The 72089-nt window shown below is 45.1% G+C and overlaps 1 protein-coding gene across 1 annotated transcript; it reads left to right on the forward strand.

The window, feature by feature from the left end:
- Window positions 1–10580: 10580 nt before the first annotated feature.
- Window positions 10581–33199, forward strand: LOC120848215. Its single transcript, XM_040220188.2, has 8 exons — window positions 10581–10739; window positions 17026–17090; window positions 21794–21875; window positions 21990–22018; window positions 23152–23206; window positions 23554–23597; window positions 25514–25607; window positions 33019–33199. The coding sequence occupies exons 1-8, from the start codon at window positions 10700–10702 to the stop codon at window positions 33138–33140; spliced, it is 531 nt and encodes a 176-aa protein (XP_040076122.1). The 5' UTR covers window positions 10581–10699; the 3' UTR covers window positions 33141–33199.
- Window positions 33200–72089: the final 38890 nt, after the last annotated feature.

Consider the following 72089-nt stretch of genomic DNA (forward strand, 5'->3'; position numbering starts at 1 on the left):
AAAAAAGATAAGCTAATTATTTTAAGTTTCTGCATGGAGAGAGAGAAAGTGACTGTACTTTATTAATTTCTACATGGACATACTGTTGCTTGAAATATGGCGTTTAGGCATGCCTGTAACGTCAGAACGGTTAAACGTTTCAATTCATAAACAAAAAAGTAACGCCAAACAAACGTGTGTTACTTTTTGAACGTAACGCGTTCCTTTTATTTTTGGGTAGCTTAAGGTCTGTAACGCGTTCCTTTTATGTACAAGTATCGAGTAACTGATTTTGTTACTTTTCTTTCTGTAGTGAGTGCAAAACTGCTTGCAAGCGATACAGTGGTAATAATATTAAGAAAGAAACGGGGGAGAAAACAATTGCCCGCACTGATCAGCTTTGCGAGTCCTAATGTAAAAAAATGTTGCAACAAAAAGTGCCCATTATATTTTTTATTGGAATTGGAAGAGAGGAACGTGGGTTTATTGACTGTCGGTGCTTATCGTACATTGCTGCGGAGGTCAATCAGGTGCTACCGTCACTGTTTAACATGCAAAACGCGTCCCGCGTACTGGAAAAGCGAACGCGCGTATGTCCCTTTAATGAGCGAGTCCACGCGCTGCGCGACAAGCCAACAGACTTGCACAGCATAGAACTGGATTGCACCTTCGCAGCCAAGGTTCGCGGCAAAATAATGTTAATCCCCGAGATTGTGTATATGACAATTCTAAACAAGAGGGTATTATTATAGAAAAGAAACCGAATTGCACAAAACCACGAAGACATACTGATTGCCGTCAAGGCGCGTGTCAAAATAAGATGAATAATGGAAAATAATATGCGTGCGTAGAATGTCCAATATTATTAGAGCTGTTGCGATACTGTCGGAGCAACGCCGTATACCCATCAAACGAATAAATTAAGTGAGTAAATGTGGGATAAAAAAGACGAAGCTTATATTTTTTTCCCTCGTTTGTCTAAAAAGATGCACGTAGTGTCGCAGAAAGGCCAATGACATCTCTGTCTCGCAGATTTTATTCTCTGGTTTAACTACTATGGCGTTAGTTAACTAAAGCCATCTAAGTATTATAAATTATTTGCTATTCGTTTACTTGCGGCTATAATGAATACATTATATTACTTCGTAATCTTATATCTAAGAATAGTCAAGAACGTTTTCGTTAAAAACATCATCTGCTTCCGTAGTCACTGACGGCCAGGGAGCAGCAGAGTGTGGCGAGTCCCGAACATCGTAATATTGCTCCGGACCAATGAGATTCCGGCATTGGTCGATACGAACGCCGAGGAACCAATCACAAAGCAAAGGGCATACATATAATAATCCGCGCCCTAAGCTATCAGTACCTCTGAAACCGGCAGCGACATTTTTTGTATTTTTTTTCCAACGTTTTAGAATTTACATGATTGCAGTATTTCAGGAGCAATCGTGCAAAATCGTTTAGTAGACATTACACCGTCGTTTCGGGGAGTGAGAAAGAACGTTTATTTCTTATGGATTTCTCCGCTGTGGGGAGCGGGAAAATGATAGGTGTATAGCTCACGTGACGTCAATTTCCCCCGCTAACCTTGGCGGGAAACATGACGCCGACTTTCCCGGCAAATTTAGCGGAGAAAGTGAATTGGCGCATAGGTCGCGCGACGTCAGGTCGCGTGACATCAATTTCCGTGCTGACTTTGGCGGGGAAACATAATTGGTGTACATCAATTGACGTCACGTTTTTCAAGCACCGATTAAGTTCCCCGATAAATTTAGCGGGAAAGGCGCGGACGAACGGACAACATTTTGGTTTTGGAAGGGTTCCGCTAAAAAGCATTTCATGCTTTAACGTGTGATTGTCGGAAGTTCCCGGCTACCCTAGGCATGGTGAGGACAGACAGTAAACCAGAGGCTGTACGTCGGCGGCGGAGTAGACAGTCCACCGCTAGACTACGCTGCCATAGTCGCTCTTAGGGTCGTCACCTTCGTCGATTTCGTGGCCGACGCCAACTTGCCGAAGACCCCTTCGACGCCGCATGCCCTGACGCAGACATGGAAGTAATCCGTTTCAAGTAACGGGATTACTTGTGATTAATTATTTTTCTTGTATTTTAGTAATTAATCCGTTACATTTTGAAAATGTAATTTGTAAGGTAATCTCATTACTTTTTTTAGTCACGAAATAATGAAATTACTCGTTGCAATTGTTCCGTCCTGTCAAAGGGACAAATAGATGTGAAAGAAGGGCCATGCAACGGCCTTCGCACTTTTAGCATGGTAACACAAGACGGGGATTTGCTCGCGAAGAGAGTGCTAGTGAGGGAAAGGAAAGGAATTCACGGAAAGCACCAGAGCCCAGCCAGAGCCCGTTTCTGAACTTGCCAGTACGGTCAGCCAGGCCACGGCCGCTGGATCTTCTTTCTGCGCAGCGCGCAGAAAGAAGATCCAGCGGCCGTGGCCAGGCTGAAAGGATTCCACTCTCTACATAAGGGCAACAGGCTTTGACTTCTTAGAAAACGAACGGACTACTTCGAGCGTACAAAAGAGCAGAAAACTAATGAACCATAAAACTGTCGAGTAGGGTTCGTGTCGATTGGGACCGTCGACACAGTGACCGTTGTGCATTTGTCGGCTTTCTCCTCCGCCCCCCCCCCTCCTCTCACCCTCTTTCTTCCCTCTCCACCCCTCCACGCCTTGTCCCCCCAAAACAAATCTTCTTTTTTATTTTTTTTTTATTTTTACACGGAACCGATTTTTGTTTGTCGATGTTTCTGCCTATACACGTTCACCCCGCAAACACAGAAGAACCTCTAATGAGACCTCAACCGTGCTCATCCCTGACAGCGCTGTGAAAGCTGAATCCTAGCTGGACCAACCAGCTATGACTCTTCATCACTTGACTTCGCACAAACGGACGCGTAGGGCAAAATATGAGGGGTGCGATGGCAGCAGTTCATTGGAACAAAAAAGAAATCTAGCATCAACGCTGCTGTCAGAGTGTGTGTGTTTTTAAACCAACGCGTGACGCATATGACTTTATATTACATCCAGTGTTTGACTGTCTGTGTATCTTGATAACGATGTCAGTTTTTCATGTTTAACAAGAAAACAAAATATTACTTTTCTGGAAAGTCTTTTATGATTAAATGGCGTATTTTTGTGATTCTGGCGTTTATTGGGGCCTACATTGCCGCCATTTGTATTGTTAATGTTAATAATTCAATTGGGATATCTTCGTAGTAGTTCCTCAAGCTCTAATATAATTTGTTTTTCGTGATCTGCTTTCAAACGTGAGGAAATGCGTGATCTTTCTGTGTCTACTTTCAAAAGTGAGGAAATCAAAAGTTCGCGAATTATCATCACTGATACCAATTGCAGCATCTTTAATTACCAAGTTATAACATAAAAATAGTCAAAAATCAATGAAAACACTAACTATTGGAGAAATCCACGTAAAATTACTATAATTGTGGGTAAAGCGTATGGTGCTGTCAAAGTGTCGACTTTTGCCAATCGGCAAAAACCTCCCGGTTCGCCGCCAATCTTTCTGGACCAAATGCCCCCCCTCCCCACCCCCCCCCCCCTAAAAAAAATATATAAGAAACGGATTTTTTTTATTAATCTTTCCAGAACTTTTAGTTTCTTTCATTTTTACGCGCCGTAGTTTTGACAATTTCAGCCTTTCCAGTTCTAAGCAACGCATACCCGCTTGCACGTCTGTTCACTGCACCACGTTTCGTTGGCGTTGGAAACCGGTGAAACAAAAGGGAGTTGTAGAATAGACCCTTCAGCTGTTACAAACATGAACTGCCCCTTCATTCCCGAGCAACTTCCGGTTGCTCCGTCTTTGCAAGCCTGTCGAGCTTGCTTATGTCACCAGTGTGCTAGAAAGCATAGATGCTACACGGACAACAGAGTTGGACATTTAACGAGGCCCTTTGGCTGTACAATTCAACGTGTTGCGAAAGGCAAGTGGGTTTACAATAACATTCGAAGAAAATTAACATATCCCGCGCTTCTTCGTTCTTTTGGCGTTCACCTGGAGAATTGGTGGTTAATCGTTTCATCAAAACCGTAAGATATCCGAGTCTCAAAAGACTGAAATACCGCACTTTGGCGTTTGCCATGATATGGGTCTATTGAGCATACTAGTGAACGCAAGCACTGTGTGTTTGCGTTAGCTTTGCGTGTTCCAAGCTCCGCGTGCGCGCAGCCAGAAATTGCGGCCTTGGATTGGAGCATGGCGACAAGCGGAGGCGCAGAGTGGAGCACGCAACTCTAACGCAGACGCGCTCACAGTGCTTGCTTCTATAGGCAATACTAAAACTCCCAAAGGTAAAAGCCCATACGGGCCGCAGAACTACATTGGGACAATGAAGGGTTTGCAAGCGGAAATAACATTTCACGTGCAATGATCCGCCTTGCCCGGTGAGCAGGGTCACCGGGGGACCCTCACTAGAGCGCTTCCCTCTCCCGCCGTGGGGGGGCGGGCAACGAGCAGGAGACGCGAATAATCAAACCAGAAACGGAAACAAAATCGCCTCAAAGCACTTTGTCAGTGTGAGCCCCGGCGTGAAGCTGGCATCTTTATTGTTTTCATCATCAAAATAGGGACAGGTATGTCGATCTCTGTTGATTCGTATTTTTTTCCGCTGCTCCGGTCTTTGCGTTGTTTCGCTGGTTGATGCTCCAGAATGCAGGATTTAGTGCTAATCTATATTTTTCCTCTGTAGACACTGTCTGGGCTGGCGGGACAGGCATAGACATATTTTTGTCGTCATGCATGAAAACAGCATTCTGAACTTCACTTACGTGACATGATTAAAATAGCGCAAATTTGACAAGGACAACAAAGAAGGCACACGTAGAACAGGACTGGCGCTTACTTCCAACTAAGTTTATTTGATCATCAACCAAGCAATATATACCATCGCCAGCGAGCATAAAAACCCAAAAACACACAAAAAAATTATACTTTAAGATTATATGCCTACCACGCGCCGTTCTTTAGATAAAACCATCAAGAAATACTATTTCTTTGTCAATGAGACCTACCGACGGCATGCTGACGCCACTTGTCTCCCGCTTTTTTTTATAAAAAACGCCTCTATAATTTCCCTCTCTGTCTTGTCCTTTGCTTTCTTTAGGAACTTCGTCATATTCGAAAGTGGTTTACACCCACATCGTTTAGCGTGCTCAGCAAGATGACCACCCGAATTGCTTCGTACAGACAGATTATGTTCGCGCGCTCTCTCATTGAAACATCGACCCGTTTGTCCAATGTCTTTGTTGTCCTTGTCAAATTTGCGCTATTTTAATCATGTCTAGTAAGCACCAACTAGCCCAAACAAAAGTCGTTTCACTTACGTGCACGGACACTTGTTTTTTACACCTTTCACGGCTTTGAAAAGATAAACCTTCAAATTTCGAACATTTTTCTTGCCAAATCTCTGCGTGTTGCGGCGAGAGTCGGGAAGAATATTTCGCGCTGCTCCCAAGTTCTGTAGACCGAGGATAATGGTGATGATGATGATGATAATTCCCAATTATTTAGTTGTATTGTTTGGTGTGGTTGCGAGCGGCCACCAAGCGCCCCACAGTAACAGTTTCTACCTGCGAATGCAATGTCCTGAGGAGCTCAGCCAGCTCGCGAAAAATCTCGGAGGCCATAGCCGTGCAAAATACAGAAAAAAAGTTTTTTTTTTTTCTGTTTTTTTTTTTTTTTTTTTTACTGGAACACTTGGCTGGCGGCCGCTCGCACCCCCGCCCCACGCTCTTGGGCCTCGCTGTTAAGGGAAAATATTTTTTTATTGGTTATTTACGGCATCGAAATGAAATGTTCACAGTTCATGGTCTTAATCTTCTCCTTATAAATCTGGTATAAGATTTACTATAGCTTGTTTTTGTTTTTTAAGTATCAATGTGATCTACATGCAGAAAAAACACGTCCTCGTAAACAGGTGAGGCATGGCATTGGGATTGTACGGTGATATCCCGAAGTTACTAAATTTTGGCGCCGGCCACGTAAGGAGGGCCTAAATATAGTCATATGCTATATTTGTTTTATAAAAAGACGCTCCAATATTCGTTAAATCAATTACGAACTTCAATACGAAACTTTACGCCAAATTTTGTAAGTATGCATGGCTGGTCGTATCGTGACGTCACTTTTTTTAATTTATTTTTTATTTGAAAATACTGTAAGCCCTCTCTTGAGGGCCATTACAGGGAGAGTATCCATCGCTGTGATGACGCGTAAAAAACGCAAGCATAAGAAATGGTCAATTTAGCAGACACTGCTGTCCGAACAAGCAATGACAGCCAGGCACAACCTTGGCCCTCTAAAAAAAAAACAAAAAAAGAAATTAAACAAATTAGCCCACATAGTTATTACAAATTGCAAACTTGAAGGGCACCACTTTAAGCTCTTATTATGTTAACAGCTTTGCAATGGAATCTTCAAAGGAGGACACGGTTTTCAAATTTACAACATCGTTGGGCAATGAATTCCAAGCCTCAATCGTTTTTACAAAGAAATTAAGACTGTTTATCATTCGGCGTTTATCATTTTGGCATATTTTTGTGTGATTCAGTCTACTTGATCGTTTTGAGCATGAGGGGAGAACGTATTTATTCGGGCTTAAATTTAGTTTGTCGTCGATAATTAAATAAAGCAATTTCATACGTGCGACTTCTCGACTTATGTGCAGAGGTTCTATATTTCTAGCTCTGAGCATTTCCGTTGTGGGTGCTGTCTGTCTGTAGCTTGAGTCAATAAAACGTGCAGCTTGTCGCTGTGCCTTTTTTAGCCAATTGATGTCTTTTATTGTTTTTGTATAAGGGTCCCAGACGACACTACCATATTCGAAGATGGGCCTAATGTATGCCTTGTAAGCAACCGTTTTGATCTCTTTCGTTGTATGTTTTAATTTGTGTCTCAAAAAACAAAGCTTTTTACACGCTGATGTGCAGACGGTGTTGATATGCTTAGTCCAGGTTAGGTCTTTAGAAAACGTCACACCAAGGTACTTATTAACGTGTTCTACAATGTGTAGGCACTATTGCCGGTCTATATTGCCAGACTCACTGAAGTTCACCCAAATACCAAAATCGAAAAAAGGAACCAAAGCGCCTTATCTAAAGGTTTTGCCTGCAACCTTGGCAAATAGCCATACGCTGTGAAACCACTCAAGTCACGAAATGGTAGATGGCATCTTTGAATAGTGGCCAAGCACTTTAATGACGGGCACGAGAGCAGAGTATATAAATACCACATGTTCTTTGTTTTTAGATTTTCACGCACGTCGTCATGTGTTTGAAGCCTGGAGCCGGTGGCCATACTACTAATACATCATAAAAAAGAGTATGCCGACATTCTCTTAGGCGTGTTTCTTCCCTGCTTTCCTGAAAGGACATATGCAAAGGAAAAAAAATTATTTTATTGTAAACAGCCTGGATGGGAAAGGGATGTCATAAAATTAATTTCCAACGAAAATAATTTTTTTTAGAACTGTATTTACGGAGCAAAACGAATTTGCCCGCGGGCAGCCTGCAGGGGCCCACAGAAAAGTGGCTGCAATGGTCACGTGACTGGCCGCTATAGTCACGTGGTGCTTGCGCTCTTTCCGGTGTTTCCTATGGTGTCTAAGATTTACTTATTAATCTTCGTTTGAAGCGTAAAAACAAACGAAGATTAATAAATCACTTTTAGAGCCCATAGGAAGCTTCTGAAAGAGCGCAAGCACTACGTGATAGACCTGCGCGCCGGTCAGAAATCGGCGGCGGCGGCGGCGTGGAGAAACGCGTTCAGCCGGCAGCGCCCCATGCTCTGCGTGCGGCGGCGGCGTGGGGGTTCTGGTAATACCATAGGTTCTGGGCACCTTGGCGGCGGCACTGAAGCTCCGGCGTCGGAGGCGGCACAGCGCGGCGACGCACAGGTCTACCACGTGACTAGTGGCGGCTCCCGGGCGCGCCCACTTCAAATTCGTCTTGCGCCTTTAAGAGAGCTCTAAAAAAATGTTTTCGTTGTTTTACTTTATGACATCCTTTTCCCATCCAGGTTCTTTAAAAAAAACTTTTGTTTTCCTTTGCATGTGTATTTTAATGTGTATTATACGTCTGTCACATTTGTAATAAAAACAATGCCCGCAAGCATCTTGACAGCATGTACTACATATGTATGAGGCAAACATGCGTGAGACGTTTCCGCAGATACATATCTTTCATTGTGTCTTCAGCAAACTCCGTGTCTTTTCTAGGTCGTGCGAGCGGTGCCATGCGGCGAAAGCTCCACACACCTTCGGATGCTGCTAATGCTTTTTGTTTCGGTATGTTTTTTGTCTTGCCATAAAGTATCTTGCCTTGGTTTAGATATCGATCGGTACCGTTTAATTATTTGATTTGAATAGGAAAGTTAGATAATGTGACTACGCGTACGTCCCAAGCCGACAAAAATCATGGAGTCCTAAGGCTGTTCTTAGTTCTCACCTTGCAGGGAGAAGGTGCACGAAATACGGTGGTTCCTCTATGTAACTTGTGCTCTGAAAGAGATTAAAGTAACTAAAACATTCAGCCTTATAAAGCAAAAAAGCGTTCAGCCTTTCCACTCTCGTGAAGAAGGAAGACCAGCGGAGCCGTACTCGATGCACTGTGTGCTTCTTCTTCGTCGTCGTCTGTTTTTCGCGCTGTTTCCTACGATGAATTCCCACCAACGCGCCCAACTATCCATTCTTCTATTACAGCTGGAAAGGTTGCCGCCATCTACGAGCGACGGCGGAAACAATACTGGTTGTGTGCTTGCCGCCGTCACTTATAGGTGGCGGTAGCTATCCGGGTAGGTGTGTCGACATACACGGACACGATCCTGGGGAACCTAGCCCTTAACAGCTCCGCTGTAAAAAAACAGAAAAAGACAAGGGCGCACGTGCACCATTTTTAGCGATTTATACACGCTTTCTTTTAGTACATTCTTCATATGTGAACATACAACTTCTTAACGTTTCGTTAATGTAAAATAGACGTTCTTATTTATTAAAAAGTTTAGAATATTTTCAATTCGGAAGTTGTATAGGTTGTTCTTCAAAAACACGCAGGCGTCGTAGGTTTAACGTACTGTTCTTCTAGTCTTTGAAGTCTTTGAAGATAAGACTAAACCACTTTTGGAGATAAAGGCCCCTTTAAACCAAGAAAAAAAAGTCCATGGGGATAACGTTATCGGCCGCGGCGGATATCATGGGGGGAATGTTATATGAAAACAAAAATTAATAACAAAAGTTTGTTCAAATAATGTCAGAACGTTTTTTTTTTGTTTTTTTTTTAGGTTTTGTACGGGACTTTTTCAAGAACATACCTTCATTTCTATCGACCCATTGTAAAAGTTTCGGTGGTTGGTAAATTCTAATCTATAAGTATTGCCCCTATTTTTTTCCGTTTCGCACCTTAACGTTTCTCCTCAGTTTTTACTACGTCGCATATTGATGGTGGGATAATATGTTCTGCTCTGCTTGTGTTTTTATTGCTTTTGTTATTGCACTTTTTTGTGCTTGTACATTTTAATAAATTTCTCAACAAACTTCCAACAGTTTCTTTACACTTCATTTAGTTATGTTCATGGTCCTGTCCTACGGCCAAATCCTGTCGGAGCGCCAGAACGCCAACCGCAGTTTTATGCCCTGGCTTCCAAGTTTACGTAAAAGACAGAGGAAAATAAAAGTATTAGTAGCACGACTGGTGGCGCAATCATTTTGAGTCACATACTCGCACTAAAGATGCGGCACTTGCGCGACAGCGTAAATTCATCATTACCAATCGCGAATAAAGGATTCTTTTTACTCGACAACTATTGTTCCTGCAACCGGTTTTGACAACCAGAAAAATAGAGTTGCTTAATAGAAATATTAGTTAAACGTTATTTAGTAAATTTGACTTAATTAGCTCAGAGCATAATAATTAAAGTGTTAAGTTCCCTTTATGTCATTTCAGCAAAAACCGGTTTACAAATAAATATATTTATATCCAGAACCCTTCTTCAGAAATTGTTGTCGACTGCACTGTTAATAGAAGGCTGCTATTCAAACTGAAGGACCATATTTCAAAAAAAAAAAATTCCAACTAAAATGCGGAAACAGGTTCCGGATATCACTAAATAGAAGGTAAGAATTGCAAGAATTGCATGTCGACGCCAATAACATCTGGAACATGGAAACCGGTAGTTGCGAGTTGCAACATACGCAGCGGAAAAGTAAACACAAACAGTTCGGTGTTTTCTTTTTTTCTCATTTTCTGTGCTTGTGCCGTGTTCTGTGATCGTGTTTTACCCCACTTGTTCTGTGTTCCTGTTGTGTGCTCCGTCCCATTTATGTATTCGGACTTGTGTGCAAATTCAACATTTTTGGAAGCCTACCACGGCGTCGGCGTGAGATACAAAATAAAGTAACACGCGACCGTTCTATGATAAAAAAAAGAGCATTCTTCATGCAGGAAAACCCTGCCGTTTTATGTTGTTTCTTTTCCTTTGGCGCCAAGGTTGTTTTTATCAGTCGCGCAGCTGGCGGCAGCAGATTGCAGCTAGAGATAGCAAGAGGATCCGCACAGCATTGAAAACCACGTAAATCGTTCAGGCTGGAGCTCGCTTTTGTAGGCGTCATATTTCAGGCAGGAAGCTCTCCCTCCGTTGCTTTCGGGAAAGCCTTCGTTGTTTTCAAGTTACACTAAACAGCACCATGTGGAAAATTGCGCCCTCAAGCCTCTTCTTGACTTTCGGTGAGCTTCCCCCTACCTTTAATCAAAAAGGTGAAGTGGTGCGAGAAAGACAAAGACGAAAATGGTTTTAATTGTTCCGCTACCATCGCGATTCTGCCGCATTTTGCAGTGCCTTGATTTTGCGTGCGCGCTAGAACGTTATGCGTCGTCAAGAGACATCAGTGCACCTTCACGAAGAGCACTAAGGCATCATCGTTTGTGCTGAACTTGTGCAGAAGGTGGAGGAACTTAAGAACAAGTAGTTCCCCTTGAAGTTTTGAAATGGGTACAGACCGTAAAATAGTTAACACGATATCCTGTCTTGCCAGTTATGGATGTTATTATGCGATTAATATGGAGCTATTATGTGAATGTGATTATTTTTATTTTGCGATTGCCAGGGAAAGGCAGGGGCGGCGGTGGCGTTTTAGAGGTTTTGACTAGATTTAAAAGTAATAAAAATGTACAAAACCTAGTAAAAAATATTGAACCAAGTAATAAAGAGGTTTAGCATTGCCGAATTCGACGGGGGCTCGCATTTACAGCCTCTGCCGCAGAAAACGCTCCAAGTCAGTCAGCGGCGGCTTGACTTTAGTAAACGTGAGTACGCTTGTAGCCGCCTAAAAATAGTCCAGTGTTGAGTCAAATATTCAACAATGTTCTTGGTGTAAGATACTAAATACCTATTTGAAAATGTATTTGGAGTAGTATTTAAGTTACTTTTACCAAGAACTACCTTGAGTCGAGTACAAATACCTTGAAAAAGTAATTGAATTACATGTGAAGACACTCGGCTAGTAGATTGCAAGCTGGCTATATAATAATAAACAATTCAAAAGGGGTACTCTACTTGTGATGACTTTGCTGACAATCACATTCTGCTGTGATCTTTACGACCTTCAAGGAGCTGCTTAGGTTCTGCAATCTATGTTTACTTCTGAAAACAATTTTAGGAGCCAGGAGGACTCGCATATTGTAGGCATGGCAACTGGAGTGCTTTAGTTTGGCGACAGACGGCTCATGACACATTCTGGAATACGTTCGTGATATGCCTTGACGCGATTCGACGGACTTGACATATAGTCCGGCATTGAATATTCCTAACAGGCGAACTAGGAGTTGATCAGACAGATAGATTTGATGATGAGTATGCGAGCGAACGACAACGTGCACGCTCAGGAGAAACAACAAGGACAGCAGCTTTTGCCGCTGATTAACCACCAAGAGCGAGTATTTTGTCTCCAAAGCCAAGGGCAAGTAGGAGCGCCTGTACCTTCAAACTGTTAAAAAATACTAGGATGATAAAGAGGGAAACATAAGTAACTCAAGGAAGTGTGCACAAAACCGCTTTCAATCCATGGCTTCATCTGGCGGAAAACTAGGTTGGAGTATTCTAAAAATGAAACAAGCTTGAGAGCCAAAGTAAAGCGACAATAGGCACACAAGGGGTTTTATGGAAGCCCAATTTAGGTCACTGCAGCTCAATAAAGCCAGCAGGACCTAGCTTCCTTGGTCAATGGAGTGTCCTCGCTCCCCTGAAAACTTGCTCGCGCATTTTCATACACACTGAACGGGCGATTTCCGAAAATGCTCCATTGTGACCATTTTCGACGTTGGCGTCACAATCTTCTGCTGACGGAACCAGTTTAGGATTAGACAAAAGGTGTAAAACTTGATTAATGTCACCAGCACATTGCTAGCTCCAAGACTAACGTGTCGTCCGAAACCAACTTGAAAACAAACAAGAAAGCGGAGAAGGGGACATTTAAAAGCGGGCGTACTTGGGGCTATCTATTTTATCTTTTGTTGGCACTCTTAGACTGCATTTTGCTCGTGCGTTGTTTTCTGCCCTGTGTTTTGTCGCTGGCCTCCCACTCTGCAATCGGCTCAGCTCTGCCCTGGAGTTTGACGACCCCTAGTTCCGTAGATTGTTTCAGTGACAAATATATTCGAAGGTTGGACAATGTATTTGAGATACTGAGTACAAGAAAGTGAAAAAGATTTAATTAAGATGGAGGAGCAAATACTTCAGACTAAATGTATTTAGAAGATATAAAAATACATCGAAAAGTATTTGAAGCACAGTATCTTGAGTAGAGTATTTAAGATTGGTCCAAATCTGAAAAATGCACGCTTGATTATTCTGACAGAGACAAGAGAACACAGAATGTGTCTAGCACAAATTACACTCCGTGTGTGGTTTGTGCTAAATATGTCATTCTTCCCAATTTTTTAAAATTTAAACCTCTGTTAATATCATCTAAAACCTACTCCTCTCGCCGGCATGTTTGCATTGCAATAAAATAATTTACCCATTCAGACTACCATAGCTTCCTACCCAACATCTGGGTTTACTAGATTTTAAGAAAAAGCCGAGGAAAAAAGCTTGATTTGAGATATTTTTTGTATCTGTACTAACTTGAATGCTTACAGCTCAGACAATAGAAAACTAAGATTATAAACCTAAAAAAAACACGTAAAGTAGACTGCATGAGGCGGTGTGAGCGATTCTGTTGCAAGACCAAGTCTCCAAGTACTTGAAAGAAAACTAAGATTATAAACCTAAAAAAAACACGTAAAGTAGACTGCATGAGGCGGTGTGGGCGATTCTGTTGCAAGACCAAGTCTCCAAGTACTTGAAATAAAAGAACCGGAAAAGAGATACCTTCACGCGGAACCTCGAAAAAGAAGTTGGCCGGTCATCTATGACATAATGGCAGAGAACTGTCAGAGTAACAAGATACCCGGACGCCTTTCTATTCCACTACGACGAACTTTTCACGCAAATACCTTCTGCGCACCCTAGACAAAAGCTATATAATAAATAGAAGGAACACCCTCCATGCTGAGGCCAGGAGAATCAACGAGTATCCCTCTACTGATGGAAGTGAAGAAAACAAGATATTGCTGAAATCTAAGGCCGGAAGGCTCCAGGTCCAGATGAACTGCCAGCAAACTTCTACGCGAAGTAGAAAAAGGATCTTGCACCAATACTTCGTGTGTTCAATTAATCGTGCGATAAAGGTTCCCTACCACTTTTATTTCAATAAGCACACACAATAATACCCTTGAAGTCCAATTATTCTAACTAGCTACGACAAATGCGAGGCGAGGGAAGAATAGCCTTATCAGTTGTGAATATAGAATACTTGCCGGACGAATTCCAAACTTGAGAGCAATACGGTCGCTAGTTACCACAAAACCTACTCCATAAAAGCAAGGAACGTACCAACAAACTTTCAGATTGTAGTCTATATAGACCTCTCAAACAGCTACGATATTACAAAACGACCTTGCAAAATGTTTGGATAGAGTGGAGCATTCCCTTATTTTCTGAAGCGTGAAACATATCCAAATAGGCGAAAATGCTGAGAAAAACGTACATCTACCAAAAAAAAAAAAAATTTGCTCAAGTTGAATGCTCGGTGCGTCAAGGATACTCCATTCCGCCCCTTCTCGAGGACATATATTTGGAGTCCCTCTGGAGATGCATCGCAAGAAACAGTATGGGCCACGGTTTTCGTCTCCATTGTTGTGAGGTGAACATCCTCGCTTATGCGGACGACCTTGTGATTGTGTGGGCATATAAACCCAGTATAAAAAGAACACTGTGATGCATTTCATACTTACGTGCTTCTTCTGGTGTGACTGTCAGCAAGGAAAAGAGTGATGGCTCCTGTTACAGGAAGTAGTGACATCGCCATCAAATTTGGTGGATATCACGTGTTCAGCGAGGAAGTCGCACCTTTTAAGCGTGCCATTGATTGCTGTATAGACAACCCCAAGTCAATATGAAACAATGTCGAAACGAGTGCGAAATCTGCTTCTCGCATGTGTAACATTGGATTTATTTCGAACGTTGGTCGAGTTCCAGTATGTATCTCACCAAAATTAACGTGCTCCTTTCAGATCATGCATTGTTTAAGAGTGACCGTAAATACGTTTCATAGACTTTTTGCGACGTTTCTTTAAAGATCGTCTAATTGCCTATGCGAAGGTCAAATTTCGTTTGATATGTTGAAGGTGGGGGTCTCGGCTTAGGACGCATTTTTGTATGGCAGTGATTGCCAGATGGGCGTTTATTTCAACAACAACGTTCGTTTCTTGAAATCTCCAGAAATATATTTTTTACAAAATATTTAGAACCAGAGATTCAAATAGATGACGCACAAGACATAACAACGCTGCGAGGTTTTTATAAGAAAGTAGCAAACGCCATAGAATATTTTTTCCAAGTTAGATTTAATCCAGCCTATTTAGAGTCTTGCTCTAAAAGAGTTAGTAAAGCAACCACTGATCTCATTGTTCCAACTTTCGCTGTACTGTTTATGCCCTTAGTGATATCGGCGCGTGCCGATGTCACCAAAATGCAAGACGTTCATCTTTCGCTTTCATTTGATAACTGTGCAAGATAAAGAATGCCTTGAATTCCGGGGAATTTAATAACTGCAGTCAATGTACTGTAGACATACTAGAACAACTGAAACGTTAACGCACACTTTTGTTTTATGTGTCGATGCTGTTTTTTTATGTTTTCAAAAGAACGCCAAAAAGCATTTTGAACTTGAAAAAATAAATATTCACTACTTATATTTCTACAACCACCTGGATATTGTGCTCGATACACTTGCAGTCTGAGGGCTTTACAGTCTCTTGAAACAAGTAATATCGATACCGAAAGGGGAGTTGCCAAAGCCTTCTTGGTAAATTTCAAGAACATCGCGATTACAGTGGGGCAACAACTCAATCTTTGTATTTCTGAAGATGAAGAGTGGAAGGAAGTGGCGAGGAGCCTATATAGCCAGTGACAGGTTAATTAAGACCTTAGAAAAAGCTCCTTCCAGCTCTTACCAATCTAGCGGAGCGAATGCTAGAGAAGAGGCGAAATCCTCTCCGGTGTTCGCTCTATATACAAACTTTTCATATAATCTTAACGTATGTAACCCTGCAGCGTGTCACTCGTTCATGACGGCCACTATTACGCTCGTTCTGACGCGCGTTCATGGCAATTTTCGCCTAAAAACCGACTCATAAAACGTACTCTGTGCTAAAAAAGAAAAAAAGAACGTTTTGCAAAAACCTTTTTGATAAAAATTCACGCTACGCGTTCCTTACAAGTACCGCCAACTGTTGCGGTGCGAACGCTCAAGACACGTGTCACGAGTAAGTGCGCTGCCATTATTCGCTTCTAAGGACCGTTCCTTTAAATGCATCGCCGCCATTTTCTTCCAAGGGCTGCACGAGGCGCATGCCTCGTGCAGCCCTTGGAAGCCCGTGGCGCATTTGACGTATGCTTTCAAATACAAACGCGTCAAGGGTCTTTTAAGTTTATATGATTCGCAAATAGTTCGTTGAAACTATCGTTGTTAGAGGAGACCTACTTTATTAATTACAGTGGGCACACGAAAGCACGTGGCATCGGGTACTCTGGTACGTTCAGGCGAGCAACTGAAACGCACCTGCATCGCTGCAGTTTCTCATCGGGCCGTTAGGGTAATCTGTTAGCGCCCGATGCCACACGCCCCTGTGTTCCTACTTGCTGTGATTAAGATGTTGCACCCTCCAGATCTTTTAACAATACCTCGCGGGCGCCGACCGGCCGCTTGATCAGCGCACGATCACGGCGTGAAGCGGGCAAACCAACGAGAGTATGCGCGCTGGCAAAAGGCACGCGCGCTTACGCAGCGACGTCTGCTAGGCTGTTCTTTAAAGCACGACCCACCTCTGCTCTGTTATCTGCACCGCCGCCTCTCCACCGCTAACCGGTGGTAAAGAAACGCCCCCTAGACAGCAAGGCCGTAGTGGTGAACCCTCCTCACCGGTCAGTCGGGAAGAGGCGGCGGCGCGGTTAACAGGAGCAGGGTGGGTCGTGCTTTGGGGAACATCCTATGCCGGCACTGCTGTAAACAAACAAGTTCGGTTTTATAAATATTATTAGGTTCTAACTGTTATGATTCGGCGCTGCATGTTGTTCCTGTACATAAAAATAATAATTAAATACTCGCTTGCACGTTCTACCAGGTGCTAGCAAAATCTTCATGCGAATCAGAGCTTAGCGTGTGCCCCATCTTTTTTTTTTACTTCGTCGTTTTTTTTTTTTTTTTTCTTTTTCTTTGTGAGCTAACGGCGATATATTTAGGTTTCTTCAAAATACTATTTCCTTGGGGTTATGAGTTGCAATTAAATTAATAAATAAAGCGTGGGGATAGAGGTGTCTAGTCTTACGAACTCCAATACACGGTGAATACCACCAACGTAAATTCATTGTGTAATACGCTGGCCTCATTCTCAGTCTATCTCGTTGCAGCTATTGCACTTCACGGATGTCATGCATCGAAGGGAAGACAGGGGTCTCCGATGGTGTGCGCCAATGTACGTGTATCTCGTTGACTTTCCCTCACCTCGTCGTCACAGCTGCTTTCATGCGACACGTGTTATCTCGGAGCCGGCTCTAGAAAGAAAATAAACCGGCACCATGGAGGGGTTAATAATATTTTCGATAAGTAATGTACATTTTTTTTTAAAGCTTTACTGATTTGTTTTAGAAAAGCCGTCAAAGTTACACTTAAGCGTTTTGTACAGGTGAGTTATACGGCCAGGGAGACATTATGTGGGTGTCTAATCTTTGCGATAAATCAGCCAATTAATTAATATTCGTTAATGCACTTTATAATTAGTAAAATAGAGATATGGTTCCAATCAGAAACTTACAGAGCGTCACGAAAACCACTAAATCAACTCTTTTTAGAACGACGTGAAGCTCGTGGGAAACTCGGGGGTGCGCCAAAGTTACCACTTGTGAAGCAGGCGCAAAGGTAGCAGTGGCGGAACGCGATGATTATTTATCATCCGCGTTGACTTTAAGGTCAACGCGGATGATAAAACCTTTGCATGTGAAAAAAAAAAAACACTTTTTTTTAACAGCTTAGATGGAAAAAAATGTTATAAGGCGAATTTACAACGAAGAAAAAGAATTTAGAGCTATATTTATGGCGGAAAACGAATTTCAAGTTTCCGCCCGCGGGAGCCGCCGCGGGTCACGTGGTTGACCTGTGCGCCGTCGCGCTGCGCCGCCGCCTCCTCAAAGTCACGCCGCCGCCGCCATCGCCGCCGCTCAAGTTGGACTGCTCCGGGGCGCCGCCACCGTCATCTGACCGGCGCGCAGGTCTATCACATCTGCTCTTGCTTTTTCAGGAGCTTCCTTTGGGTTCTAAAAGTCACGTACTAATCTTCGTTTTTTGTTGTACTTTAGACGAAGATGACTAAGTAACTTTTAGAGACCATACGAAGATTCGGAAAGAGCGGAAGCGGCACGTGACAAATAGCAGCCAGTCACGTGATAATTAGCGGCCACTTTTCCGTTGCGCCCCCTAGCGCCAACTGCAAATTCGTATCGCGCCGGAAATATAGCTCTAATTTTTTTTTCGTTGTAAGATCGTTTTATGACTTCCTTTTCCCAACCAAACTGTTTAAAAACATTTCTTTTTTCCTTTGCATGTGTTTTTTTAAGGCTATTTGACCCCACAGAGGCGTCAGTTAACTTGAATCGGAAAAGGAGTCCGTTGCCAGAGGATAAACTGGTTAAACCCTGAACCTGAAGCCGCCGCGGCACGCTTCTAATATACATCATGCAAAAGACAGCGTGCGGACACCGTCTGGGCTGTGCTTCTTTCTCGAATGGCGCTCCTGCCACTATGGTGCCTGGAACGCGTCTACGAATGGTGTGTTTACAGCGTCCAGAAAAGTGGTCCTTCGATTTTTGCCTGATGACGTCATAGAAGTATCATGCTGTCGCCAGTCGCGATCCTGGCGGCGTCCCGACAGCTGTGGTGTATGTGGCAGACGCCTGTTCTGCTGCAGGTCGTTCTCCTGTGAGGCAGTCCACGGAAGCTTCAGCAGCGAGAAGTTGGGACGCAGTGACGACAGTGAGACTCGCGTTCGCTTGTGCTATTCACAGCTCCTCATTAGCATTTCCACCACCAACCGCCAGGATCGCGTCATGCAACCGCATGACACTCCGGCTTCTGTGACGCCATTTGTTGCCAATTCGAAATCACCTTTCGTGTTTGGGCAGCATAGGACTCTAAACACACCAGTCGAAGACGCGCTCCAGGCACCATATACTGTGACGTTGGCATAATCCACAGTTTTCAGATGTGCTCCAATCTTACTCATGTATGAAACAACCGTGCTTCGAACAACAATAATCCTGACGTCGTATCTGCAGCTAGCACCGTGTCTCTTGTAGTCTTGGACGTAACGCACTACCAGCTATGGCGATACCGGCAACGAGTAACATTCTTTGGTAACGTAGTAACGTACTCGTGATTTATTCGAAACAATAGGGAGTTGTAGTAGATCGTTTTCCTCCTCCGCTATGTTATCCCCGAAGAAAACGCCGCAGCTGCGCATGCGCGCCGCCAGCCCTCTCTGCATAGTGATCAAGGTCTTGCGGCGGATTACGGAGCGCTATCCGAGTGCTTAGCGGGCTGCGGGAACGGTCTACTACAATTCCCTAGTAACGCGTAACGTGCTTCCGTTACGTATTTTTAATAAAGCGTAACGTAGTTAGGTTACTCGTTACCTGTCCTCCCCAAGACTTCGGTAAATTACTTTTTAGTACAGCCTATAGGAACAAACGCAAGCACTGTGCCTTTCGTTTGCGTTGCGTTCTACACGCTGCTCTTGCGCATCGTCGCCATGCGCCAATCCAAGACCGCAGTTTGGGCTCCGCGCACGCGCACTGTGGAACACGCAACGCTAACGAAAAGAGCTTGCGTTCGCTAGTACAGGTAATACTAAAACTAGCTGTCGTCGCGTTTATAGGCACCAAGTCGTGAATTCTTTCACTCCAACCCCCATACCTTCATAATGTTGCCTCTTTTTTCCCACATGCAACTGTAAAAAAGACGAGGTGATTATGTTATGATATGGCATGGAGATAGTAGAGAGTTTTAGTATTGCGTATAGGAGCACACGCAAAAGCTGCGTTAAAAGCCGAACCAATTAAAGCTGTGTCTCATTTAATATCCTCACAACTCGTCTATATATTTAACGCCGGTTTAATCAAGGGCATTTTTCCAGACTGAATGAAAATAGCCAGGGTTTGCGTTTTGCGCAAAGGTGGAGCGCTGAACGACCTGAGTAATTACCGACCCACATCGGTTTAACCTATGTTTTCTAAACTTTTGGAGAGACTTATATTCACCAAGCTTACCCACTTTCCTGGTGCAAATAATTCGATTGCAAGTCAATAATATGGGTTTCAAAAGAACAAATCAACGGAAATGGCTTTGTTGAATGTAAAAAATAAAAGTATTAACAATATATAGGAACTAAGCTTTTCACACTCGGAATTTTTTTAGATTACAGCAAGGCTTTATAAAGCACGATATTTTGTTAACAAAACTGCCAATGTATGTAATCAAAGGCCCTGCATTGGCACTGATTCGTAGTTACTTATCGTCACGTTCTCAATATACGTTCATAAATGGCATGCGTTCGCAGCTTGAAACAATTACTTATGGTGTACCGCGAGGATCTATTCTTGGTCCATTGTTATTTCTATTGTATATAAATGACATTGTAAATCTGCCACATACACCATATATTCATTTGTACGCTGATAACACGAATGTATTTTTTTTATTCAAACCTAATGAAGCTATAAACAATGTCAAATGAGTGGTTCATTGATTTACCCCTATGGTTACAGTCCAACAAACTTCAGTTGAACACTGGCAAGACAAAATATATTATTTTCAAGCCTAAAAATAAACCTATTGACTATCAAATAAACGTAAATTTTGAAAGCACATTTATAAAAAAACGTTAGGTCCCATAAATTTTGTGGTCTTCGTTTAGATGAGAGTTTAACTTGGCCTCGACATGTGGAACACCTTCGTTCAAAGCTTTACCAATCTATCGGCATTTTTCGTAAAGTTCGGCTACTTCTGCCTTCTTGGTTGAAACGTCAGTTATATTATGCATTGTTACACACCCGTCATAACTACTATTCAATAATTTGGGAAACAACAACACAACTAACCTTGACAAGTTACTAGTCCTACAGAAGAAAGCTGTCCAGTGCATAGATAGTCTAGAGATAGTTGCCGCATACTGCTGCTTCTTTTCTGAAAAAACAATACTCTTTCCTTCCAACAACATTATTACTTGAGAGTGACTCTAGAAAATTACACAGAATTTAAAAACAGCGAGTCTCTATTTCTAGAAAATTAACCACAAAAAACCACAGCAAAACCACATGACTTAATTACGTCATGGAAAATATGTTATAAAAAAAACTCCCCCAAATTATGGGTCTCAACTTTTGAGTTACATTATTCCTGGATTTTTATGTAGATTCCCAGAAACGGTAGTCATTATTACTGTCAATCACCTCGAAATTTATAAAACAAAATAAAGCATTGCATATTAGGTCCTCAGCAATAATACGGCTCTCACCCTTCCTTCCTTTTTCGTTTCGTCTTCCCTTTGTTTTGTATAATTTATAGCACATATATCATCCCACTTTATGTTCAGATATATATATATATATTCTTAGTTTGACATTAAGCCAATGCTACAAGTGCACCATTCGTTGCATGTCTGTAATTATGTCTATTGTTGCTCTGCTGCTATAGCGCTGTAACGGGGACTGGAGCATTGCCAGGCGGCTTTGGTCGCCTTTTGCTCCAGCCTCACAGACCTCTAGTCTAAATAAAGAAACAGGCTCTGCGCACGCGCGTTATCACCATGCGCCAATCCAAGACGCTATGTAGACTCCCGCGCACGCGCAGTGTAAAAAAACGCGACACAAACGCACAATGATGGGGTTTCCTCGAGAACGCAATACTAAAACTCACAAAAGTTTCTTTACATATGGCTCTTATGCATACCTGGTCTTTTGTATGATGCACGAGCAGTGTGCCCCCGGCTTTAGACTGAAAAGTGTACGTAAAGACAATGCAACGCCGCCCGCAGAGAATGTGGCTCTACCGATGTCTTAACACTTCCGTCGGCTGAACTTGTCCCTCTCCTCAGTCGTAACCACCTCCCATGCGTTTCTTCCATAGGACTCAAGCTGCTCAAACGGGCAACTTTGCGTGACCCATTACAAATACCTCCAAGGCCAGGCGTGCACCGAGGATAAATTCTGTAAGTCTAGGAAAAAAAAACAAAAAAACTGCTCGTCTGGGATTTTATTTGTTTCAAGGTCTCTCGGTGGAGGAGGATTTTAAAAATCATGGAACTGATCTTTGTTTTTTGCAGGTATTGACGTCTCGACCAGCACATGCTCGGTAAGCACGTTCTTAAAAAGGTTTAAGGCTATGCAGGGTGTTTTAGAGCGCAGCTCTTAGGGGCCCGTTTCCAGCCTGAGTGGCGTCGGCGTAACCGGGGGGGGGGGGGGGGGGGGGGGGCGTCACGTGACCCCCGAGGTCACGTGACCCCCCCCCCCGAGGTCACGTGACGCCCCCCCCCCCCCCCCGCGAGGTCACGTGACACCCCCCCCCCCCGGAGGTCACGTGACCCCGCTCCCCCGAGATCACGTGACGACCCGCAGGTGACGTGACCCCCCTCAGTACCCTTCCCTACTCCTCAATTGCTGCGCTCCAATTCGGCATTACAGGGATTTGTAAACGGCTTTCATTTTTTATTCCCCTTTTTTGAATGATGCCAAATTATTTTTAAATAAGACGGGACACTTAGCACTAGACAACTAAGTCCTTTGGAATAGCGTCAACCACCACGGAGGACGGCGGACGTGAGCTGATTCTTACAAATTACATAAATTCTACTAGCGTTTTTTTTTTCAATATTCGCTTTAGTTGGCACAATTCAACAAGAAATCTCTTGCCCGTCGTCAGCATATGTCATAGCAATTGTTCAAATTAAGACATCTGGATTCTGCTTTGTGCTCTTTTGTTGCGAATTTAGGTTGTCAAGTTTCGTCAAACCGACAGTAAGGCAGAAAAGCGTGAAAAAGCATTTTATGCTGTAATAAAATTTGGATACGTACACTGAAAAAAAAAATCTTGTCCTGCTACATTTTCTTCTTCTCCGATTTTGATAAATGTATCTATCTTACTCACTTACTTCGTCATTCACACATGTGCTTGGTGCCGGCGCCAGATGATTCCGCAGGTGTCTAAAAGAGCGCAATATGCTCTTATACTTCGATGGTACGAGCCAAGGGAAAAATCAAGCAGTGCGTGTGGCGCAACGTCAAGGTCCTCGCCGTCATTTTGTAGATGCTCATTTTCCAGCTCATCTAGCTAAGAGCAGAAACTTTGTGCTTTTAGTTTGTTCGTATGCTCTTCTTTGTCTCTTAGGCTTTTAACGCGCTCTCACTTGAAGTGAAACGAAGCATAATTGCGCTGGTCTCAATATGCAACAAAACTTGATTGAAATAATGTTGGAAATTTTTCAATAGTGCTTATCAGGTTATACCTGCCGTAAGAAGAACTGCCCCTCATCGCCATTTGAATGTAAGTAGAACTGTTTTCCGAAGCCCTTCTTGATTTTAAGATATCGCTGCATTATTCGAACACCAGCTTGGTGCTCGAACATCAGCGGTGGATGTGTGTTAACGTACCGCAGCTGCGAGCACGTCGAGTGAACGCTCACACGGCAGAACCCAGGCACTCTGCACAATCCCCACCCCTGCCTGTTTCTATCTGCGTGTCATTGCTTTTGTTTATTCTATTTTCTTTATTGAATGATCTCGAAGAATCTAATTATTGAATGGCAAGGGTCTATCTTATGGGAGTTCCCTTCTAAGTTCTAAGCGTTAACGTCACCAACCTTTTTCAATATTGAGTTTCAATATTTTCAGGTATTCTGGCCGAAGACCAGGTCAGCAGATGTGAGGGACCAAACGTATGTATAGCTACTGCATCTAACCGTATAGTCAGCGTAGATTAAAATAAAGCCGCTGAACGACCCCAGAGTACCGCAGATTAAGCTAAAGTCGCTGAACCAGAGAATCGACACCATCGAATGGTTTGATACGCTGATATCAGTCATCTGAATTATGGGAGAAAAAAACGTTTTCATACAACGCCGTGTACTATATTTGGCTGCTTAGTGTATTCCCGGGCTGCCATAGCTACATATAGACGATGCTTATTTGAGCGTGCTGACAAACCACCACGTTGATTTCGTGAAATAGTTCTTTTTTTTTTACCCTCTACGAGCAATCGGTTACTTTACATAGAAAGTTAACTCATACCTCGATCATTTTAACAAAAATGGTGAACTCAGAATATGTCGTACATGAATTATGCGTGCGTTGTGATTTAATGTGCTTGTTTACGGAATACTTTGGGCAGTTTCGGGGGTGTTGCAAGCTCGACGCAGCTCGTACGTTCATCTGAATGATCAATCAGAAATATCGAGAAAAAAGTTAAAATTTGTGAAGGAGCAGTGGCATGGTCAGATCACGTAGAGCTACGCTTCGTGATTCGGAAGCCAACTGCGCACGTCCAAAGCAGGATCTGCTGAGTTTTACTTGGTTCAGCTGCTTGCTCTCTTGTTCGCCTCCTCTCAGGGACGCCGAACAAAGGCGCCGGGCTGCGGATCGCATAATCCGCGATTTGATTCTCTCTTTGCCGCTTGGTAAATCTCGTTCATTAGGAAAAAGCGGGATAAATTATGAGTATAAGTATGCTTCTTTGTGCTTGGTATGCGTATTTATTGGCTTTCGTGGGCTCTGGATATTTTATGTTGCTTTGGCCCGCCTAATTTCCTGAGCATGATGTCCAGTCCATAAACACATTTTATGTTAAAGGAACAATAAGCGAACGTAAAATGTTTAGGTTGGATTACGACCAGACCGGTCGGAAGGAGAGAAGCACGTTAGATTTTGCTGAAACTTTCCATGACCACTGTCATAAAAAGCCCCACTGCTATACTCCAGTTTTCTTGAACTAGCAATCCGGTCATTGATTAAATGCGCCGGATATAAATTAAGTGATATACGGCCATGGTTCAATCATTTGAAAGTAGGGCTGGGCGTCGATTAAAACTTTAACCTAATGAATCGCCCCCCTTTAGTCGATTAATTAATCGAATAATTGGTCGCGTACATTTCCATGCATAAAATATTTAAAAAAGTGTTCTCTCTTTTATTTTTGATGAATATAAACGGCGCAATATACAATTTACATTTCGAATCAACCTCGATGTGAGTTGAGAACGCTTCAAAGACGCTCACAGGTTATTACTTTAGCTGCATGAGGCAAAGAGGTTCGTTCCTATTCACCGGCAAGAGCGACCTCTTTTAATTGTTCACAATAGTCCCTGTGGTGCTAAACGGATACTCGAACGGCGTTGACATGGCTAGGACACGTTTAGCATTTTGCAATTGTCTTGAGTCAGAAATCTCGCCTCGGCAGTTTACTTTAGGGTAAAATTTAACCTTAAGTGTACCTGTCATACAGGTGTACTCGTACCCATCTGCGTGGTGAAAGCGTTGAATATTTATTTTCTTTTGTTTCGGCAAAAATTAGCCAATTAACCGGTTAAAAAGTTAACCGCGATTAAAGCATTAATCGATTAATAGGTAGGTTAATCAATCAATTTCCCAGCCCTGTTTCAAAGTCTGCATTGGTTTTGCCCACTTTAATGACAATTCTAGATGAAGAACTTGGGCAGCAGGTAGTCTTTAAATTGGGAGTGCTTATCCCTTAAACAAATAGCTGTCCTTTTACACAATCTCGCCAATGAATATGCCACGACGGTTAATCTGTAAACAAAATTTCTGGACTGAAATTGTTTTTTTGTTTCTTTTCCAGAGTTTCGTGTGCCCCCAGAACGAATACTGCGCTTACCGGTTTCAGGACCTATATTGCTACACATGCCCCTGCTATGATGCCTACAACACTACATGTGAGCTACTCGCAAAATGTACCATTTCAAGGAATGAGCGGCAAAGATATGACTTTCAAAACTTGATGCGTGATTATTTTTTTTTTTAATTTGCTGATCCGGTTTACGTAGATGTTGTTTTGCTCACTCCTTGAGACAATTAACCTAGATCAAGCAGTGAGTAAAATGTCTCAGGACCTGGGACTACGGGAGGCGTTGTTACTCGAGTAATCCCGGCAATCGAAGCCTAGGAATATCCATTTGCGTTAGAGAGCGGTAGGTACATTCAGTTTTCAGAAGCAAAGGCCCTGAAGTAAAACGAGCGTAACTGCAATCCAATCAACGTTGTCTAATGATCACCAGCAAACATTAGTATCCTTCTCGTTTTCAACAGTTTTTTTTTTTAATTTCTTATATTTCGTTTAATTATTTTTTCTCCCAGCGTAATTTCTCAATTTTTAATGATAATCTGTCGTTTTTATATGAGAATCGGCGAGCGACTGAAAAAGGTGAAAAACTTAGCAAAGTAAGAAGCAACCATTTAAGACGCACTGAATGAAGCACTAAGTTATGAAAGGTACTACCGGATCCCAATGAATTTCGAACACCGGAGCACGTGGCCTTTGTTGCACGCTGCGCTTCCTGGAGGCAACTATAGTCGGTGACAGGTTAAGAGTTCAACGGAGCCTCTTCCCACCTCTTTCCACCTTCGCGAAACAAACATTGTCATATACAGTAAAGATGAGGACAAGTAGAAGAGGGACATTGAATAGTCGCTGTCCTGTGCCCCTAGACCTCGTCTTTCCGCTGTATACGCTACCATGTTCAATAAAATAGCCCACCAGATGATTCTGCTGTAGCTGAGCGATCGGTGGAGGGATGGCGACCTCTCCAGCGTTCGCTCTGCTCAATTAGGAAGAGGTGGGAGGAGTTTCTGGACTCTTTACCTGTTAGCTGTCACCGACTACAGACCGTTTTTCTTGGCGGCCACCTTGTTGAATTGTTACGTAGCTGAGTTTGGGCACAAAAGCAAATAACTTTATTTGCCCATTGGAAAGCGCTAGAATTAAGGGGGTTCGCACAGAGAGTTATACTTTTTCTTGGCTTTTGTAGCTATGCACAAATTATGTACTTTAGTTTTTGTCGCTCAACCCAACTACGTCATATATAAACATGCCAAACGTTACACAAAAGCGCTTTTTAGAAACTAAGGGTTCGAAAGGGGATCTGCGAGGTGGCGCGTCTTCCTCTATAGGGCAACCTGCAATGCCTTTTGGTTTTGCGCTATCCAGCGACTAAAGCAAGAACTATTGGGTATGCCTGGGAGTGGCGTCTGCATTCCTCAAACGCGAGCTATTACTCTGGTGGCGCCGCTCAGCCTTGTTTCTGAAGCAAGAAATGCTGGGTAGGCCAAGAAGCCATGATCGCATAGCATGCCAGTACGGTGGAATCTACGCCCTGGCGGGCCGATCGGAACATGACTACATATCACCGCAGTGCACTTTTACTGAGAAGTATCAAGGTTTTGCTGCGTCATGGTCCGATATATGTGCGTTGCGCTCTTTCACATAGAGAAATATTGAAGCCGTCAGTACGCAATGTTTGGGCTTGTCGTTCACCCTTTGCCAATTTACAACGAGAGATGGTATAATCGTGGGCTCCCGCTCTGCTTGCACCACCTGGCTGACGCCGGCTGGCTATATGTCCACCCTAGTGGCCCCCCTTCTACTCCGCGGTTTTATCAGTTCTTATACTTAGTTTCATCTTGCTGAATCGCAGCGAAAGGTTAGAAGCTTCAACAGCCAATCAAACTCAAGTTTAGAAGTGACGTCACCTGGCTCCTCGGGCGCATATCAGTGCGCGAGTTAAAATAGCGCTGATTAGAAGTTCGGCGAGGTCACGGTGCGGATACAACGTTTTTTGTCTGCGGTGTTCGAGAAAACTCTGACTTGTGTACTTCACTCGATTCACTGCACAAACTCAAGTGCCTTTGGTTATCGTGGCTGGAACCTCTTCACGTACCGAGGTTGACGCGAAGCTTTGCAGTCTTCATTTTGTGAGTAATAATGTGATGGCACGTTACACAGAAGCCTAGCATGTTGAGCAGGAGCAGGCTCCGCAGAAGCTCTGCCTTTACTTCTTGTGCCACAAGGAAAATTTGAGACTTTTCTGTCACTCAAGAGATCTAGTAGGCCTAAACAGTGGAACGTCGACTCCAACCTAACCGCCTTGAGAAATGTCTCGGCTCCATGGACTCTCCGACCAGGGCTCGTGTGTCGAATGTGAAAGTGCCGATGAAGATTTGCTCCACTGCACTATAGGGGGCTGATAATAAGTGACTCACTAAGCATGTGCGACAAAATTAAGCTGATTTTGTCCTTTTTGCAACGCCATTAAAGGCAAGAGGAGCTGCCGAATAAACATATTTTTGCCAGCGACACCAGATAAGCTGCCAATGACACTGTTTGGATTCACCGCTGTTATCAACCCGCTCTGCCGTGTCGATCCCGGCGACACACGCTTCCGAAGTGGTATCAACGCTATCAACGTCTAGTACCCAAAGATCCCCTCGAGAGGGCTTCGATCTGTGCAAAATTTAACCTATTCTTTTCTCTTTTTTTTATTTCAGAAATTATTTTAATCAGTCCTCTCGTACTTCAAGAAACAGTGAACGAAAGACAGCGCATTCAGCGGAATTACAAATGCCAGATGACATTTTAAACAAGCAGCAGGGTCATTTTAAAGATGTTTTTCACGTAATAACTTTTGAATAGAAAATTTTTATTCTGAAGATTTTTTGTAGGACTTCACATCGGCCATGGTACCATGAATGTTGAATAAGAGAACATGACGGTAACGCTAGCACTGACAACTAGAAGCCTAATTTCTCCAAACATGCACCATATTTATATAATAAATATTACGTTTGAGAGCTTCTTTAGAACACGCATGATGTGTCACTGGTACAAAACACGAACATTACGTCAAAGGGAAACTCCGGCCGCTTTTTGAGCTACCAAAACAAAGTGTATTTTCTGAATACCCGGATTTAGTCTTCACGCCACACGGTATGATATTTATTTTGTCGAAACGCAAACTAGCGATTCATAAAACCGTAAATGAGGATGATGATGAAACCAAATTTCCATTTCCAGTGGTGTGACGTCACAAATTATACAGACTTTAAGGTCACGCATGTAGACTTAAACGGAGTCTGTCAAGCGTTTTTTTTTTTTTTTTTTTTTTTTTTTTTTTGTGATTGTCAGGGAATGAGCTTTCCAGCTTTTTTTTTTTTTTTTTACCACCATCAAACGTCTCGTAATCATTTGGGAACTGGGTTGAGTGTTCATTCTGTACCATTTCTGTCGCCACATTTCAGTGGTGCCAGGAGGGGCTCTCGGTTTGAGAAACAAGATGAGAACGTAATGTAAAAAAATTCAGTAACTTCGAGATTTCATTCTATTTTCGCACAATACTTAGGGGACTGGTACATCCATGTGTGTCGATGCGTTGAGCCAATCTTGAGGCAAAATCAGCGACTGTAAAAATATCGCTAGGGTACCCCTGCCTTGTCCTATCATTTCCATCGTAAACCGGAGACACGGAAAAATAAAAAAACGGACAAAACAACAAGTCTCAAACACAGCTTCTAGTTTATTTGAACACCTCCGCTCTTATATATACACAACAACCCTCCTCTCCAAAGGTCGACACACCTCCTCTCCACTCCATCAACGACATCTCAAACTGAACCAATGACACATTGGTTCAGTTTGAGATGTCGTTGATGGAGTGGAGAGGAGGTGTGTCGACCTTTGGAGAGGAGGGTTGTTGTGTATATATAAGAGCGGAGGTGTTCAAATAAACTAGAAGCTGTGTTTGAGACTTGTTGTTGTTTTGTCCGTTTTTTTATTTTTCCGTGTCTCCGGTTTACGATGGAAGTTCTTCACCAGCTCGCCTGTGCTTTTACCCTTTCTTCGTTAGTTGTCCTATCAGTTTTTGACTCACTACTTTGCGATGCGTAAGAATGCCTTGCCAGGGCCGTGTCACCTTGCGCTGCAGTTCAACGCAAGATGAAATTAAGTATATTTGTCTCTAAGTTAAAAAATCACGTATCGAAAATCACGTGCTCCGCTGTTCACAATTCATTCGTGCCCGACAGTATTCAAAAGAGACTCTTGTCAAATGCCCCGCTACAAGCCAACGTTACTAGAACAGCTATAGGTCGTTTGTATTTTATCAAATATAACCCAGAATGTTTACATGGCAGTCTTCTCGGGCTTTTATCGCTTCATTGAGCACAAAATTAATTCGGCGCAACATGTCTTCATGCAGGGCCTCTCGGTAGAGCGTAATCTTTGTCAGTTTATACAGTTCTGTGCTCGTATCTTTGAACACGAGGGCAAGTTGATCAGTGTGTTTAGACATGACTGAAACATTTGATAACGTGAACCATAAATTGCTTTTAGTTAAGAAGTCCGAAAATGGTTTAACTAATGGGAGCATATGTAATGGTCCTAAACTTATTTTCCGGAGTGCTCAAACTCTGTTGGCATACAGGAAGCCTTGTCCGTCCCGTACAAGTCAACCTCTGGAGTCTATCAGAGATATAATCTTGGTACTCTTTTGTACAATACATTTGAAAATGATCTCTTTGATTGTGTTATGTTTTCTCAATTGCTGCAGCATGCTCGAAATGTAAAAATATTTCACAGGATAGAAGCCCACTGTGACTGCATGGAAATACAGATTGATATCGACGCGGTCAAAATGTGGTTCTTCAATAATGGCCTTAAAGTAAATCCGAAAGCAACTAACGTTATCAGATTCAGTTGAAGAAATTTAGTACCTTTTCATGTCCCAGACGTCTGAAATAGAAAGAACATCTGTCGTACGGGACCTTGGAGTGTTATGAGATTCCGCCCCTTGAATGGGCACTCTCGTTAATGCTGGGGTGGTCTCATCATTGAGGATGTTCGGCATGGCGTCATGAATTACGTGAGAGTTTAAAACCAAATCAAAATCTGCAATTTTGATGCTAAATTGCTTTGTCCGCTCAAACTTTTAATTATCTTCTACGGCCTGGAATTCACAATTCTTCAAGTCCTATGCGTAGTGAAAGCGTCTAGACACTTTTATTCAATTAATTTATGAACAAGTGAGTAAAATGGTTTTAAAAACATTTTCCGAAAGAAGAGATCCTCCTGATTTGTTGATTTCGCCCAAATTTTAAACGGCAAGGTGTCACGCTAGAGTTTATTACTTACCAAAAACATTTGTTTGCCTCCTCGCTATTTGAGGTCAATGGAACTGTTTCATGTTGGTGGGCGCTCCCAGCTTTCGCCTCTCACCCGAATAGAAGTTTAGATTAAGAGTCTTTTGACACCTTCGATTGACACGTTAATGAATGTAAGCTGTTTTAAAAACCTGGTAACGCCAGAACTATAAAATGATGTGTGAGTTTGTTTTCTGTATTTCTTGATTCGGTATTTTGAGTGTACAACGCTATTTTTTGTCTGTATGTTTCTTCGTTTGTGTTTGGTTGCAGAACCAGGAAGGCGTGTTGCTGTTGGTGGGCATCAATAAATAAAAATCTGCGTAAACATAAGAAAAAGAGAAGCGCAGCTGGGAATTTCCCTTCAAATTTTTGGAAGCTGGCTCCACCCCGTACTTCAAAACAGAACCATACGCGATCGCTGCCGTCGCCGTCGTTTTAGCCGCCACGGCCACTCCGGCAACTACACAAACCTGAACGGAAATGGAAGCAAAAAGAACAGAAAAAAAAAAATCTCGCATATGTCTGTCAAGCGAACTTTCGCTCGCTCCATTTGTCTCGAAATAAACTGCGTACTGCCAACTGTTCAACGAACTAATTAAGACTAACGGAACGGACATACCGTCAAAGAGCGGCGCTGTTTTAATTTAATAAGGGTCCCAGTGATTCGGTTCCGCTGGACGCAGGGGGTTCGCGTTCTGAAGGGCGAGCTTTTTCAACTGAGTTGTCCTATGCTCCGTTTCACTCGAGTCCGAGCGCTGCTGACGTCACAATTTTGTGGGTCCAATGAAGCTTTAGCGTCAAAAGGCAACGTGATGATCACCGGCTAAACTAATCCCTTACAACAGTGAATGCTTTGCTATCCTGCGCTACATCTGAGAGTGATTGGTTTAACCGGCTGTAGGAAACGCACGAAGACGACAAGCGCCGTGACGACGACGTAGTTTTCATGTCGCTTGAATTACCTAATCGCAGCGTAGCATCGGCCCTGAGACCAGACTTACAAACGTGTGTGTGTAAGTCCGGTCTCAGGGCGCCGCCATCTTTCTGAGTTGGGGTGGGCTTGAACGCGGCACAATCCGATTGCGATTGCGTGCTGGTTGCATTGGGCGCGTTCAGTAGCGCCTCCCTTGCCTCCGAACGGAGTGACTCGGGTCAGAGCTCTTTGGATTTTCTCGCCGGAAATCGTCACCAGCCAGGAACCGCCGTCATCTTTAACTCCTTTGACTCTACGTGCACCGACTTCGGTCTCGGTGCTTCGGAGCTTTACTCCGAAGCCCCGGAGTTACGTGCACCGAAAGTGACTTTTGGCAGTCCAGTGGAAGGAGTCAGTGACTCCTTGACTCCGGGGCCGCTACTGAACGCGCCCATTGGCTGCTGTATCAGCTCAAGGGTGAACGGAGTATAGTTGACGAACCGGACGGGTGAAAGAAACGGAGGGAGCTCTCGTTTTACATTCCCTAACGGCGTTGAAACGTTTAAAGGTATGCTGGTATGTTACATTTGTACGGGGCGTTAGAATCAAAGCGCGTTTTCACTAGAACCCCCCAAACTACCGCAGGCAACGCCGTGCTTCGTCCGCCCTCAGTTCTACTAGAGTGGAGGTGAAACGAAGACGCTGGCGGCGCCACCACCGCGGAGTGATACCAGACGGCTTTAAAGGAGGGAACGCCGTCTGACGGAGCCCTCTTATCTAGAGAACTTGTCCGTCCGTCAGTCCGTGGGTTTCTGCGTTAAATGTAGCACAGAAATTGACGTCACGTGAGCCCTACACTAATTCAATTCCCCAGCTAAATTAAGTGGGGAAATTGACGTCACGTGATGAATAGTCGGTGACAAGTTAAGAACGCAATAGGTCCTCCTCTTCCGGATAACACTTCGACGCACGCGTCACCAAAACCCGGAAAGGCAACAAGCGCGTGTATGAGGCTGCATTCCTAGACTGTCACCTACTACAAACACCAATTAAGTTGTTTCTTTGTTAGATTTGGCGGCGACACTGATGAACAATGGGTTCGCCTTCCCTCCCCCAAAACGACTGTTTAGTGTGTTCTAAACAAATTTTCACGGTCGCTACTTCCGCATTTCATCCATTGTGGAACTTTGTAAATAAAGGTCACTATCAATTTTATAACCGACGTTTTTCTTCTCCTCCAGGCGTGAAGGACAAGTGTGGAGCTGGCAGCCTTGCGATAATTACGTCCAGGAGCTACACGTGCGATGGATGCGCATCGGCGGTATCTGTTCTCACCGGCATTAAGGAAAACCGCGCAGGATGAACCTCTACAAGCCCGTGCTATGAGCTAATAAACTGGTATAAAGAATGTTCGCGACACTGCCCAATGTGTGCCGTCGTTTTCGTTGTTCTTTCCGTTTGATTAGGGGGGGGGGGGGGGGCGGGGGACAGTTTTTAAATATGAGAAACAAAAGAATCGCGTAAAACATCGAGTACGCATACAGGTAGACCTGATACATTACTGTAGTTAGCTGCTTCTCACTCGGGTCACTGTTTTCAGTGCAATAATCATTTCCAGTGCAATGACTGTTTTCGATTGCAATGTTTGTTTTCAGTGCAATTGTCATTTTAGTGCAATGATCGTTTTAGTGCACTAATAATTTAAATAGCAATGATTGTTTTTTAGTGCCATGATTGTTACAGTGCAGCAATCGTTTTAAGCAAAAAATATACATTTTTTTTTATTTTTTATTTTACTCTAGTGCTATTTTTCCCAGCACAAACACAGCGCGCCGCTCCAACACCACACAGACGCTGTTCATTTCAAGTAAACTGCGAACAGATGACTCGCGGAGGAGGAAGGACAAGTAGGGCAACTAAAGGAGCCAGTCCTACCTCAAGCTTTCGCCGCTGCGTGAGGAGAGCCTCTGCGGCAGCCAAGAAGTGTTCTAGAAAAGTGTCCATTTAGTTAAGCCTTTACGCTGGTGGCACACAGATCGTTGTTACTCAATACTAGTTATGAACCGAATCTGCCGAACATCAGATTCGGCAAAGTTCGGCAAATGCCGAACTTTTGAAGGGAAGTTCGGCGAAGTTTCAGGAAAAATTTGGCTAATGTCTGCTCACGCGCGAGAACGCTACGGGCCATGGATTGAAAATGGACGCCGTGCAGTTGTGCGGTTACCATCGTGCAGCGTAGTACAACCAGCGGTTACGGCAAAGTGTGGAGTAGGCAACGCGGTAACTGTGCGTTTGTGAACGAGTGTGCTTTTCTTCCACATTTTCTGCCTCAAGAATAAAAGATCGACCAGTAACGTACGCAGTATACTGCGCAAGTGACAAATGATGCGGTACGTTTTGGATAACGTGATTTTTCTTTGACATTTTAAGTGATGCAACGACGTAGTTGAAACATTGGCCGGCAATTACTTTAAAGCACCCCTCGCAATTATAGTGATTCTGTTTTCGGCTCAGAAGTAGTGTGAGACAAGACAAAATAATATTGCTTTCTCAAGCGTTATTTCGCATTTTCATGTACCTGCATGAAACTAAACACAAAACTATGATGCTCGACGTTGCACATCCGACATGACTAAAGCGCGAAACACATGTACGATGAAACCGTCCGATCCGACGTCCGACCGCGCAATACGATGGTCGGAGGCGAGGGTTTTCAACGCTCTCCGATGCTACGAAAACCCTCTCCCCCCAACGTCATTCCGGCAGTCCGCACGTCGGATCGGAAGGTTTTCGTCGTACATGTGTTTCGCGCTTAACCGCTCATTCACACTGGAAGCGGATCCTCGTTCGCAAAGCGGTTGCGAACGCGCTTGTGTAAAGATCCAGTACAATTGCACGCGCACTTGATGTCCTCGAGTGCGCGTGCGATTGTAGTGGATTTTTATACAACCGCGTTCGCAACCGCTTTGTGAACGCGGATCCGCTTCCAGTGTGAATGAGTGGTAACTCTCCCTATCTTCCAAAACGTTCGTGTGTGTCCTAACACCAGAAACCGGTATTTTAAAGGTTAAAAACGAGACGTTGGGAATATGGGACATACACTTTCATGCAGAGCTGATGTCAGGTGAGTGACTCAAATCGAAAAACATGCATATTTACAATAATAATAATATTATTATTTCTTCTGATGAAGGCTCAGCAACGTTGCATTCGTTTTCGCGCGCGCACAAACCGTTGACTCTCAGAGAAAGCAAGAACGCAGCGTTATTTCCTTCATTTTAGCAATGTACACACACATGCTGGCTTGCGCGGATATTGTATCAAAACCGAAACTCTCGTAGCGTGATTCGTGACTGCCCCCTTGCGCGACGCTCGCTTCTACCCAACCTCGATGTCACGCCACTTCTTCAAGGAGCCATTAAAATTGCCAGTAAACACACAAAAACGACACCAATACAATTATCTTGTAGAATATCACCTTATTTAGTAATAACTGTGTCAATATGCATTACATGTTGCATTTAAGTTAAGAAAAAAAATACAAAACCTTTTTTTGCGAGGAAAAACTAAAGGTCAGCGTGAAGTCTGGTAACAATGTATTTTTGCCGAATCTTTGCCGAATCCAGAAAAGTTCGGCGAAAGTTCGGCTTTGCCGAATCCCAAGATTCGGCGACTTTCGATGCGGCAAAAGTTCGGCCTATCACAACTCAATACATCAAACGGAATGTAATGCCTGGATACACGGTCAAATACGCTACGTGGAAGTTCTGTTTTGGAATCAAGAGGGTGAGACGAAAAGATACTTTGAAGAGACACCTCCAAACAATTTTTGGGGGTGTCGCCCTAGAAAATCTCTGGGGAACGCTAATAGCCGCGGGTATTTTTTGAGGTAAAGCTCCAATATATTGGGTGTCCCAAGTCGACAGGCTCGATCAGAAATGGACGATAAATTCGACGCCTGCACGTAGTAATCTACACTTTTCGTCAAAGGTGTATTTCACAGGTCGGTTTTTTCTTGTAAAATTACAAAGCGTGCTCTTTTTCTGTACAAAATACGGCCAAGAAACTTCCCAGGGTTTACGGCAGGCGGCGAAGAAGACGACTAAGTCGAGTTGACAAACCGTATTTTTTATTTTTTTTATAAAGACAACACAAGCCGAGCAGGAAGCAATATTTCACCATCAAAATGCGACGCAATGCACTGGGCAATACACCTATCGAAACTGAGACTACAAGATAATGTTGCTCAACATCCGCCATGATTTTTTGATGTTGTTTACAGTAGGAGTTTTTAGATTATTAAGGAAATGTAATGTCTATTTCAATATTGCGAAATTATAGTACGCACGTTGAGCTAATCGAGTCGATCGTGGCTGTTAACCACATAATCAGACATAAATACACAAGATCCGCAGTTGTTTTTTTCGACTAATTTAGTTCACTTCTTGCGCTGATCCCGCTGACTATATGGGAGCTCCCATTTATTTATTTATTTATTTATTTAAGTACCCTCAAGGCCCTGGGGCATTACAGAGGGGAGTGGTACACGACAAATTTGGAACACAAACAATATACAAACACTAAAAGCCAAGCACGAAAAATGTAAAAAAAAAGTGCAAACAAATTAAGAAATGTATAAAACAAGGCAAACAAACAAAAAGAAATATTAACATAGGTAAGTAGTCAACGCACTTCTAAACAAGTCAAATGATGGTATGTTTACTAATTGCGCGGGAAGGCGATTCCACTCTGAAGATGTCCTTGGAATAAAAGAGTTATAATAGGCTGAGGTAATGCAATGAGGAATTCCCACTTTAAATTGATGATCTACGCGCGGCGAGATGAAAACAGGATTTAACATTAGTTTATTTTTTAGCGAAGTATTGGAATGATAAATTTTATAAAGAAGACACAAACGAGATATTTTTCGGCGTAATGAAAGAGCAGGAAGTGATAAATTAGTTTTCATAGTTGAGACACTAGATGTGCGATGATAGTTAGTAAATATAAAACGGGCACCGCGATTCTGTAGGGCTTCAAGATCAGTCACGAGAGTTGAGAGACCAGGATCCCAGATTGCTGCTGCATAGTCTAGTTTGGAACGGACAAGGGTTTTATACATTAGTAGTTTTAGGGAAACTGGGGCTAACCTAAAGTTTCTCTTTAGGTAACCAAGCATGGAGTTAGCGTTGGCGATAATGTGGTCAGTATGGGTTTTCCATGACATGTTAGAAGTGATGTGCACCCCAAGGTACTTATAGCATGGTACAGTTTCAAGAGGAATTTCAACGATTGAGTAACCATTGGTTAGCCAACTCTGCGAAAAAGTAATCAAAGCGTCAAAAACTACTCACTATTGAGTTCTGCTTGGTTCTTAGCCCCACCGGAATAGAAGGCAATGAGGATGCCCTTTACCTAGCTTCACACGCCTGCATAAACAGGGTGATCGACATCAACATCATTCTGGTCACTCATTACAAAGTAACTTAAGAAAAAAGGTAAAATATTTATGGGAGTTTCATCCCAACAACAAGCTTCATTTTACAGCGGAGGTGTACATGGTTAGAGTTCCGTGGATTTTTAATGTGCGTCAACATAACCTCGCAGCGCCCTCTCTTTGTCGTCCTTCCAAGCGCTTGCGTGCCTAGTTTCCTTCCGTTGTCCCGGGATGGCAGTCCCGTCGCGCGTGTCTACTTTTCGCCGGGGCCGGTCATGTCGTGCGTGTCCCGTCGGCGAGAACGGCAGCGAGAATGTCAGCGGAGGCGGCGGGCGGTTAACACCACCATGAAGATCGTGCGGAAATGTGTTCGTACTTTCGTTCAAAACTTTCTGCCACGTCTGTGTCGTGCGGTAAACAGCTCCACTGGTCATCCATTTTCACAAAGTGGAATAGCTCGTGATTTTTGTTAAACCTATTTTTGAGCGACTGGCGCAGTGCCATGCATCAAAAACGGTTCTACGAAGTTGTCTTGTTTCGTCTACGAATTGACCACACGCATCTCACCCACGGCTATCTTTTAAGAAGGGAGGAACAACAATTTTATGACCGCTGTTCTCAATATGTAAGCCTAGTTTAAATTCTACTAGTTGGTCCACAGTTCAACGTCGCAAATTTTCCCATCATTTTTGACAAGCGTGATACCATTTCATATTACACTTTTAATTGGTAATGAACCTTTACTCCCATACGCCCAAGTTTTCAACTTCTTAAAAATCATTATTCTTTTACAAAGGCTTTAAGAACTATTATACGTAACTCGAAGAGAGCAATACTTACTGAAGGATCTTTGAACATCTTCATCTAAGCACACCTTGTTCTTGGCGCACTATGGCCACCGTTTCTGCTGTGTCAAAAAACACCAAATTAATTAAGATATCAACAGCAGCGGCATTGCTCGCATAAAATATACTGTACCTTCTTCTTGTGTATGGACCGTTTTATTGTGGGTAGTGCCGATTTTTTTTTTTTTTTTTTTTTTTTTATTGTAGCGCAATCTAGCGAGCGTCAGGTTCCGCGGCAATTCTGAATGGTTAGAAACGTTAGCGAAAGTGCTCTTCGGGGTACTGCCAGCGCGGCGCCACCGAGAAGAGCGGCACTGAACGCATCACCGATAAAAATCGGAAGTGAGTGGTCAAAATAATATATCAGTTTACAGCAATTCAATTTCTCTTTGGGTCTTTGTCGTTCTAGGTGTAGCCCACGGAGAATGTTTTGGCGTTTTGTGTAGTCCACAACAATTAAATATTTTGATAATTTTAAATCTCTCTTTAAATGGTCTTTACAAATTATATTGAAAAAGTGCCATGCTGCATAATGCATGAAAACATGCCTAGTATTTAACATCTAGCTTTGAGTGAGAAAGAGAGTTTGATTATGTTACTGAATCTGAACGAAAATAAATCTATGGCACCTGATCGCTTGTCTAACGCATTTTTTAGGCGGTACGCAGAATGGGTACTTAGGTTTTTATTTTCCATTTATAAAAAAAAAAATTGAAGGCTGGAAAACTGCAAAAATTAGTCTTTATATAAATCTGGAGATAAGCATCTCGATGCCAGCTATAAACCAATTTCGCTTACTTTTACGTTGTCCAAGTTACTCGAACATATTATTCAACCGATATTTTTCAGTTTCTTGAAGAGAATACAGTTTTAACCCAAAGGCAACACGGTTTCAGGCATGGTTATTCGGCAACCACAGAGTTAGTGGAAATGACACATGATTTGGCGTCATCCATAAATACAAGCGGTCAAATTTCCGGTTTTTTTTGTTTGTTTTTGTTTCAGATTTTGCGAAGGTTTTTGCCAAGGTCTCGCATAGCGAGCTAGCAGCCAAATTACAAGTAATCTTAAGGAGTGATCAACTAGAATAATGGATTGTGGCGCACCTCTCTAATAGACAGCAATACGTAGATTTTAACAAGGCTGCTTCGGATAGGGTGACTGTTGACTCGGGGGATCCCCAAGGATCAGTTCTGTGGCCTCTTTTGTTTTTGTTATATGCTAATGACATTGTAAACAATATTTCTGTAAAACTAAGGCTGCATGCAGACGATTGTGTAGTTTATTAAGAGGTGTATGGTTTTAGTGATCAGTATAAGGTAAATGAAGATCTAGGTCTGATTAATAACTGGTGCAGCTCTTGGCAGATGTGCATACATTATGAAAAATAGCGTTTTTATCTCTGGTACTCACGTAAAGAAGCCCCGCCCCTCCAGTTTAAATATAACAAGGAAGCCACAACCTTATAAAAGTTTCAGAAATCAGAATGCAAATATCTGGGGATTTGGACTACCAACCGCCTCAGCTGGAGTAAGCAAATACTCCACCTCTGAAACAAAATTACTCGGTTACAAAACTATTATGCAGCCTATATTAGAATATGGCAACGTCATCTTGGACCCATTTACAAAGTTGAACTCGGCAAAACTAGACGGAATTCAAAACAAAGCTGATAGGTTTATTTTTATTACCTATAGGAGGACATCACTACACAGTCTTGTCCGAAGTGCTGGCCTCCAGTCAACGACAGAAAGAAATCGGGTGTGCCGATTAAAATGTTGATATCATACTATTCATGGGCATTTTAAACTTAATATGCATGACTACATAACTTTTACAAATGTATTCTACAAGACAAAAACATAGTCTATCTATAGTTCCATTTATGTTTCGTAATATTGTTTCAAATTTTCGTTTTTCCCATGCACTGTGGAGGAGTGGAACGGGCTTTCTCGAGAGACGGTGGAAATAGGAACTATTGATTTGTTTTTCGCGCATTTAGTATAATTTATTGTGTTTTGCTACTGTGTGATGGAGGATGTGAATGCCTGTATAATTGAACTTTTGTAATATGTTTCATTATGTTTGTATCCGACCTGCTATGATCTCCATGGGAGATTAGCAGTATTTCTTAATAATATGATAAATAATGTGAACAGAACAAGGACACGGGAAATAAGACCATTGCAGTGAGCGATCGAAGGCAGCTCCCTCCGGCTTGCAGATGCTTGTAAAAGTTTTAATGGGAGGCCGCGTGTCGACGAGTGTGTCCTTTGTCTAGAACTCTAAAAAGCGAAGTCGAGATGGGCCAGAGCCGGAGCAAGTAGATCGATGATTAAACAATTCGAACACGATGCATAAGCATGTTTCAGCGATACAAATTGAAGTTTTCTTTCCAGCCACCTCATGTGCTAATTTGCAAAAAAAAAAAAAAAAAAAGAAGAACCCAGTCTTGTCGTGACGGTCAATATCGGTTAACGGCTTTCTACTCTCCCGCAGGAGATCACGATTAAGAAAATCCGATAAAACTGTTAGCGATCCGTCGAGTAGACCGCCAGGTGAGGCGGAAACCTAATCCACGGTTGGGAGCCAGAGAAGAAAACACACAAAATAGTGTCGGTTCGATCGACCAGAAATTTTATTGTTTTTAAATAAATTACTTTGTTTATGAACGTTGGATGATATTACTTCGAAATCTTTGACATTCAGAAGTAGGATTACCGCTGGACTTTCCCAGAGCAGTGGTGGCTGCAACAGCCAGGTTCACGTTGACGAAAGTGAGTCTTCTTCACGGGCGGCGGTGCGCCTTCATTGTTTCCGCTACCGAGAAGAGAGTGCTCAGTGTTGCTGTTTACTCGACGAGCAAGCACAGCCATGGCCGCAGACTGTGAGCTCATACGGACCCTAGCGACACTTGCGGAGCCGCGTGCGAGCGTGCAGTTGAGAGCGTCGCAAACGGGCTTCGCGTTGGTGACCGCGATACCGAACTTGACGGCGTCGATTCCCACCTTCTCTGGCTCGTCGTCGGCTGCGGGTGCCATGAGAGAAATTGCGCGGCCCGGGGTATCACATGTCAACATGGTAACGGCGCAGGCTGGTTGGAACGATGAAATGACGTTCGCTGTTCCGTCATCGAAGCTGAGCGGGACGGCTCTCAGGTGGCATCGAGCGACCGGGAAGCGACTGGAAACCTGGTCAAAATGGGGAGAACTACAGAAGGTGTTCCTCGATGACGAAAGTAACCCCCGGGCACTCTGCGAGAGGATGGTCCGGCGGACATTGAGACCGCGTGAGACCGCCGTTGATTATTTCTTTCGACAAGAGCTTCCTTTCTTCGAAGTGAGACGTCGAGGAAATGAGTTCACAAAAGCGCGATCTTAAAATTGCGGAACTTCAGAACGTGAACTTCGCTGCGATCCTGCAACTTCAAGCAGCGACTTTCGCATCGTCTTTGGACCTCCTGGAGGCAGCTAAGAATCTGGAGTCAGGCGATGCCGCCTTCCGAATTTCCCCATGAAGCCAGCCGCGGGCCAATTCAAGGTGGAGCAAGGTTCGTGTCAGCATCGTCAGCGGTAGAGACGAAGCCAAAAGATATTGATTGAATCAAGGTGGCTGTCAAAACTGAAGAAGCAAGGTGACTCAAGTGACGTAAGTATGGGAATAGTGCCACAAATGACAAGTAATAAAGCGGCTAACAACTGCGTAAGCTGAACGCTTAATAGGGCGAACTTGTACCGGCGTGGGTTTCTGGAACATTACGGCCAAAGAACGTTCGGCGCGTAGAACATTCGTAACTCGGTGAGAGGAGAAAGTTGTCGAACTTTCGAGAATGACAAGTATGGCAAATAGAACGAATAAATAAAAGACACGCCGCTCCCAGGAATCGAACCCTGGTTCTTCCCGTGGGAGATAAGCAAGGTAACCGTTAGGCCACGGCCGCACTGTCTACTTGGCCAGCTGCGCGCGCGGCATTACTCCCGCCTTTAAGAAGCGCATCGCCCCGATGCAACACAAAACAGAACAAATAAAACAAAAAGAACGGCAAACTAAATAGATATTTGGAACAGGTCCAGAGTACTATCGAGAGTAGTACGGCTTCAGGCGCACGACGTGAACAACTTCCGGTCGCAGAGGCCAGCGTGAGGAAGTCAGTGTTCCGTCCGGCATCACCTCGTAGTTCAGATCGCCGAGTCGACGAAGCACTTAGTAGGGTCCGAAGTAGCGCTTCAGGAGTTCCTCGCTTAGACCGCGTCGGCATATCCAGGTCGAAACCCGCACACGGTCTCCAGGCTTGAAGCGAACGTCGATCTGGCGAAGGTTGAACCGGGTAGCGTCGACGCGTTGTTGATCTTGAATTCGGAGTCGGGCGAGCTGGCGAACTTCCTCGACTCGTTGAGCAACCACCAGGGCGTCGGGGCTCCTATCGTCAGCTGGTTCGTGGGGTAGCATCGCGTCGAGTGTGGTCGTTATTTTCCTGCCATGCACAAGCTGAAACGGTGTCGCTCCCATGGTCTCTTGTACCGCCGTGTTGTAAGCGAACGTGACGTAGGGTAACGCCTCGTCCCAAGTCTTGTGCTCTACGTCGACATACATGGAGATCATGTCGGCGATAGTTTTGTTTAGCCGTTCTGTTAGTCCATTTGTTTTTGAATGGTACGTAGTGGGTCAACGGTGGCCGGTGTGACTGAGACGAAGGATCTCTTGCGTCAGCTGGGCCATGAACGATGATCCATGGTCTGTAATGAGGACTTCGGGGCTCCGTGCCGGAGAGCAATGTACTTGATGAAAAACTTGGCGACCGTACCTGATGGAAGGGCTTTAGTCTCGGTGTACCTGTGAAATAATCTATGACGACGATTATCTAGCGGATTCCCGACGCTGACGGCGGGAAAGGGCCGAGCAAATCCATTCCGATCTACTAGAACGGAGTGAACAGAGGAGAAATTGTATCCAGAAGCCCTGACGGCTTCGTCGGTGGTTTCTTCCGTTGCTAACACTCATGGCATGATCGAGTGTAGAGGAGAACGGTCTTCGGTAGCCTGTGCCAGTAGTACTTTTCTCGAGTCCTGGCAAGCGTCCTACTGTAGCCAAAGTGTCCAGCATTCGGGTCGTCACGGCAAACTTGGAAGATTTCTTCTCGAAAACTGGAAGGAATAACCAACAGCCATGCTGTGCTGTTGTTGACGGGGTTCTCTTTGTACAGCACTCCTTGCCGGATGGAGAAGGTAGGCAGGATTCGTAAGAAAGCACGGGGAACCGTACTCGCGTGTCCCTCTTGGTGCTCAATGAGCTCACGTAGTTCAGGGTCGCTTCGCTGGAGTGCTGCCATGCCTCTGACATCCCAAGCGCCGAGGAAACACTCATCGTCGTCGTCTTCGGTGCAGGCAGGACCAGCCTCGACTGGGGCCCTTGACAGGCAGTCGGAGTCATTGTAGGGTGACCACCTTCCTGCTAGCGAAATGCGGGACACGCGAGGTAGGGCAGGGGGAGAGGGGGGATTAAAGGAAATTTATTAGCACGCACACAGCGACCCAAGGCTCTGTTCACACATTTAGTATCCTGTACTGTTTATACACCTGCTAATTTTATTGAAGGAATTAAGCTAAAATAATTTCCATTCTTAATTATATATTTTTGAATGCCAAACGTGTTATTAAATCTGTCAAAGTTGAAAACATAAAAATCGACTATAGCATAACTCAATGCATCAATTGGAAATAAGAAACAGTAAATCTGTTTTCGGGCTATTGTTTTCTTTCAACACTTGCTTTTATCAACATGGTCCTAGACAAAATTTTAACATTACGTTAGTTCTCCACCATTGCAAATATTGCTGTCTTCAAAAAAAAAAACAATCCAACGCAATTTTTTTCGCATTTACGCAGCAATTTTAACATAATTACAATGTTTTACATTTAAACTTTTGGCGCGCAATTTTTCTTACAATATTTTGGGAACACACACGCGCAGAACGGCGCATGCGCGTCTTCACTTCTGCAAGAACGACGGTCGCTTCCCGCAATGGTTGGATAGAAAATAGCGTACCATTTTGAGTCACACGATTACCAGCGACCTCCGCGTTCCCCCGTGCCTTGTTGTTCGCCAGATCCATGAGTTGCGGAGTGAATTTTACGACAGTGTAAAATGTGGGACATTTTGAAGATTTTAGAATTTCTCGCGGGATGCGGGACACGAGCCATGAATGAGGGAAAGTCCCGCGAGTCGCGAGACGGGTGGTCACCCTACGTCATTGTTTTTCCGGCCGGACTTGTACGCCACGGTCATGTCGAACTCCTGCAGTCGTAGCCTCCGGCGGGCGAGGCGTCCGGAGGGGTCCTTCAGATCCGCGAGCCAGCAGAGCCAGTGGTGGTCCGTGACCACGCAAAAAGGACTCGCGTACAAATATGGGCGGAACTTTGTTATTGCCCAGACGACACCAAGGCACTCCTTTTCAGTCGCTGAGTAGTTCTTATCCACCTTAGACAACGTCCGACTCGCGTATGCGATGACTCGCTCTGCCCCGTCTTGTATTTGGACTAGTACCGCGCCAAGTCCGGTGTTACTGGCGTCCGTGTGGATCTCTGTTTCAGCGAACTGGTCGAAATGGCCAAGGATCGGAGGCGTCTGCAGTCTTCGTTTGAGTTCATCGAATGACTGCTGTCGTTCTTCTGTCCATTCAAACTTTACGGCGTCCTTCATAAGGTGCGCCAGCGGTGCGGACAGCTTGACGAAGTCCCGAACAAACCGTCTGTAGGCACAGAGTTCCAGGAATCTTCTCACGGCCTTTTTGTCAGACGGCGGCGTAAATGCAGCTGCGGCACGGCGGCGTAAATGCAGCTAGGGCGCGCGTCTTCTCGGGGTCAGGTAGAACACCTTTGTTGTTCACAACGTGGCCAAGGAACTTTAGTTCACCAGAACGGAAACTTTGTTGGCTTTAGTGACAGGCCGGCGGTCTTTATGCCTTGAAGCACGTCTCGAAATCGTCTCAGGTGTTCGCCGAAATCCCGTGAAAATACCACTACATCTCCAGGTAGACGAGGCAGCTCTGTCATTTGAAAACTGCCAGCACGGTGTCCATGATACGCTGTAAGGTGGCTGGTGCTGTGCAAAGACCGAACGGCATCACTTTGAATTCGTACTGTTCGTCGGGAGTGACGAAGGCAGTTTTCTCGCGGTCACGTTCGTCGACTTCAATCTGTTAGTAACCATTCTTCAAATCCGCCGACGAAAAAAATCGGGAGTGGCGCAGTCGGTCTAACGTATCGTCGATGCGGGGGAGCGGATAGATGTCCTTCTTAGTCATAGCGTTCAGTCGACGACAGTCGACGCAGGACCTCAGAGTGCCGTCCTTCTACTTTACAAGGACGACTGGGGACGACCACGGACTTCTTAAGGGTTGAATGATGCCGTCTTCTAGCATTTCCTGGAATTGATCTTGAATCAACTTCCTCTCTTATAAGGAGACTCGATACGGCGACTGGCGGAGAGGGAGCGCGTCGTCGTCGGTAATAATGCGATGTTTTGCTATTGGGGTATGGCGAACTTTAAACGACATGGCAAAACAGTCACTGTATTCAGCGAGGAGATCAACCAGTTGCCGGCGCTTAGGAGCTGGGAGCTCGGGGTCGATGTCGAGCTGCGGCGGCGACGTGCTGTTCTGCTACGACGACGAGGTTTTCTCAGAGATTGCGGTGACCACGGCAGGCGCCTGAAGCTCTACGACGTGGCCCACGGTGACGCCTTTCGTTAGGTTCTGCGGTTCCTCCAGGAACGTTTGTTACGAAAGCTGTTGTACGTCCTTCTTGGAGATCCGTTACGCCTCGTGCGACGCCAATTCCTTTTTCAAGGAGCAGTTGGACGCTGCCTTCCAGAAGAGCTTCGCCGTGCATGGCTGCGTCGGTTATGATGGTGACGAAAACACTTGACCGCGGCGGCAGGTTCACATGGTCGGCAACAACTCATATCGCGGTTGACGTCCTGTTGGTTTCCATCGGTGGCAGAACAGGCTTTCGCAGCGTCAGCTGGTTTGCCCCGAGGTCGATGACGGCCATACTTGCAAAGAAAGTTGATTCCGAGGATAACGTCCCTCTCACAGTTTTGTAGAATGACGAACTTCACAGGGCACGTCTCACCGTAGATCTCGACGCGAGCAGTGCATCTCCCGACTGTTGTAATGAGGTGTCCTGCGAGTTCGTATTTTGAGGTCCATCCCACGGCGTCAGGACTTTTTAAATGCGGCGGGAGAGCCTCCCACTCAAGACTGAGTAGTCTGCTCCGGTGTCCACGAGTGCTGATGCGTCGTGACGACGTTTGGGTTCTTGGACACCGTTGCAGGGGCGTCGTTGCGATGCGTGGCGTCGAGAGAGTGGGAGCGCTCCGGCGTTTTTGGAGGTTCTTTACTTCGGTCGTCTTCGGCAACTCCACCTCTAGGGGTTGCCCCGCCAAGTTTCTCCGGTGAGGAGCGAGGGGCGACAGGCTTTCACGTCAGGGTCGGTGCATCGGTGAAGCCGGACGTCATGGCGACGGCGACAGGAACTCTCGGTGGGACGCAGGCTCGGAAGACTGAGGTTGTCGCAGGTACTCGTCGATCTCCCGAGGGCGTTCACCATAACGGGGCTTGGGTCGTTCGGGTGGAATCAGCGCAGCCCGGGTCGTCAGTAGGGGCCTCGGGGGTGGGTGTGGTCTGCTTCCTCGCAATAGAAGCACAGGGGGCGTCGGTCCAACGTTCGCCACAAGTCGGTCTTCCGGCGTGCGCGGGGTTCCTGGCAGGCGTACTGGACCTGATCGTCGTGGCGTCGGTCGTGCTGCGGCGCAAGAGACTGACGTCGGGGCGGCGCGACATAAACGCGAGGGGGAGGCGGTGGCCGTCGGTCCACTGCTGCGTAAGTTCGGGGACTGCCACGTTGATGGGAGCCTCTGGTTGAGTGGCTATCTGGACTTCTTCCCGCACGACCTCGGTGATGGAGATCGAGGCGGGACAATCAGCGTTGGGAAGAATTTTCTGCAACACTTTCCGGACGATGTCGCGGACAATTTCTCGAAGATTGTCGGCGCTGATTCCGCCCTAATCAAATCGGGAAGATCTCAGCTTCGAAGCAAGAGGCGTGCCGGCGAGTCGGTTGTAGTGGCTGGCTCTGATCAACAGGGCGCGCTCGATGTTAGTTGCTTGGGCAATGAATTCATTGACAGTAGTTGGTGGGTTGCGAACAAGGCCGACGAAGATGTCACTCTTCACTCCCCTAATCAGGACGCGCAGCTTATTCTCCTCGGTGGAGTGAGGGTCGGCGGGGCTGCGGCAGTCTAGAAACACGTGTTAAATGGTTTCCACTTTTTTGCGGTAAAAGCATCTAACAACTAAAAAAACAAGAAATGTTTTTTTTTTTTTTTTTTTTTTTTAGGTACGAGACAGGTCTTAACAAAAAAATAATTCATATGCAACTTAAAGAAAAACGCGTTTTTGTGGATGGCGGAACTTACATCATTTTTACTAAGAATCAAACGTCATGGCCTGGGCCTCTCTGGACTATAGAGCAGTACACCAGTACCGGAAAGACACTTTCAATAAAGTCGTGCGTTAAACGCTTGCTGTAATCAAGGGAAAAACAGGCGTGCAGAACACGGCATGCATCAACCACTTTTCGTAGATATCTACCAATTCTACATCACTCGCGACAGTGGGGAAGTATCATGACACATAACCGTGAGTTGAGTTATCATTTGGCAGGAAATTCCAGCTGGATTTTTTCGCTCTGCGTCCGGCAGGTAGCAATTTGACACCCTGTCACACGCTTTTAAACCCCAGGCTTGCGCCTGTCCCTCCATTCCAGGAATTGCTATCGAGTGCACGTGCCACACGTTAAGCCAGTCGCTAAACTTACCAACGAAAACCGCCGAGAGCGTGGGCGCCATATGCTTTAAGTGCAACACAATTGCCCAGCAATCTGATTATGTACGAGCAATGTGATGCGGCGTAAAGCCTCACAGGTCTTCTGGTGATACCAGTGCTTTTTGTTTCGGTGTCTTTTTCTTGATGTCTCTTACTTTGGTTTCTATAACAATCTGGACCGAGTAAGATTCTCATATTTTAATAAAAAGCCTAGATACACCGTGACTTCGCGTACGTCCCAATCTGCCCCCCCCCCCCCCCCCAAAAAAAAAAAAAAAAAAACATTCAGTCTTAAGTTTGTTTTTTAAAATAGTTTCCACCGCGTAGAAAAAGGTGCGCAAAATAAGCTTCTTTTCTATCTCACTAGTGCTCTATGAGAAATTTTATTACCTAAAACACCTAGCCTTATAATAAAAAAAGTGCGCCCTTACACCTTTTCTTGGCAACCTATATAGTCTTCCTTTTAGGACTCTATTTATATATGACCCATAACTTTCTTAACGCTTTTTAATGTTTAATATACGTTCTTTTCAATTGTAAATTTCCAAATACTTAAAATTAAGGAGTTCTAGAGGTTCGTTTTTATAAAAAGGCAGGCCTTTCGAGGTAGCGATAATCATGTGAACTTATCATGACTTCCGAATAATACTGTCAGCCTAAATTGAAACCACGCATTGTTGTTGATTGCTTTTTTCTTCGTTTTTTTTTTTTTTTTTTTGAAGGGAGGGGGGGTGGGCGGGGAAAATTAACTTGATTTTCACAAAGGAAATTCCTGTCCGGGTCTCCTACTGGTTGGGGGGGGGGGGGGGTAGGGGTCAGGACCTCGTAATTCTTGAAGCGGTACTCCGGCGATTTATTGAACAACCACACCTAACTATATTTTCGAAATTGCCATCTTTTACTCTTTCCTGTATGCTATTTAGTATCGCGAAATTTAAAATAGTTATTGTGAAATCGGCAAATTAAAATGACGCCAATACAAAGATTTAAATATACCCACGCTTTTCATTGCCGTGACGTCACGGAATGGCAGCCTTGCCGTTCGAGCGGGCTGTTTGAAAATGTACTACGTCGAGCATTTGTTTAGTACTGCTGCGCGGAAGCTGGAGCGACCTTCCAAAGCATTCATTTGACACCATGAAACTGCTTGTAATCAGTTGGGAACAACGTCTGCAGCCCAAATTGTAAACCCCTGCCTTCCCAAGACGTCACTTCTTCAATGTTGCCAGTAGAGCTTTTCACTTTGAAAAACACGATGAAAATGAAAATGATAAATTCCATAACTTCGAGAAAAAAGTGATTTTAGCCAAATATTTCGGTTACTATTTCAGCGATGTTTGTTGGTGTGTTTAGCAAAATCGGGGACCATGAAGAAAACGCCGGAGTGCCCCTTTAAAGGAGACCTGCAGTCATATTTAAGCGTATACATTTTTTACGGTTTCCACATCCCTCGGGGTTCGGAAAAGCCAGCGGGCGGGGAGAGAGTAACTAAATATCAGTGTGTCATATTTTATTCGGACGACGCGGAAACCTCCTCCACCTACAGGGGCGACCCGCGGTGCCGAAAACGCGCGAAATGTGAAGTCTTTGGTTCTGGGCTTACTACAGGTCAAAGCCGCTAAGAGCTTCTTTTTAGTCGAAATACAAAATATCAGTGTCGCGAACCGTTCTGATTATTTATAAAAGTAGTTTTTGTTCAGCATTTTAGATCGGAAAAGAAACAAATGCAGTTTCTAAAGTACTGAAACAAGAAATGACCCGTAGACATAAACGCAACCAAGCAGTGGAAAAGGCGGCGCATACTAGAAAGGTGTAGTTAGATCAGGCACCGACGAGCGGCGAGCGCACAAAGGTCCCGGATGTTCGCGGCGGCGCTGCGCTCGAGGATCCGACCGGTTCCGAGCGTTCCGAAGGCCTTCGGCGAGAAGGTTTGGCTTGCGGTTTGGGCCGTTTGGCGACATGGCAACGCGAAGTGGCTTCCGTTCTGAACTGACCTTTACCCCGTGTCTGCTGTCGTTTGTGGCCAATGAAATGTCATGCCGGATTAGTGTCTAATCGCGCAGCAAATGCAGTGCGAGCCGCCCTGGCTGCCCGCTTCATACAGCCAATTCAGAAACATGCTTTAGTTGCGCCCTCTCGAGCCGTCGACACGGAGTGCGGCAGCGGTGAGCGCTCGCTGAGCTCACTACCCCTCCTCTAGTTCACGGCCAGTCAAGCGACCAAGGACGTCATGAAGGAGGTTATTTTGCGCTTGTTTTTGTAATCTTAATTTGCCTATAACTTTTAAAATAAAGCGAAACTCGAGAAAATAAAAGTTTCTTTAAGTTACTACGTTCAGAGCGCTCAGGTCCGGTGCAAATTAAAAAGCAGTAAAAAAGTCCTTGCAGCGCCCCTTTAAAGAGATGGTGAACCGAACATTTCAGTATCTATAATAATCGACGCCCTATCTTTCCATGAGTCACCAGCCGCGGGTGCGCTCGAGCACTTGCAACGAAATTGACGTCATCACATCCCCCATTCGATGTTGTTAAGCCTGAATGAAGGATATGATGACGTCGATTTTGTTCCGTGTGCTCGCGCACGCCAGGGGCTGCTGACTCATCAAAAAAGATAGTGCGTCGCATATTATAGACAGTGAAATGTTCGGTTCACCAAACCTTTAAGCACTTGTGCCGAGGCAGTCTTGGCATGGGCAGTAAGGGTCTGAAGAGCTCGCTCGGCGATACCTAAGAGTGGCGCGAACCACTCCTTTCACGAGATGTTTTAAGGAGAAAGGGAGGACGTGCAGGTAAAGAGAGCATGCCAAGTAGGTGTGACGCAGCCAGGGGTAGGTGTCACAGTTCTGACAATGAGGGTGGCTGTAAGGTTGGTGAATACTGTGAAGAGTGTGGTGGTAACGGCAGTGAATGTGCCTGGATGTTTCCAATGTTTGACGGCTGCTGTGGTATTCTTGTAACAGTGTGCGGAGGTGTTAATCGCGAGCTTTCCGTGTCTTGCTAGAGTATGAGGTAGACCAGCCAATGAAGGGTCCCGGGACTGGAACTCGGGTCAATGCATTGGGTTTTACATTGCCCTTCATTGAAACATTGCCTGGCACCCACACACAACAAAATTAATGGTATAGCTGTTGACGCAATATGGGGGTGAGGAAGGGGTGAGTGTAAACGTTAACTTTGTTATGAAAATAACTGCGGAGAGCAGCTTGTGAATCTGAAAAGATAAATTGTGGGTGCTGTGTGATGCTATGGCAATAGCGTGTTCTCAGTCATTAATGGCGGGTGCGTTGATTTACTGTAAACCGTGTTCGGAGTGGTATGCCATTGTTCCTGTGTTGGTGTTGGCTTGAATTCTAGCATCAGTAAAGTAGACGCGAGCTCCTTCTTGTTTTAGCGTTTGTACTCGTTGTGTGGGAGCTCGTGCTTCAAGCTCACGGCGCTTTCAGTTTTTGTCGGGGTCCATCTCTCGTGAAATCGCTCTTTCTGGATGTTGGGTAGGATGTTCCACGGGGCTGGGTCTGGGTGTATGTTTGGGAGTTTGGAAGTATCGTAGTTTATGAGGGACAGTATGTGCCTGCCCTGCTTGTATGTTTTGAGTCGTTGTAACTGGGCAGTTAAGCGAAGTGGTATGAGTTCGTCTTGAGTGTTCCCCATGGCAATAAATTGTAAGATTGAGGCATACTGTGGTACCCCCTGTACTAGGGGGTAAAGTGTCTGAGAGCTATTTTTATTGCTTGGAGCTGTGAGGCAGTGTTCCGCAGGTAGGAAGCAGGAAAAGGATTTAGGAGGTGAGAGAAAAGTTGTCTGTATTTAACATATGGATATTTCAGAGGCCTTGGTTTAATTTTGAGATTCTGCTTATGATATGTTCAGTTTGTTGGATATGTGTGTTGATATTTTGGCTAAGGTACAGTCTGCCATGTTCTTTTGCTGCATAGTGAGTCTGAGGATTTTGACTGGGGGTTTGTGGAAGACAGGCTGGCTGTTAATAGCCGGGTTGATGATACCTTCTTTGGAAAAGATCACCGGCGGTTGGAAAAGAGGAGAATTTCCTACTTGTCCTGGACCAAGGTGAGGCTAGGTGGTGCCGCGTAGGTGGAAACCTTATCCCTACCTTCCTGCAAAGGCCTCCTCCTCTTCTCCAGGCTAGCCGGTGGCCGTCCAGAGGGTGACGTCCTCGGCGTATGCTGAGTGGGAGAGGTCTGGAATTTCGCGCAGTAGTTGGGGAACGTTAAGCATGGCCAGACTGAACAGAGTAGGGGAACGAACCGAGCTTTTTTGTGTGCCTCGTGTGAGGTAAAAGAAAGTTGTGTTGTGTCCTGGTATATGGAAAGGGATCGATCTATTGCTGAGGAAATATGTGATCTAATTATATGTGCGCGTGCCGCAGTTTGTCTTGGCAAGGTTTATTAACACGTTTTCGTGGTTTACACAGGCAAATGCTTGCGAATGTCCACGACCAAAATACAGCATGGTTGAGCTGCGCTGATGATGTCGTGGTGTAAGCTGAGATGTCTGTCTTGTGTAGATATATAAAGGCGGAAGCCTGTGGGCGTGGGCGGCATAATGTCATATGTTTCCAAATGTCACTCTAGTCTTGTGAGAACCATTCTTTCCAGCAGCTTCCCAGTGCAAGGTGTTAGAGAGATTGGCCTAATGTTCTGAGGGGTCTGTGGCGTACCAGGTTTAGGGAGGAGTATGATATTGGACTATTCTATATGGCCAGTATATTTTTTTCTGAATTTGAAATTACATTGAATATCTCTAGTAATTCGGTGTGGACCTCTTTAGAGAAGTCCACACCAATTGTGACGGCATCTTCTTCTGTAGTGGTGTTTCTCGGGAAAGAGGCAAGGGGCGTTCATTAGTTATTCTAGTGTAAAAGGGGAGTCTCGTAAAGTTGCACCAATATGTTTGGGTGTGATATTACTGGTGGGTGTCGGTTCTCTGCTCGGGGTAGTGAGCTCTAATGAGCTCTTGCTTTAGTTTTTCTGGGTCACTGTTTTTGTCAAGAAGATTCTTGGATAGGTGATCTGTGGGGGTTAAAGGTTGTATTAAACTCTTGAGCACTGTGCAAGAGAATATGTGATGACCCGTTCACCTTAAATATGTCAAAAAAAAAAAGAAAAATAACAAAGCTCGCAACCCGTGAATTGACAATCTTCTTTATAAGAGGATAAAAAAGAACAACTTCTACCATCGCATTATCAAAAAACGGGATTAAAACATACAAGCCGAATTTAAGAAAGTAGGAAACAAACTAAATCCTTACATCAAAATAGCAAAATCAGAGCATTATCTTCATGGTTTGAAGGTATCTTCAATGACCCGAGAAAAATATGGGACAACTTGAACAACCTAGAAAACAGGAGAGGCACACGAAATAATCTACAGGAACTCAGAATAAACAACAACAAGATAAGCGGCATTGAACTTGCTGATACGATGAACCACCTTTTTATCAATGTAGTAGTGCCAGATAAACGCCAAATGACAAGTACATGCAATGGCAGAGCAACTAGTCCTTGTATTCCGGGGTCAGTTATGCTGTCGCCAACAACCCCGAATAAAGTCCATAAAGGAATATTGGGACTCCAAAACAGCGTAGCTGCAGGACTTGACAATATCAAGGTTGTTCCAATAAAGAAGGCATCATCTAGAGTAAGTAACATTCCATCCAACATTATAAACAGCATGTTTGCAACGGGAATTTTTCCTGATGACTAGAAGGTTGCGAGAATTAACCCTGCATACGAAGGGGAAGGCGAAAATCACCTAAAAAAACTATAATCTCATATCAATGTTGCCCATCTTCTCAAAAACTTTCCAAGGGATTTTAAATAATAAACCAGTAAACTTTTTCAATAAACATAATGTCATTACCACAGATGAGTGTGGCTTTCGAAAAGGAAAATCTACCGAACTAGCAATCACAAACATCAAGGATATAATCGTGGATAATATCGAAAACAAACTACGTTTACTTACCCTAAGGTTGTTCTCTAATTTTTGAAAAGCTTTTGAAGCTATTCAATATAACATAACACACTGTTTCATACATTGAGAATTATGGTATACTAGGTGTCGCTTTGAAACTTATATCATCATTCCTAGAAAATTGGTTGCAATGTGTTGAAATTAAAATTTTACTCTTAAGAATGAAATTAACTGTAACGTTCCTCAAGGTTTTATTTTAGGACCAGTATTATTCCTACCATACATAAACGATGTCATGGCTATTCCAGGTTCACTGATGTTAGTCACGTACGCCGAAGAAACAAATATATGTTTCACTGATTAGACAAAATCTACTCTAGAAAAATCAGGGAACGAATATCTCCCAAAGCTGTCGTCCTGGCGTCAAAATAACAAATTACAACAAAGTAGGGATGCAAACAAATCTATAATATTTAGACCTGTAAATAAATCCAGCGATGGCTCGACTTTTATTAAATATGAAGATAATATAACCGAAGAAGTGCAGGATCAAATATTTTTGGGTGTTGGGTTCAATTGAGAATTAAAATGGACTACCCATGTGACAAAACTCAAGTCAGAACTAAACAGGTTTGTTGATTGCCTAAAAAAATAGCAAAGCTTGTTCCTACCTGGCTGAAGAAAATGCTGAATTATACTTTGCTCCATTCAAAAATGTACCACGGAATTTCGGTTTGGGGCACAACAGTCGTTTCGAGCGATGACAAAATAATTTTTATACAGTAAAAAGCGCTACGCCTGCTCGAAAACTACAAAGGAAGTATAATCAAATTTAATACCTCACACAATTTACCCAAACACGCAATTCTTAAAGCAAACCAAATATATTGCTTTGAATTATTGCAAGCGATGCATTAGAACAAAAAAAAACTCTACGAAACAAATTCTCGCAGGAAAAATCCATCAATGTAACCCTGTTTGGCAGTCAATGTTTTTTAGTGGACCGCTGACTGTGCCTGACTGTACGTCAAGCGTGTCTGATTGGCCTACAAGTTACTCTGACCGACAGTCAAACTCCAGTCAGACTCCGCTTGTCGGCTTTCTGATGGTTTCCTGGTGGCAGTCGGCCGCCGCGAAATGCCATCAAGATGTCTTGGTGGCGATTCTGATTGTACATCGATTGTCTCTGACTGTACGTCAAAAAGCTTTGACGTGCAGACAGACGTATACGGTCAAAGGACGTAAAGTTCGTTCGGATACCACTATTTCGTCAAATCTATGAATACGAAAAATAATCTATGCACGAGAAAACGATTTCGGGACGTGAGCCCATAAAACCGCTGATGTTAGAGATATGACACGCAACCGACCGACAACCTTGATCAGAAGCCCGCCGAACTCGCCGAACACGCCACTTTCGCTTCGCCCATAGAGGCTTCGCCGAGCTTCCATGAAAAATCGCTCTCTACTCGTTTTGTTTGCCCGCTTGCTCCAACCTGACGATCCTACAATGTCTTATGTTTTAGTAGAATTTCTACTCGACAAGACCCAGCCTGTTGTGAGTTCCGACGATGTAAGGGACTTTAGCGGTGTAGTTGAAGACGGCAAGGTGTACCAGGTCTACTGGGCCGGAGACGCGCGAACAAAAGGATCATTCTACGACACGAAAGTATTCTACATGGCAGTTGAGTAGAACTGAAGTACGGCGAGTGATGTACGAGTGCTTTGCATAACATGCTGAAGGCTTAATTGCATATGCAGCAGAAGCATTCTTTAGAGCGATGCGCTCATTGTCGGAATCTCGCGCTGCAAGACTATGCTCCTGATTCGGTCCGAGAGGTTTGGGCTAGAAAGTTTATACCTTTCTATCTGGCATGGGCTATTGGCCTTACCGCTCTGTCGGGGCTGCTCGCGTTCGTCCGTGGAAGCCAGGGCTGTCTGTCGTAGCATGCATGCTTGCTCTCTAGCTTCAACGGAGTCGCATGGGTTTTGCGAATTAAAGTGTATACGGTCGTCCCGAAAACTTCAGACATCGAGGGCGTTTCTTTGAAACATGCTTACGGTGCATGTGGTCTCGTTTGTACACGAATGTCCCTTTTGCCCGAAAAACGCAAATTTCAAAAGGGGGAAAACAAAGGACGGGTACACACTTTTCCTGATTTTTGATGTCATGAATTACATTTATTTTAAGGATTTGTGAACCGTTTCACAGCCATGCAAAACGGCCACCTCGGCTTGTGAACCGTTTCATAGCCATCCAAGATTGCCGCCTCAGAATTTGAGCTTTATATAAAGAGTAAAGCTATACGCACTCCGGAGTGCACTTCAGACGGTAATAGCTATACGCGCTATGCTAAACTCGTGTTAAACGAATGATCAAATCGAGTTTCCTAAGCGATGGCGTAGCATAGGGGTTAAGGTGTCCGATTAGTACGCAAGTGGACGCGGGTTCGATGCGCGGTAAGCCTGTTTTTTTTTTCTCGAACATTTTATTTTGTCGAGGTATTTGGCAATATTTATGAGTGCGTATAGCTTTACTCTTATATAAATGCTGCCCTTGTTGATGAAATTCCTTTGGCAGTGGCAGTCAGACGTCATCTGATGGACCATCAGGGCACGTTCCACCAAGGCTGCTGACTTGCAGTCAGTGTCCCGAACTACGTATCTTGATGGAATTTTCAATAGGGTTCAGAGGGTTCAAATAATCGATTTCCATTTCGACATAACACAAGAAAGCTGAGCATGCGCACAAACTACGGAAAACAACAAATGAGTTATCAGGCACCAAATTTGCTGAATCAGGTTGAAATCATCTCGACTTTTCTGTGCCTTATCTAAAATATAAATAAGCTTCCTAGAGCATTGTCATAACGAACAATATCACTTACTCATGATTACCAAAATTAAACCTGCCGACAGATATATCATCTTCATGACTCTGCGGTGTGTATATACTTAACTTTACTTCACCGTGTCACCATTCCCGTGTGGATCTGGGATGCGTCTCCTACTGTACGTTAGACCATGTTCTTGTTTCAATTCCTCATGACCATTTTGGTTTTGCGTGAAATATATCATTTTTTAATCGTCCATATCTTTGTCTCTTCTGGCCGTTCAGACTGTTATTCTTGTAGCAGCTGAGGGCTGAGAAAAGTGTTGCTGTTATTTCTGCTTCCACTATTACTGCCATTCCCCCTGCGAATCTGGAATGTGTATTCTACTGTGCTTGAGACCATGTCTTTGTTTTTCCCTCATGACCATTTGGGTTTAAAGTGAAATGTATTCTTCCTTAACAGTCCATATTTTTATGTCTCTCTTGCCGTTTAAAGTGTAACTTTTTTTTAACAACTGAGTGCTGTGACAAGTGTTACTGTTGTTCCTGTTTCCAATTTTATTGCAATTGTATTTTAACTGTATTGCTATTTTTATGTTGCTCAGTGTTTTAGTCGTGGAACATGTTGGCGTATTTTTTTTTCTGGCAAACGTACTCTGCGTGTTGCTCTGAACTGTACAGGGAATGGGGGCTTCGTCAAGCAGCAACGCCTGGTGCCCCTGCCTCCGTACCCGATATTGGCGGTGAAAATCCAAATAAAGAAGGAATAAAAAAGAATGTATTTCAAATGTATTAGGATGTTTAGCGAGTCACAACGTTGCCTTCAATTTTGTGGAGTTGCTTGGTGTGTTCATATCCTTTAAAGGTAATTTGGCCCACAGTGAATGGACCCTTTGGGTGCCGTGCGGTGTTGTGGGTGAGATTTGTGTTTTCCCTTGTGATGTTTTTTTTTTGTGTGTGTTTGTGAGCTACGTTAGCTGTTCTTATGTAAAGACGGGGTTCCGGAAGGGCGGGGGAGAAGGGAGGTAGTTGTTTATGCCTCTGCTGATTTTCTTTCTTTGTCCTTTCGTGCCCGATAGGAGGCACATTGAAACCTGCTTTCCTTCTGCAGTGCACAGAGGTTTTAGATATTTCCTAATGAGAGAGTCCTCCTTCGTGTGTATATATATTCACAAAAAATATATATGTTCCCTCAGCAATTTAATACTTAATCCTTTGAAAATTAAAGCTGTGTGCATACTTGTCATTTTGAGTAACGCTGCGTTAACCCAGCGTCGTTCCCATCTTCGGATTGTTACTAGCTGCAGATACTGTGAAGGACGCAGCTGAGAGAATGCGTCTTTTCCCCTTCTCCAGCCGCTTCCACGTCGAGAATGCAAACTGTATGTACGCAGTGTACCTCATCTGCCTGTACGACAAAAAAGAGTCAGGGGACCGTTCTTTTAAAAAAATGTTTTATATTTACTTGTCCCTGGAGTATGCTGGCCTGAAGGTTGTGGAAGATGAGGGTGGAAAACAATGAAGTGGAGGGCACGAGACCGGCGGTCAGCCGAAGAGTCACGAGCTGGGGCCAGACCGTGCGTGCTGCGCGAGGCTGGGGCTGGGCAGGAACGATGGAGCCGGTCTGGCTGGTCTGGCCCATGGCGATCCCCGGAACGGTCCACCGGCGAGGTTCTGACCAGGACCGGTGGGAGCGGCGAGCCCTGGTCCTTCCGGCCTGGTCCATAACAATCCCGGGTGGTTCCGCAGCGAGACTCGGGCTGCGATAGCCCTGGACAGCTAGCCTACGCAGCGCTGGCGTGGGAAGAACGGTCCGCAGGCCTCAACACGGACTCCGACTGCGAGCTCTGAACGACGGGCGACTACCATGGTCGGGGGGTCTGGAATGCCGGCTCTCGAGGACGGGCAACCGGGAAGTGCAGTAAACCCATCCGTTGTCTTCTCGTTGCAGTGTGTTTCTCCCTGGGAGATGAGCGAAGCACAAACCGATCGGGCGGCAGTAATTATTACAGAGCAAGATTACTAAAAGGGATACCACAAGGTATTGTGCTTCGGACGTGCGAGGGCGATTTCCAAGACGGCCCCGCTGATGCAGGCACTTTTAAAATCTGTTTGCTTCGTAACCCAACGCTTGTGCCTCCAGATTTTTATTATGGCTGCAGCCTCTTAGAAGCACATCAAATCTTCCTCTCCTTTCATCGGGATGCACTCCCCGTTGAGCACGTATTAAAATATGGAAACAAAGGGGTATCACATGCTATTTTTAACTGCTGTTTTCTTTCTATTACACTGTTTTCAGCACCGAGATGCACAGCCGTGCAAAGTAAGAACTGTAAAGTAGTTTGTATGCCAGATGCAACTGGTCACTACAGACGAGAACAGACCGTAAATGATTGAGAGTCTAATGGCAAGTTCGGCGGGTTGGTTTAAAGCTATCCAAAAGCACTTTATGCTCGCGCATTTAAAGTGCTTAATGCTACCTCGCACTTCCCACACACGCTGGAAAGAGCGCGCCGAAAGCACGACTAAATTCGGCAAAACTTCGCTTCGTAAACACTGCCCTCGTCGTCGTCGGGTCGTCGTCCGAGCTGCTGGTGTTGTCGCTGTCTGCTAGCTTCGCCAGCAGCACTGACGGTGCCACCCCTAACATTAAACATTTTCGTTTCAGCGACATTTCACCTCAATTCCGGGAGCACAACACAACGGTGACGGGGTCAAGACTGACGGCTGTTTCTTGCAGCCCTCTTTCTGCGGAGTAGCTGTGTTCTCGCCGTCCGCTTCCGACAAAAAAGCAAAATGGCGGAATGGCTGGAGTCACATAACCGGTCGGCAGCCAGATCTCTCGTGCGCTCCCACTTCCAAGTCAGAGCGCCTCAAACCGCTCCGATTCGGAGGACGGCGAGTGTCGGAGCTTCGAGAGCGCTCCGAAAGAACCAGCCGAATATACTTGGAGCGCCTGGCATCGACCAGGCGAATGCACACCGGCTTTTCAGAGAGCTCCAAGAGGCCGAAAAGCGACCAGCCGAATATACCATAAGTCTTACTCGGTCGCAAGAGTCGGAACGGGCCTTTAATTTCGTAGCATTCTCTTTTGCGCTTGCCAGGAAGGTTACCGCCCCCTTCCCTCCGTAGCAGCTATCCTCTACAGTGCACAACAGATCCTGAGAAAATCCAGCAAATACACTCAGTAATGCGTGATATCCATAATAGCCATATACTAAGCATGGGTTCAGGCGATTTCACTCATGGTAACGCTACGCGAGGGCTCGTGCAGCGGGCACATGTAAAATGAAGATGATTATATACACCAGTTTGTTTCCGGATACCACAGACGGGACATCCAAAAATAGCGTGTGAGGAGTGGCGGGTGCGTACCAGTATGGACTCACAGCACGTAGGGAGCCGGATTCATAGGTCTCTTGGGAAGCAGACGGCTCCGCGCGACCCTCCGTGTCCACGCGGTTCCTGTATTCCTCAAGGGGCTGGAAGGCGTATGGTGTTACGTTGAAAAATTACGGGATACATGGCAACTCGGCAACCATCGGACTTCTTTTGTCGACCTCCCTACACAAAAAAAGTCAGACGGATAAACCGGATACCTTTACAAGCAAAGGCGAAACAGAATTGGTCATTCATTTTGTGACGTGAGGACTGGACCAGCCAACGGCTTGCCACGACAAAGAACGGCTGCAGTTTTTTCGCTTTTTCCCTTTGGTTGGACTACATTTCTAGGCCAGACGGTTGGGATTTTTGGATTCTCCGAAAAAAACTACGCTAAAATTAACTTTTAGCTACTGTTTTATTGAAACCTCTTCAGCTTCTTTTTAAAAGCACGTGCCGCAGCAGATGCCATTGGAGGTGACTGTGTTTTGTGCCAGGAAAGATATTTAGAGACTTCGTCGACTCGATTGCTGTGAGACACAGATAAGTTGATGTGATATAATTTGAATATAAGCAAACAAAGGGAATAAATTTGCCACACCGATGTAACTACAACAAAGTTTTTATTACTGCATTACTGGCCTATCAGAAATATTCATACTGTGTTTCAGACATGAGAGGAAGGACACGGCAATTTTACCCTGTTAATGTTGCGAGGCAGGCTCGAAAACTTTTATTTTAGGATAAATCTCCTAACCCTGAATTGGAAGATATATGACAAGAATTTAGGGAATTCTAGCTACAAATAGGAGTAAACTCCCCGTCAGAATAAATTAAAATGCCTGTATAAATTTCTTGCACAAGAAACAACTCTTGGCCAAAAAGAACATCGGATCACTAGTTTCTTGCTTTTAGATACACTGCTGAGTTAGTTTCAGACAAGAATACAGTTACTACATGCGTTTACTACCTCAACCGTGTTTTTACTGTGATATGTAATGCCGTTTCCAATCAATATTTATCATGTAATTTTGGAAAGTATTCTTCATAAATATATTTTGCGGGGATAATATATCATTCAAAATTTCGTGCTTAAAAGTAAACCCTATATGTAGCATATTCGATGTTGAGGACTCAAGAAATGGTGCGACCAACTCCGAGCTTAGGTGAAAACGTTCTATTTAATTCACGTGCCGTCGGGCTCGTGCCAACGAGTAGAGTCATCGTCTTTGATGGTGGCGACGCTGGAGGTATTGACTGCTACAGATAGCTCCCCCCTAGAGACGTCGTCCGCAGCGGCATGTGGGCCTGCAGCAAGCTGCAAGGGACGGAACGATTCTGTGAGGAGTCGTCAATTAGGCTCCTAGCAGTAGCGCTGTTGCCGTTGGCGTGCTGGCAGAAGGCGGTGACGTTGAAGACAGTGTGCGGGGACCGGTCAAGTTATGGTTAAGGCTGATGTCAGGCGAAGTGGAGACAGCAGACACCGGGAACAGCCATCTGGTAGAGCTGTGGATCCGGAGTTTAGTGGGCTCCATCCCCACTCGGGTTCCAGAGGAGTTGGCGGCCAGCTGCGCGGGACCGATGCAATGTAATTTCCAGAGATGACTCACCGATTGGAGAGCAGGTACCTGACCTAGCAGTGATGAAGAGCCCTTGGTCGATCAGCGACGTTCCTTATGAGCAGACAGGTGCGCCATGAGTTGCCATGCTCCAGCGTGGCGCTTTGCAGCACGCCCCACATCCTGTGGCAGCACACGCCTGTGCCAGGCCAGCACCGCACGACACAAATGGGCACGACCGCCGGGCCGACACCAGGGACTGCGGCAGCGAGGCGGTCGCAGCCCGTTGCTGGGAGATGCCGACGGCATACGCAACCAGAAAAAGGCAGTGGCTGAAACCAAGCCGTTGCCGTGCCCTGGGTAGCGGAAAAAGGTTCCCCTGGGTAGAAGTTCGAGGTCAACAAAACCGTTAGCTCTATCTGCTGCGCGAATAACCGCCAGAAGCCGGAGGGGAGGGCGGCAGCGTCAGACGGGGATGGCCGGACTGCCGGACCCTGACTTTCCTCCTCTCGCCATGTTAATAGTGCTGCGCAGGCACGTGGTTACGTGGTCGCGAGTGGGTGACTTCTCGCTGCTTACTGATGGCTCTAGAGAGAGCTTCACCGGAACCCGTGCGTCCCCGATTTACGTCACAGCGCACGTGACTTGGAAGATGGTGAAAATGTTGAGAGGTGCCGAACACTTTGTCAGTTTTAGAGCGCAGCTCTTAGGCGCCCGTTTTCGGCTTGAGCGACGTCGCCGTCGGCGTAACCGCGGCGACATTTCGGCATAGTGACGTTTTGGCACCGTGCCGAAACGACCTGGGGGCCATGTGACCTGACCTCACGGGAGCCGCACGGCCCCCGTGGCGGAGTAGCAGTAGGGTGGCTAGAGAGTTGGGTGTGTCGAGCAGTGTTGCGGAGTTGCCACTCCGGAGTTGGAGTGATTCCGGAATCATTCCGCATTTTCTCGACCTCGGAATGGAATGGGAATGGAATGGCGGCAATGTTGAAGGGAATGGAATGGGAATGGAATTAGGTGCCTTTTGCCCGGAATGGAATGGGAATGTAATGGGGCCATGTACTTAATATTTTTTTATTTATTTATTTATTTACGTTCAGCTAATTCAAGCCAGTCAGCGAGTCAGTTGTTCAGAAATAAAATGAGCGGGAAACTGCGAACCCGCGTAAGGCCCTAACAGACTTCTACGCAAAAAGAATGCAATAAAAAAGCGTCAAAGCAAAGAACAAAGGGGGGCGGCGGTGGGGCCTTTCACCAGTGAAGTTCAACAGTAATCCGAATGCGTCTGCGCCTGTAATATTCAAAGTGGCAATGCAGGCGAGTTGGTTCATCGTTACAAAATGGAATCAGCGCGCAAACAACGAAGACACAAGGAAGAGAAATTGACAGGACAAGCGCTGGACTTCAACTGAACGTTTATTGAAAAAGAAACTAACGAGGAAAACAAACAAACCACCAAATCATCACCCCCTCAAAACGTGCTCAAAAAAGCTACCTCTCTCTTAAGTAAAAAAATCGATGTTTGGCTGACGCATTGGTCACCTTCCTTTCCTATCTCAAAAGCTTCGAGCAGCTCGCGTGCTGTCTTATCGGCCCCTCTTCCCAAAATCGAGATGCGATCAAATATCGGCTCGCACGAGCAAGTGCTGCAGTGTAAAGGCAAGTGACCGCCCGAGGTTGATCGCAGCGAAAGCGCGTGTTCACGTGCTCGGTCATTAACACATCGGCCAGTCTGGCCGATGTATACTCGACCACAGCTTAACGGGATCCTATAAACTACCCCCATCGCGCACTCGACGTACTTGTTTCTGTGCTTTACGGAACATCTATTCCTTCCCGTTCCCCTGTCCGCCACTCTGGGGCATAGCTGCAGCATCTTGCAGGGCGCCGAAAAGACAACCGGTACATCATAGCGCCCCGCAATCTTTTTTAGATTGTGGGATACCTTGTGTAAATATGGGATTACTTGCGGTCTCCTATTTGGCCGGTCTCTTGGTTGTTGGGGTCCCGTCTTTACCTTTCTTAGTAGCTTTTCTGCTACCGCCAACAGAACTGTCGCTGGGAAGCCCGCGGAGCTAAGCCGATCAATCTGCTTTTCAAAACTCTCCTGCAACGTGTGGGGGCAAGATTTTGCTAAGGCCGCCTGCAAACAAGATGACGCGATGCTCCTCTTAACCAACTTGGAGTGTGCGGAATCAAAGGGCAGGAGCCCTTTCTTTGTGCGTGGATGATAAAGCCAACACACGTGCCGCTCGGTGAACTTCATTTTCAAATCAAGATACTGCAGAAACAAGCCGTTTTGGCGCTCATGCGTAAACTTCAATCCCCCAGAATGACGCGTGAAAACGTCCAACACTGAATTGACAACGATGTCACCCGAGTTCCCTTCAGGCCTGTTGATCATCACCAGGTAGTCGTCTACGTATCTAAATACCTTGGTGACCAAGCTCGAATCTAAATTCTCGCTAATGGTTTTGTCTATCTTCGCCAAAAAAATATCACACAACACTGGAGCTACGCATGCGCCTATGCAAATGCCCTGTCTCTGCAAGTAGTACACGCCGTCAAAGAGAATGAAGGTCGACTGTAGATAAAATCTGAGAAGTTCCAAGAAGCTATCAACTCCCACACCGCTAGCATTCTGGAAACCAACCACCCCCCTATTTTCAATACAATCGCGTACCGACGTGAAAAGGCCCCCATGGGGAATAGAGTAAAACAAATCCACTACGTCTATAGAAAACGCAGTCGTATTCGTAAGGGTACCGGTTCTTAGGTAATCCACCACCTCCTGGGAGTTTCGCACCAGAAACGGGTCACTTAACCGCAACGAAGCCAACTGCCCCAGTAGGTACTGGCTCACTGACCGTTGCCAAGTCCCCCTCTCAGTGACAATGGTCCTAAAAGGTGAGCCCTCCTTATGAGTCTTGACCGTGAAAAAGGCCTCCAAGTGCCCCACCTTGCTTTTCTTAATTTCCCTTTCTAGGCTGTGCAACTCCAGGCCAGCGCACAACCTCAAAGCTGCACTCTTAACCTTCTTCGGGTCGGGCGACATCGCAAGGAAGTTCTTAGAAATGGCAGCGCGAGACTTAGTCCCAAACATGCCCTCCGGCAAAACCACAAACCCCCCCTCCTTATCTGCCTGAAGTAGATTAAGCCTATTTTCCTGAAGAAACGACACAACTCTCCCTAGGCTTCTCCCCCCACGCGAATAAGAACCCCTGGAACTTCGCATCAAACAGTCCACTCCCTCCAGAACACATCTGTCCCTGTCATCGGCATCAGCCCTTTCTGAAACTCGCCGGACCACAGCTAGCAGTTCGTGTGGTGCCAAACGTGGTTCAAGACTGTACTTGGGGCCCCTTTCCAAGATCTTCGAAACTTCACTGGGCAGCTGGACGTCTCCCAAAACCGTCAGGCCTCCCTGGCGTTGAGCCGGCGCACGGGGTCTTCTTGGTAATCCAGGTCGTACACGCTGCCATAAGAACTCGGTCGCTTGCGACACCAATCGTAGATGTTCTCGATGCCTTCGGGTTCCCAACGTCGCAACAACGTCATGCAGACACAACACTTTGAGGTAGTCATAGTAAAGTCGGACTTGCCTCCAGTTCTCTGATCTCAGGATCCTACAGATGCGCATGGCATGTCCCCTGGACGGTTGAAGACACCCGAATAGTCTCTCTACCTCGGCAGGAATCAGGTCTCGTTTGATGCAGAAAGACAGGTACCGGGCTCGGCACGTTGAAGCAGCGATGAGGTTCACACAGATGATGGCCTGTTGGCCGACGTCGTTAGTACATTGAAAAGAGCCCGCCGTAGAAGAAATGTAATGAATCAAAGTGGCAATGCAGGCGAGTTGGTTCATCGTTACAAAATGGAATCAGCGCGCAAACAACGAAGACACAAGGAAGAGAAATTGACAGGACAAGCGCTGGACTTCAACTGAACGTTTATTGAAAAAGAAACTAACGAGGAAAACAAACAAACCACCAAATCATCACCCCCTCAAAACGTGCTCAAAAAAGCTACCTCTCTCTTAAGTAAAAAAATTCATCTTGTTTGCAGGCGGCCTTAGCAAAATCTTGCCCCCACACGTTGAAGGAGAGTTTTGAAAAGCAGATTGATCGGCTTAGCTCCGCGGGCTTCCCAGCGACAGTTCTGTTGGCGGTAGCAGAAAAGCTACTAAGAAAGGTAAAGACGGGACCCCAACAACCAAGAGACCGGCCAAATAGGAGACCGCAAGTAATCCCATATTTACACAAGGTATCCCTCAATCTAAAAAAGATTGCGGGGCGCTATGATGTACCGGTTGTCTTTTCGGCGCCCTGCAAGATGCTGCAGCTATGCCCCAGAGTGGCGGACAGGGGAACGGGAAGGAATAGATGTTCCGTAAAGCACAGAAACAAGTACGTCGAGTGCGCGATGGGGGTAGTTTATAGGATCCCGTTAAGCTGTGGTCGAGTATACATCGGCCAGACTGGCCGATGTGTTAATGACCGAGCACGTGAACACGCGCTTTCGCTGCGATCAACCTCGGGCGGTCACTTGCCTTTACACTGCAGCACTTGCTCGTGCGAGCCGATATTTGATCGCATCTCGATTTTGGGAAGAGGGGCCGATAAGACAGCACGCGAGCTGCTCGAAGCTTTTGAGATAGGAAAGGAAGGTGACCAATGCGTCAGCCAAACATCGATTTTTTTACTTAAGAGAGAGGTAGCTTTTTTGAGCACGTTTTGAGGGGGTGATGATTTGGTGGTTTGATTGTTTTCCTCGTTAGTTTCTTTTTCAATAAACGTTCAGTTGAAGTCCAGCGCTTGTCCTGTCAATTTCTCTTCCTTGTGTCTTCGTTGTTTGCGCGCTGATTCCATTTTGTAGCCTGTAATATTGCACGGCTCAAGGGTACGTCATCAGCCGACGTGAACGTGACCCACAGCTCTGGTGATCCGATACCCAGGAACGAGGCCAGACGTGGCCTCGCTGTGCGGACCCAGACTTCGTACACCTGCGACTCGTCTAGAGCGCGCTGTTTCTCGGAGGGCTCGCACCTGTGCCGGCTATCTCAGCTCGCAATCCACGAGGTCTCTGTTTGATTGATGCTAGGCGAAACTTGAGGACTGCCATTCATGCGCTGGAGGCGGAGGGTCGGCAGGTATGACCGTCACAGCAGGGATGCCACCGTATCGAATTTTCAACCGTAACAGAAGATAAGACATGTGCTTCAGGATGCTCCAGGTGGTCCACTTTTCTCGAAAATTCCCAATGCAACTTCCTGCATGGCCTTCAACGAGGTCACCTACAACGAAAGTACGTACTGTCCTTTCATACAGCAGCGTGGGTAAAGTTTCATGTTCATGGCAACACCTACAGATACAAGAATACTAGTAATACTAGTTCATCGCACCGTGACGTCAAGTGATCAGTGCTGACAGGGGCGCTCTTATTGGACACGGACGTGGTGGCGTTTTGATGAAATTTGTTTAGAGGTCGAGATCTTTTCGCAAAACTGGTGAGACAGACAGGATGCCAGGGAAGGGAGCGCGGTCAATCCTTGATGGAACGTTGTTTGAACCAATCGAAGACTCTTCGTCCGGAACCACTACCTTCAAGGCGAAGTGCCAAGCCTGCAGGAAAGTAATTTCGGGACAACAAAAAACTTCCACTTCAAGCTTAAAGCCTCATCTCAGTTGGCGTCTCAAAGAAATTTGGAAAATGTATTGCATTATCAGTATTTGTATTTCTGCGCTCCCTAAAATGTATTTTTGTATTTGTATTTCCAAAGACTTTTTGCCTCCTTTTAAAATGTATTTCCGATACGTATCGCGATACATTTTTACAGATATATTTGAGACTTGAGTATCACTATTGTAGCAACTATTTTCATCTATCCCAGTATTTGTATTTCCAAATACATTTTTGAATATTTGTACCCAACCCGGCAACGCAATGCAGCTGTTAAGTGACACTTTTAACGTTTAGGAATTAGAGCCATTCCAGGAGTGGGAATGGGCCCAGTGTCCCCATTCCTAGGAGTTGAAAGGAATGGAATTATCGAAAACTCTAATTCCCCGGAATGGAATTGGAATGGAATGGAGATGCCCATTCCGCAACACTGGTGTCGAGCGCGCCGGCTCTCCCATGCATTGCCGCGGCCGGTTTGGAAAATCGCCGTCAGGGGCGCTCTAATCAGCCTGTATGCTAGGCGCGCGCAGCTGGCGCAGGGATTTCCGTGCGGCAAGGCGGGTAGCGACGAGTTCACGCTCGCTTTCATCTGTTCTTTAGCGCTCGTGTGAGTTTATTTCAACCGTTCGTGCATGCCCGTCAGTCAGGTGACACGCGGAGACCATGGGCATTGCCCCGTCAACCTCCAGCGTAAAGAAAAAGCAGAGAGCGAAGCACTGCTTCGTTCCAGGATGCACGACAGGCTACAGGTCTCCAAAAGAAAAACACACGTTGTTCATCGTCCCGAAGGGCTTAGTCCTCTTCTCTCAGTGGGACAGGAATATTTCGAGGGGAGACACGCATCTTCAGGAAAACTCTGTGGTGTGCGCACTTCACTTCGACGAGCGGTACATCGAGCGATACTTCTCTTAAATATCGCTCGATCCGTTTGAGATATTGCTGTATGAGTGATGTTTTGGGGCTCGTAGCGTCCTGCTGAACACGTCTGCGGCCAGTGTTAAGAAGTACTTTAAGTACATCGTACTTAAATTAGATTTGGGAAACTTGTACTTTACTTGAAGTACATTCTCTGAGTATGTACGTGTACTTTAACTTAAAGGATTTTTTGTGCTACTTTCCGAGGAAAGTACAATTCCCGACTTCAAAGCACATTCCCCAAATTGGTTTTGTTCAATTTGTATCACGAAATGACGCTTTGTCAACTCCGAAGAAATACTGGGAGGGATATTCTACTCTCATCAGAAGCGTGAGCAGACGACGCATCGCTCCGTTTGTTCTGGGGGCGGCGTTCCCGTACCTTTTTAAACTCTCGCTACTTCTCGGTCCGTCAGCGCAAGCAAGGATATCAGGAGAGCAAAATTAATAATAATGTAGCACCTGAGACTGCATGTGGTGCGAAAAAATTTAATTTTCATGACGAAGTAAATGACACCAGAGGAGGGCGTCACAATGTTTTAAGGCATTCTCTTTTGTCTTTTCCTTCTATTTGAAAGTTCCTTAATTTTTTTCGCACCCAAATCTCAGGTGTCACGTTATGATTAATTATCACCAGCTCGCTTGCACACGTATTCTTTTTTTTTTTCTTATTAAGTAGAGGACATTTTTCTATGGGGCTGACGTCATGCTCCGTCCTATTACATTTAACCCCCTTGGGTGCAACAATCCAGTGCAAGGGGCGCCAAAGTCAGAAAAAAAAGAGGGTCTTCTGAATTTGGCTCCATTCCTGAAAAAGAAAACTTCTCTGTGGCTACTTTACTTTATCAAATATTCGCCGCTGTTTTTTTAGGTCATGCACCCTTGATTACCCCAGGGCAATGCATACCAATTAAAAAAAAAATCACTATAGGGGAATGAAAGGGCATCATGAAAGATTGTGTTAAAATACTCGTACTTTACCTTCAAAAGTACATTGTACTCATAGTACTTTACTTCAAGTACGTTGTTCCCAGTGTATTTAACACAAATTTACTCATCACGTCTCATTTACTTTGTAATTTAACTACTTGAAGTATCTCTTAGATGTGTTTTACCCAACGCTGTTTGCGGCCTTATTTTCTGAAATCGGAATTTCGGTTCAGCATGCACTTTTCAACACGCCTTTATGAAGCTCGCCCGATCGCGTCGTCAACAAGAAGGAGCGGGCGTCAGTGACAGATACGAGCCTAGGAATGTATGCATGCATAAACAACAATAATCCTGTGTGAAAGAGATTGTGTAAAAGACGTAAATAAAATTTGGACTGTTTTTCGTCTTCAACGGTGGTTTTCATTCGCAATCCCCGTTTTTAGATTATGCGTGGGAGAATTCACCAAAAAGCACCGGTATTGGTGAAATAAATAAACGCCGATAAACATCCGCCAATTTTTGTTATAAATAAACACCCTATGATGTATAATATATTACGAATTCGCTCACTCTCTTTTAAAATCGATTTTGTATTTCATTGCTAGTTTTCCACGTTGCATAAAGATGTAAAGTACCAAAAACGCATTGTTTGCTTTGTGTCATGACAAATTTTCGCGTTGTTTCTCGCCAGCCATGTCTGCTCTTACATCACAGGGGAATTGCTCCAGAAGTATCCAGCGTCCTCACACATATTTTAATGTTAAAGTGCCTGCGCCGTTGAGCGTCGATTCATTTGATAAACGTGACATAGCGGCTTGCAACGCCAAAATTCGTCCCGGCTGCTGATACCTCGTCGGACGTTTCACGTATTTCGAAAGCATAATGCACACGAAAAAAATTAAAAAAAAAAAATTGCCCCATTTTTTTTTTTTTTAATACCCCGAGAGCGTTGCGGTGAGAAGAGAACGACTTCAAGTGCGCATTTAGCTTCGTCGACGCTCCAAAATCGGGTCGACTATCGAATCCAGGTTTATCAGAGTTTCATTATGCCACACCAATTAATTTTGTAAAAAAACACAGCCGACAAGTGGCCGCGAAAAGGTCCGCACCCAGCGCATTTCGGCCCCAGCGCAGCCAAAACGCGGCTAACGCCGCGGTCGGATAGCATACAGGCCTACCGAGGCGCCTCCTGGCGACACATTTCCCTTTCGGTGCCGCGCGCCGGCCGCCGCTCGACACACCCAACTCTCTAGCCACCATAGTAGCAGGCAGGATGACAAGGTTAAGAGGAGGGTGGAGGGGTATACCCTCCCCTCAGTACGCTCTCATTCTCCTCCTCAAGAGCTGCGCTGAAATTCGGCGTCACAGAGAGTTGTAGACGGCTTTTATGTTTTTAAATGAAAACTAAAACATGCAGGCAAAAACGTTATTTGTTTGTTGTTGTTTTTTTGTTTTTTTTTTACTTCAGTAAGGTTGAGACACCAGCTCCCAAATTATTTAAGCAAAGCTCTGAAATGGTTGCACAGCTCCTTTAATAGAACCCATTGACTCATGGTCGAAACAGGGCTGCCGATGCCTATCATAGCTATAGCGTTGCGCAACACGGCTGGCGTTGAACCAGGCCATGGCAACACTCTGTGTATTTCGACATTTTGTTTGCTTGGGTACGTCATGTTTTACTGATATGCGAATTAGATGCCGAGTGAAGCTGCTAATGCTTTACTCCGTTCGCCCTTATGCTGAGACTACACCCAATGCCACAAGCACGAGAGCTCGAAGTCACTGGTTTGAAGCGCTCTTCCGCAGAACGAGCGCTGGTAGGGGGAGAAATCCCTCCCTTTGCTCCCCGAGGTACGCATCACATGTTAACACCTTCACGCTTTTGCACGGAGCCGCGCTGACATAGACACCCGGGAATAAGCGAGATTGTGCTCAGGCTGCACAACACTCCACGCCTTGGCGTGGGACCTCTTTGCAATTGGCGGTATGTTGTTCGCGTGTCCGACAACATTGCAGATTTTTCTCAGTGAGATACCGTCGGTGGCATCGGGATCGCCTAACGTGTGGTAGCCTAGCACTGCCACCGTAGCGCTGTTTCACGTGTCGTTCGGAGCACCCGAAAGAGTTTTAGATATTCATCAATGTCTTTCTCAAGCCGATCCTGAAGCAACTGGCTTTGGATTCCGCGTTCTTTGTGTTGCGCCACCCATTCAAGAGGCATATTTCTTTTATCAGGAAGCAGTTTGTCGTCGTCTGCATCTAACAGCGCTGCAGTCATAATCGTGTGCCGCGACTTCATATTTCTACTCTCGTCAGCGCGTATACCGTGTCCTGTTGTCGAGAATGCAATCGCTAAATCCGTCTGATAACACTGACGTCCCTTTCGGTCCAGGCCCTTTGTGTGAATTCGTGGTCCCGCTAGATCCGCCCCTCACTGACGTGACGCACATCTCTCCCCGTATAGCCGGGGTTCATACCGCTTATACATTCTACAGAAAAAGTTCGCATACAGATTAGAACGCGAGTCACTGCGAGATCCGTGCTTTCAATTCCGCATGGCAATGAGTTCAACGAGAAAACTTGGTACGCGTCATTCGAACCGCGGATATTGCGATGACTCGTGTTTTCAAACTGCCTTTTTTAGCATGTGTGAGCATTGTGAGCCCAGCTTAAAGAATGGCCCGTGTGAATACCCCTTAAATGTGAGCCACGTTCTGCACCGGAGTCAAGCTTCATCAAGGCGACAAGGTTGGGAAAAACACGAACATGTGAACTCATAAACGTTGACTCGGTGTATAGAAAGCCCTAAAGAGGAGCCGGAAACGGGTTTCGGAGGTGGTTTGATGGAATAGCTGACAGTTATTTGAAAAACGTGGCACTTACTCGTAAAATTCTCTTCACGTTCCAGATCGAC

Source organism: Ixodes scapularis, unplaced genomic scaffold, assembly GCF_016920785.2.
Source record: "Ixodes scapularis isolate PalLabHiFi unplaced genomic scaffold, ASM1692078v2 PGA_scaffold1__304_contigs__length_218370807, whole genome shotgun sequence".
Taxonomy (NCBI): Eukaryota; Metazoa; Arthropoda; class Arachnida; order Ixodida; family Ixodidae; genus Ixodes; species Ixodes scapularis.

Bases quoted from the DNA above. Each gene is read 5' to 3' on its own strand.
- LOC120848215 (XM_040220188.2), top strand. From the start codon at position 10,700: ATGTGGAAAATTGCGCCCTCAAGCCTCTTCTTGACTTTCG. The intron at 21,876-21,989 runs GTAAGTCTAGGA...TGTTTTTTGCAG, and splicing joins GTGCACCGAGGATAAATTCT to GTATTGACGTCTCGACCAGC. The intron at 22,019-23,151 runs GTAAGCACGTTC...ATTTTTCAATAG, and splicing joins TCTCGACCAGCACATGCTCG to TGCTTATCAGGTTATACCTG.